The sequence below is a fragment of the Cannabis sativa genome, chromosome 9 (assembly GCF_029168945.1).
Source record: "Cannabis sativa cultivar Pink pepper isolate KNU-18-1 chromosome 9, ASM2916894v1, whole genome shotgun sequence".
Taxonomy (NCBI): domain Eukaryota; kingdom Viridiplantae; phylum Streptophyta; class Magnoliopsida; order Rosales; family Cannabaceae; genus Cannabis; species Cannabis sativa.
In genome coordinates this window covers 25,991,893-26,063,981 of record NC_083609.1, presented here as the reverse complement: position 1 = coordinate 26,063,981, position 72,089 = coordinate 25,991,893, and the positions used below count along the sequence as shown (strand labels likewise).

Sequence of the window (72,089 nt, the reverse complement as noted above, 5' to 3'; positions counted from 1 at the left end):
AAATATCAAGGATTATGGAAAAATAAAAGCATTAAACAATACAAACCCCTAAGGATTTCCTTAGAGAAATAAATCGGACCGAGTCAAGAGCTTTAGTAAAAATATCTGCAATTTGTTTGCTAGTTTCAACATATTCTAAGACAAGAATTTTATTTTCCACAAGCTCTCTAATAAAGTGATGACGAATGTCTATGTGCTTAGTGCGAGAGTGTTGAACAGGATTCTTAGAAATGTTTATAGCACTAGTGTTATCACAAAAAATGGTTAAAGTTTTCAAATCAAACCCCTAATCTGCCATCATTTGTTTCATCCATAACAATTGGGTACAACAACTACCCGCAAGAATGTACTCACCTCGTGGACGGAGAGATTGAGTTTTGCTTCTTGCTATGCCATGAAACCAAATTGTTTCCAAGATAGAAACATCCACCACTAGTACTTTTTCTATCATCAGCATTACCTGCCCAATCAGCATCACTAAAGCAAACAAGGTTAGAATTAGTGTCTTTTGAAAACCAAATCCCAAAATCAATAGTGCTATTTACATAGCGAATGATTCTTTTCACAGCAGAAAGATGGGATTCCATGGGATTAGCCTGATAACGTGCACAAACACCAACACTATAGCAAATATCAGGACGACTAGCAGTAAGATAAAGCAAACTTCCTATCATACTTCGATACAAAGTTTGATCTACCTTTACTCCTTGTTCATCTTTGCTTAATTTCAAAGTTGTGCTCATGGGAGTGTTGGTATGTTTGGCTTTTTCAAGGCCAAATTTTTTCACCAAATTCTTCGCATACTTACTTTGAGTGACAAAAGTTCCCTCATCAGATTGCTTCACTTGAAGACCGAGAAAATAAGTGAGTTCACCTACCATACTCATTTCGAACTCCTTTTGCATTTGGGAAACAAAAACCTGCACTTCAGAGTTAGAAGTAGAGCCAAACACAATATCATCAACATATATTTGAGCAACAATCACATCAGAATTAATGTTTTTGATGAAAAGTGTTTTATCAACATTTCCTCTCTTGTAATCATGAGAAAGCAAGAATTCAGTTAGACGCTCATACCAAGCACGTGGTGCTTGTTTTAGACCATACAAAGCCTTGTCTAACTTATAAACATGATCAGAAAATGTGGATCCTCAAACCCTTTAGGTTGTTCCACATACACTTCTTCTTTTAACGACCCATTCAAAAAGCGGATTTGACATCCATTTGATACAATTTAATACCAAGAATGCAAGCTATGGAAAGAAGTAACCTGATCGATTCCAGTCTAGCTACTGGAGCAAATGTTTCATCAAAGTCAACACCCTCAACTTGAGTGTATCCTTGGGCAACCAACCTTGCCTTGTTTCGAATGATAGTGCCAAACTCATCACTCTTATTTTTGAAGATCCACTTGGTTCCAATGATGTTCACAAACGGTGGTCTTGGAATCATTTTCCAGACTTTGTTTCGAACAAACTGATGAAGCTCATCCTGCATAGCTAAAAACCAATCTTCATCCATTAAAGCTTCTTTTACAGATTTAGGTTCTAAAGAAGAAATAAAACATAAAAATTGAATTATATTAGCATATTTTCTTCTTGTAACCATGCTCTCATCCAAGTTTCCAAGGATGAGATCTCGAAGGATGATTCTTTTTAACCCCGGAGGATGGTTCCCTCCGTATTGGATCGTTGATTGAATTTAAAGGATACTCGGATTCTTTTGTTGTTGGATTTTCTGTAGCAATAGATTCCTGCACAGTAACCTCGACGACTGCTTCTGAAGCTTCGTCAGGTTCCTTTTCCTCACAGCAGTGTTTTTCAAGCAAATCTTCAATCCGTTCTTCCGTGGAAAACTCAGAAAAATCTTTTAGATCATCAACAACAACATTAGCAGATTCCATAACAGTTTGGGTTCTCATGTTATACACACGATATGCCCTACTATTTGTGGAATATCCTAAGAAAACACCTTCATCACTTTTAGAATCAAATTTACCAATGTAATCACGATCTCGTAAAATATAACACTTACATCCGAACACATGAAAGTGACTTACATTTGGTTTCTTACCTTTCCAGATTTCATATGGTGTTTTGTGAGTACCGGGCGCAAGAATACTCCGTTGATGGTATAGCAAGCGTGTTAATGGCTTCGGCCCAAAGGCGCTTTGTGAGCTTCTTGCTATTCAACATTACTCTAGCCATTTCTGCTAGAGTACGATTCTTTCTTTCAACCACTCCATTTTGTGGAGGAGTTTTAGGAGCAGAAAATTCATGAGAAATACCGTTAGCTTTACAAAATTCATCATATACGATATTTTCAAATTCCTTACCATGATCACTCCTAATCCTAACAATTTTGCCAATGTTACAATCTTTTTCAACTCGTAATTTCAAACACAGAGTTTGGAAAGCTTCAAAAGTATCAGATTTTTCTCTCAAAAATCCACCCATGAGAATCGAGAAAAATCATCAACACAAACAAAAATATATCTTTTACCATTTAAGCTTTCTACCTGGATTGGACCCATTAAGTCCATGTGCAAGAGTTCGAGAACTCTGGAAGTATTCACATCTGGGACACTCTTGTGAGAAATTTTCAGTTGCTTACCTAACTGGCATGGACCACATTTTCCCAATGACTCTTTACCTAATTTAGGTAATCCTCGAACAATCCCTGAAACAGATAATTTTTTCAGATTTTTAAAGTGAATGTGACCAAGTTTTTCATGCCATAGGTCAGTAACATTTTCAATGACAGAATGACAAGTGGCATGCGTAGTGAGAGTATAACAATTATCACTAGATCGCAGCCCTTGTAACACAATTTCATCAAGAATATTATATACATAGCAATGATTGCTATCAAAGCTCACAGTATAACCCTGATCACAAATCTGACTAATGCTAAGTAGATTAGCTTTTAGTCCTTCAACCAACATGACATTCTTTAGTTTAGGAAGCCCTTCGAACTTGAGAGTTCCCATTCCTATGACTTTACCAGTAAGACCGTTACCAAATGTAACTTCTCCACAGTGCATTGGTCTTATGTTCACAAGAAATTCTTTTTCACCTGTCATGTGTTTGGAACAACCACTATCAAAATACCACATGTCAGAAGCAACAGTTTTAAAACAAGTAGAACCTACCAAGCATTTGTTTTTGACAACCCATTTTTGTTTTTGTAAAACATGTTTATTTCCAATGTAATTAGATTTAAACATGTTATGCATGATTATGCATTTAGGTCGAATGTGACCTTTTACTCCACAAAAATGGCAAATAGGAATGAAACGTCTTCCTTTCCCTTTGAAGTTGTCAAACTTACCGTGCTGCTTCTTTTCTGTAACAACGGAGTGCTTTGCTGTCGAGACAGAGACCTGCGAGGTAGAAACAGTTCTTCCAGAAACAAAACTATTAGTGGTATTAGACACAGGTTGATTTGGAACATAACCCGACCCGGCATGATTGGTTTGGCCGGATTTTTGAATTTTTTCAAAGATGGTGGAACTCGGATTTAACATTTTAACATTCTTTTTAATGTTATCAATTTCCTTGGTTAAAGAAATAATTTTTGACTCTTTTAAAGACAATTCAGATTCACAACATTTGAGTTTATCTTCCAACTCATTAATGTTGTTACACAAAATTTTATTATCTTTAACCAGGAGCGATTTTCAAGACTAGTTTCCAACCACTTACCAAACATTACCTTGTAGGATTCAATCATGGAATCCTCATCAATTTCTGACTCATCTGATTCGGATCTGGATTCTTCCTTGTTGTCATTGATCAGGATATTTGTCAAGCAAATGCTTTTTCCTTTTTCCCGCAAATTTCTTGACAAAACACTTGTTAGGACAACTTTTTCTTTTTCATCCTCACTACTCTCAGAATCATCACTCCAAGTAACATTCAATCCCTTTTTATTTTTCTTTAAGGTATTAGCACATTCAGATTGAGTGTGACCAAAACCTTCACATTCTCTGCATTTAATACCTTTTTTATTGTTAGATGGAAAAGGTTTAGAGGGAATGTTACCAGAAATGTTACCTTTTGGGTTCTTTGAAAAGAACTTTTTATTTCCACCAGATTTCAAGAATTTTTGGAAATTTTTTGCCAATAGAACCATTTCATCATCATTTTCATCATCAGAAACAATATTTTCAGAAGCATTAAAGGCAATACCTTTGCTTTTCTCATTCGAGAGATTTTGCTTACTCTTTTTCTTGATTTGTTGATTCAACTCAAAGGTTCTTAAAGATCCCATGAGTTCCTCAACCTTCATTTTGCCAAAATCTTTCGCCTCTTCCATTGCAAGCAATTTTGTATCAAACCTGTCAGGAAGAACTCGAACAATTTTTCGAACCAAGACAGATTCATCTAGTTTTTCTCCCAAGGCAAAAAACTCATTAGAGATGTCAGATAATCTTTCATAGAAATCATTTAAAGTTTCAGTATCTGACATTCTCAATTCATCAAATCTAGTTTGAAGCATGGTAAATCGTGATCTTTTTACATCAGCAGTACCTTCAAATTGAATTTGAAGGATTTCCCATGCTTCTTTTGCAGATTCACAAGATGATATTAATTTAATAAAACCTTCACCAACACCATTAAAAATAGCATGTAAAGCCTTATTATTATAACCAGACAGTTTTTCATCTTCAGTGGTCCAACTGAGTTCAGATTTTACCTGAGTATTACCTTTTTCATCATTTTCAGTAGGTTGAGACCATCCTGTAAGAATAGCTCTCCATGCTTTCTCATCTTGCGATTTGATGAAAGCTCTCATCCTGACCTTCCAATAAGGATAATTCGACTCATTCAATAGAGGAGGTCTAGAGATGGAACTTCCTTCTGCAAACAAAGACATCTCACACAAAACAAGTTAAACGGAATAACCTCAAGATCTCACTAAGAATTTAGTGACTTGCTCTGATACCAATTGAAATTCCGTATTTTAATATTCCCAGTTTGATTATTTAATTAAATGATTAATTAAATGCGGAATAATAAAACTGGTACTGAAAACAGTTTTCTGTAGTTACAGAATGCAACTCTGTAACTCCAGAGAAACCCTTAAAAACAAACAAGGCATAAAAGTAAAAACACACAAGATTTTTGTACGTGGTTTCAACAATCCTTTCAGATTGTTACTAGTCCACGGGGCCACGCCCAGAGATAAGATTCATTAGATCGGTATCAAAAATACAAAGTAATTGACTTATGCATAAATAGACTCCCTCTTATTGTATGCCGCAAGCTTGATGTATTCCACCTACTAACCGAATCTTGATAAAACTCCAAGTGCTCGAACTCCCTTCGATCACCTTGAAGAGTGCTTGAATCCTCCCGATTCAAGGCTTAAAGGCTATCTCCCGAAAGCCTATACAACCATCTCCCGAAGGTTGTGTGCTTGTATCCTCCCGATGCAAGACTTCAAAAGCAATCTCCCGAAAGCTTGTAAATACCCTTCTCCCGAAGGTGCACTGATGTTCTTCTTCGTTGTAGACTTGAATACAGACTCAAGACAATACAAACAACAAATAAACAGAGTAAGAGTAGAACAACTCTTCTCTACAAATCAAAGACTCTCTTTTCTAAAGATATGAATGAAATTCAAAGATACAAGAGAGGTACCAAGAGAGGTACTAAACAAAGACACTCTTTCCTTAAGATATGAAAGCAATTCTAAGTGTATGAAAGAGATGCAAAACCTAGCAGCTATAGGATGTATTTATAATGAATATACATCTCATAGACAGCTTACATTCGGTCTGAACAAGACCTCAACCCACTAGAAACTTCCCTAAAATAATTCTTCAATCAGTCCAGGAATTTCCGTTTCTGTACATACAGAATCGTGGGCAGTAACTACAACTTTCCTTTTATAGAAAAGGAAAGTCTAGCTCCGGTTTTCTCTTCAAGAAACCTGATCTAAGAAAATGGGAAACTCAACACAAGATCAGATTACACAGCTGGTTAGATAAAAACGAAATGGGTAACCAAACTTACCATTTTTACCTTTTTTCCAAAAATAGGAAAGCTAGACAACTTTCCTTTCAAGTTTGATTTACACAAATATGGAAACCAAATCAATATATGCCAGCCGAAATATACATTAAATAATAAAATATTTTTGTCAATTAAATATGCCAAAAATGGAATTAACAGATTATTCTAGTGACTACTTACATTTTAAATATAGTACCATCGAAAAGCATAAGCAACACTCCAATAGAATTATGGAATGGGACAAAACCCATTTTAAAATATTTTTATATTTGGGGTTATCCTGCTCATGTTCTTAAATCCAAGAATGGGAAACTTGATCCCAGAACTGAAGTGTGTATGTTTGTAAGATATCCAGAGGAAACTCAAGGTGCATACTTCTATAATCATCAAGACAACAAAGTATTTGTATCAACAAATGCTACTTTTATTGAACATGACTATATGAAAAGTCACAAACCCCGCAACCAAGTGGTTATCGAGGAAATCAAAAATAAGCATATTTCTGAACCATCAACTTCAGTACCATTAGTTGAATGACCAATAAAAGTCACCACTATTCCAAAAAAAGAAACCCCAGTACATCATCACAATGGGAGGGTTATGAGACAACATGTCCGCTATGAATATGAAGCACATGTTCTTGTCTCCAACACAAACAATGACGATATATTGACTTATAAAGAAGTAATGGGAGACCTTGACTTAGACAAATGGAACAATGTCATGGATCAAGAATTGGATTCTGTGCGCACCAACAAAGTCTAGGAATATAAAATTTCACCCGAGGATGTTACACTCATAAAGTGTAAGTGGATTTTTAAGAAGAAGATAAATATTGAAGGGAAGGTAGAGACCTTTAAAGTTAGGATTGAATCCAAAGGCTACACACAGGGAGAAGGGGTCGACAGTGACAAAACCTTCTCTCATGTGGAAAGACTTAAATCCATTTGGATTCTTTTTTTTATAGCTACCGCTTATGATTATAAGTAGGAGTGTCGATGGAGCGGGTCGGATCTAATCCAGCTATGATCTGAATCATGTAATGTTCTGTCCCGTCCCGCTCCGATAGACTAGTTACTTAGATCGGATTAGATCAGACCTGCCTTATACGGATCGAATTCGATCCGACCCAACTCTTTTTTTTTAAAAAAAAAATAATTTTATATCTAAATTTATAATTTTTTTCCTAAATCCATTTTTTTAAGAACTAATAATGCATCATTTTTTCCTATATATTTTTATTTCATTTATCAAAATCAATTAAAAAAAATATCAAAAATTTATCACAAAAATGTAAAAATAAAAAAATCCATATTTATTTTAAAAATTTTGTATAAACTAACAATTATAAAATGAAATCTCATTTTTTATTGCATTGTTGAAATTAAAACGGGGGACTCTGACTATTTTGTCTCTTTGTCGAGAATTTTTATGGCACATAATATCATCTCATCACTCTTTTTTTCTCTTTTGTTTCATCCATATAATTCTTTCATGTTTTATAATTTGTAGCTATAGCTATATATAGCTACTCAATTTAGGGTAATTTAGACTTTAATCCTATAAAAAATCTAAAAAATATTTTTAAATATACATATAACTGATAATGAAGAAAATTGAATTAAGGTGGTGATGAAGGAGATAATAATTAATACTAAAACTAGGGATGAGCATCGGTCGGTTTGGTCAATTTTTTTCTATATAAAAAATTCAAAATTCGGTTTTCGGTCTAGATTGGTGCAATCCGAAAACCGACCGACCAATCCAGAACCTATTTTAAAACTAACCGTTTTGAACCGCGGTTTGGTCGCTTTAAACCGCCTAAACCGAACTTTTTTTTAAAAAAAAATAATAATCCAATTTATTCTATAAATACATTATTTTACATTTTACAACTACAAACAAATAAATTAATTGTTCAAAAACTAATTATCTTATTCTTTTAACTTTAATATTAATAAAAAAAGTAATATAGTATTTTTATATATTATTAGTAACTACAATAAATGAAAAAAAAACTTAATAAATTAATATATATATATGTATAACGGTCGGTTTCGATTTTTTTGGTCGATTTATTACCAAAAAAAAAACTGACCGTTTAACGGCGGTTTTAACCGTTAACGATTTTTTTGGTTTTTGGTTTCGTCGGTTTCGATTCCAACTGTGTTCGGTAGGTCGGTTTGAACGATTTTTTCGGTTTTTTGGATTTTATGCTCACCCCTAACTAAAACTGCTTCATTATAAATATAAATATATATCTATAACCCTTTTATTTTTATATATTAATTATTAACAAATTAATATATATGTATATATATTTATAGAAATTAAAGCGGAAAAGAAAATTAATCACACTGTAAATTCATATATAAGTATATATATAGTATTTATATATGCATATACAGATCAATACACTACACCTAAAAGGGAAGAAAAATACCCGAACTTAATTAATTAATTATATTTAAAATAATTTTAGAAAAATGTATATATATACATATTCAAAACGGATTGGGTTAGATTCGATCCGTAAAAAAATTAAGTGGGGCGGAGAGAATCTGATCCAAGATCCAATAAGTATCCGAATATTTCAGATCAGTAATGATCCGTCAGATTGGATCACCGACCCGACCAAAATAAATAGATCTTTTTGCCATGCCTAATTATAAGATATGGCAAATGGACGTCAAGACTATTTTTCTAAATGGAAATCTTGATGAAATCATTTATATTGAACAACTAGAAGGGTATGTACTACTATTGGAAGATTGAAAGGTATGAAAATTACTCAAATTCATTTATGGATTCAAGCAAGCCTCTAGATTCTGAAATATCACCTTTAATAAAACTATTAAGAAGTATGGCTTTAAACAAAATAAAGATAAAGCATGTGTATACAAATACATTAAAGTGAATATAGTGGTATTTCTAGTTCTTTATATTGATTGTTAATTCCATTTTTGGCATATTTAATTGACAAAAATATTTTATTATTCTTTGTATAATTTCGGCTGGTATACTTTAATATAGTTTCCTATTTTGTGTATTCAAACTTGGAAGGAAAGTTGTCTAGCTTTCCTATTTTTGAAAAAAAGGTAAAAATGGTAAGTTTGGTTACCCATTTCTTTTTTATCTACCTAGCTGTGTAATCTGATCTTGTGTTGAGTTTCCTATTTTCTTAGATCAGATTTCTTGAAGAGAAAACTGGAGCTAAACTTTCCTTTTCTATAAAAGGAAAGTTGTAGTTACTGCCCACGATTCTGTAGGTACAGAAACAGAAATTCCTGGACTGATTGAAGAATTATTTTAGGGAAGTTTCTAGTGGGTTGAGGTCTTGTTCAGACCGAATGTAAGCTGTCTATGAGATGTATATTCATTATAAATACATCCTATAGCTGCTAGGTTTTGTATCTCTTTCACACACTTAGAATTGTATTCATATCTTAAGGAAAGAGTGTCTTTGTTTTGTTAACTCTTTTATTCACTTTCATATCTTAAGGAAAGAGTGTCTTTGTTTAGTACCTCTCTTGGTACCTCTCTTGTATCTTTGAATTTCATTCATATCTTTAGAAAAGAGAGTCTTTGATTTGTAGAGAAGAGTTGTTCTACTCTTACTCTGTTTATTTGTTGTTTGTATTGTCTTGAGTCTGTATTCAAGTCTACAACGAAGAAGAACATCAGTGCACCTTCGGGAGAAGGGTATTTACAAGCTTTCGGGAGATTGCTTTTGAAGTCTTGCATCGGGAGGATACAAGCACACAACCTTCGGGAGATGGTTGTATAGGCTTTCGGGAGATAGCCTTTAAGCCTTGAATCGGGAGGATTCAAGCACTCTTCAAGGTGATCGAAGGGAGTTCGAGCTCTTGGAGCTTTATCAAGATTCGGTTAGTAGGTGGAATACATCAAGCTTGCGGCATACAATAAGAGGGAGTCTATTTATGCATAAGTCAATTACTTTGTATTTTTGATACCGATCTAATGAATCTTATCTCTGGGCGTGGCCCCGTGGACTAGTAACAATCTGAAAGGATTGTTGAAACCACGTACAAAAATCTTGTGTGTTTTTACTTTTATGCACTGTTTGTTTTTCTGGGTTTCTCTGGAGTTACAGAGTTGTATTCTGTAACTACGGAAAAACTGTTTTCAGTACCAGTTTCATTATTCCGCATTTAATTAATCACTTAATTAAATAATCAAACTGGGAACATTAAAATACGGAATTTTATTGATGACACTCTACTTATTGGAAATAATGTAGAAAGGTTATCAAATGTAAAGAAGTGGATAGCTAAAAAAATTCAAATGAAGGATTTGGGAGAAGAAAGCTATGTTCTCGACATTAAATCTATAGAAATAGAAAGCAGAAAATATTAGTGCATGTTTGGCATCATAACTAAAAAACAGTTTTTTGTTTTTAGAAACAGAAAATTGTTTTTTGAAAACAATTTGGCTTGTTTGGCCTTGTTTTTTGAAAACAGTTTTCAGAAAACAAAGTTACAAAAAATAAGAATTTTGAAAACAACAAAATGTTGTTTTCTGTTTTAAAAACCAATTCACTTTTAGTCAATATTATTTTTAAAAAACATTAACCAAACATAATTTATTTTTAAAAACTTCAAAAACTATTTTTTGTTCTCATTTCTAAAAATAATTTTTTGAAAACAAAAAACAGAAAACAATACCAAGCATGCTCTTAGTACTTTCTCAAGCAACTTATATAGATAAGGTGCTCGAAAGATTCTCAATGAAGAATTCCAAGAAGGGCGATTACTGAGCATATAGGGAATCACTTTATGCAAGGATCAATGTCCAAAGACTCCTCAGGAGATGGAGGACATGAGAGAGTACCCTTATGCATCAACAGTTGGAAGCTTGGTGTATGCAATGTTGTGAACAATGTCTAACATATGCTATGATGTAGAGATTGTTAGTCATTACCAATCTAATTCAAGATTGGAACACTGGATAGTTGTAAAGCACATTCTCAAGTATCTTTGGAGAACGAGAAATCTCATGCTTGTGTATTCCGGTTGAGAGTTAAAATCCTACGTGATAGATAGTTAAAGATAGATCTCAAGTATCTTTGTCTAATTTTCAGTCAGACAAAGATAGTCAAAAATTAACATCTGGGTTAGTATTCACTCTTGGTGGTAGAGTTGTAGTCTAGAGAAACATTAAGCAAACCAATATTGTAAATTTAACCATGGAAGTCGAATATATAATAGCTTATGAAGCAGCTAAGGAAACATTTTAGTTGAAGAAATTTTACACTGATCTAGAAGTAGTTTCAGAAGTAGAAAAATTATTGAGGCTCTATTGTGACAACAGTGGAGGGGTTGCCAACTCCAAGGAACCAAGAAGCTACTAGAGAGGCAAGCATATTGAGAGGAAGTATCATATACTAAGAGATATAGTAGAGAGAGGTAATATGACGGTCTTGAAGATCGCATCGGAACATAACTTGGTAGATCCATTCACAAAGACACTATCAGTAAAATCTTTTATGGGTTATATAACTAATATGGGACTAAGGGAGATGCCCAATGCCCTAAAAAGCATGTAAAAACAATTCTGATTATTGATAAGAGTTGAATATTTTAATATATACATGAATGTTAAATTATTAATATTTAATATTGAATAATTTATATATAAATATCAGAAAAATTATTATTCATTCATGAGGCTGTGACTTGTAGTTGTACTGAGAATTAAGGTCACTTAGCCATGAATAAAATATTCAGCAACATATTAAAGTTTATGAATCTTTAATCAATAGTTGCTCATATGGTTCACTGATGCCCGATATTCGGTGCAAGTATTCTCAATTCGGATTACTGATATGACATTTAGAGCATCTTTAATGGTAGCATCCTTAAAGGATACTAAAAATTTACACATCATCTAAAAATATAATATTTTATTTTATCTCTCTTCCACATTATTTTTGGCACTCTTACTTCTAAAAACACTCCAATGTATATCACTCTTTAAAAATGTTATAATTATGATCTCATACATTGTTATTTAATATATCCTAATTTTTTATTACAATAATTTTTTAGCTTCAATTTTTTATTAAAAAATAATGAATAGCATTGTAGCTACAACATAGCATCCATACAAATTTCTATAATGGCATCCTCTTCTCTCCAATGGTATAGTATCTCAATATTTTACCACATAATATGTCCACCTCACCAAGCATTCTGTAAAGTTTTACCATTGGAGATGCTCTTAAGTGAAGGTATTGTATATAATACATATTATATATGACATGGATCAATATGAATAAAGTTGTCATTATCAAACTTATCGTTTACTATAAAAACCTAATTCATATCATAATGATGATTAATAGTGGATCGGCCTAAATCCTGAGTAATAATGAACTCCTGTTCATGTTATTAGTTTCTTTGACTCATTTGTTAAAGTTTCTCAGAGAAGATGATTCTTACAACTTTTGTTTTGGGAATCTAATAATGTGGATGGCTGGAAATATGATCTACAGTTATGGAATCCCGACTTTCCTAACGGATCGAATGTTGGTTCCCTTTAAGTGTTAATTCTAAAATGAAAAAATTGTGCACAAATTTAAATTGGATCTAATTTATACTTTCACTAGTGAATTAACAATACTAAAGGATAAAGAAGTAATTAGAATGGTAAAATAGTAATTTGACCAAAACTACTTACAAATTGACATTAGGAGAATTAATCACTAGAATTGATTATATCAATGAATACTACAGTAAAACTCAGTAAATATAATTCTATAATTACTAAGAGTTCAATTCTATATTTATAATGGAGTAATCATGGAATTAATAAATATGATTATTTGATTGATGAGATTCAATAAATAAATTTAGTTTATTAGAGCTTAGAATTATAGGTCTGTGGTCCTCAAATCGTCACCTTGAAACACTGACAAGAGGTGAGATAAAAGTTGTATATGTAAGTTCAAAAAAATTAATTTTGCATTATCAAAATAGTAATTTTTATTTTTGTAATAAATAATTTATTTTTTCAAATTAATTAAATAGGAAAAAGACAAGTTGTTAGGACAAAAAGGCACATCCTTTGTCTTAATTTAGACATTAGGGAGGCGCCACATGCACTGCAACGCCCTAAATAATTAGGCACGCTACCCAAAATGATTATGAAATTCTAATCCCCTAACCGGGATTACTAATTAAAAAATAGCGCAGAATTTAAACTTTTATATTAAACAGACTGAAAATAAACTTGTAATATATTTAAACTTTTCAATCATAGTTGGGATCCCAAAAATATTTACAAAATTATTACAAGCTTTCTTACTAGCCGACCTAAGCGGCAAAACAGAATACAAAAGTCAACACTGCTAGACCCATAACCCGCTTGGTCTGAAGTGGCGTGAACATGTACATTCTTCGTCCGCTCCGAAACTCATGGTTGATCGGCTAATGTCTTACCCTTTCTGCACAAGAGAGCACCCGTGAGCCAAGCCCAAGAAGACAAGATATAACATAACAATAATAATATGCTCATCATACTGTTTAAACAATGATGCCATTTATATATGTCTGTGTGTCACAGACCTGCATGTCACACTCACATGCCTATTTATATCTACGTGGCGTAGACCTATGTGTTGCACTCACACATCTCTTTATATCTACGTGGCGTAGACCTACGTGTTGCTCTCACACGTCTAGTTACAATAAGGCCCTAGAATAGTTCATCTCGGTTCTGATTACCGAGTCCAACTTGATTATGCCTTGAACGCATAACCCTTAATCTTAATATGTATAACACATAACTGATGGTGCCCACTGCACCATTGGTCTATCTACTATAGACCTGCATGTTACGCTCACATGCCTATTTATGTCTACGTGGCGTAGACCTATGTGTTGCTCTCACACGCCTATATACGATAAGGCCTTAGTAGGGTTTACCTCGGTTTTGCTTACCGAGCCTAACCTGGTTATGCCTTGCTCGCATAACCCTATTCTTATATATATACGTAATCCATACATTACGTTCTTTCAATGGTTTATCCTGGTGATATATACCAGGTCTAACCCAGTTATGTCTCATTCACATAACTTATAACATACATGCGTGTATTCAACATTTACTACAACATATATAATCTTAGGGTAATAACCCTAACTTACAAACAAGTAATCACTCATATAATACACTTCTATATACTCAGATAACATTTACTAAGAATGTTAACCCTAACTCATGCTTTCACTGGATTCTTAATATTCTAGGGTAATAACCCTAGACCGCATTAAAATTAACTCAAGGTACCAACTTACCGAGTCTAGCTTAATTATGCCTTAAGCGCATAATGCATAATCTCAATATATACATTTATCCAACATGGCATAGTATTTATACAACATATATTACTAGGGTAATAACCCTAGGCTATTAAACCGCTCATGTTAGGGTAATAACCCTAATCCCTGTTACTAAACTTTCATGCATATCATTCACAATATAAGCGCCACTGCGCATACTCTACGTGCTAATCACTGTCTTACCTGTTGTCCAGCTATAAAAGGAGATTCCGAATCCCCGGGTGCTCCTGATCAGGTGTCGGTAATCCTAGTCACACAAATCCGGGATAATTCACACTTAGGGTTAACCCCTGATTTCCAACTCATAAAATTCAAACATGGCATTTATAACTCATATAATCATATAGAGCTCGAGCTTTCCAACGATATAAAGAACTCCCGAATCGGAGTTCGGATCACAAAGTTATGCATTTTTAAAAATTCAACACAAACTGCCCAAAAACACGAGGGCGGGCCGTGGCATGCTCCAGACCATGCCGCGGCACCTGGGAAAAATTCCCAGGTTCACTCAAAGGAGCGGGCCGCAAGATGCTCCGAGCATGCGCGGCATCTGGGTGCAGAACCCAGAAAACCAGCAAGCTCAACTCGAATTTTCAGCCCAAAACTCAATCTTTTCACTCCAATTTCTCAACCAAACTTTCAAATCAACAAGTAAGGTTGCTAGCAATTATTAGATGATCAAATAAACACATTTCATACATCAATTCTAGTAATAGGCTTCAAAGATCAGATTACCTAAAAATCACATAAACTCCCATTTCAAGCTCAAAAGCTAGAGTTCACAATTTTAGCTCCAACCACAATTCTCAGCAATCAAATAGCATAAATAACTGGAATTCAAACATGAAGAACACCCTAGATTCCATCCAAAGCTCACCCAAACACAAACCCACACAATAAATCACAAGATTCAAGTATACACATGCTTAAATTCACACAAGAACACTCACATGCAACATCACAACACCATCAACCTATTCCATGCTTTTAATCCATAAAATTCAGCAACAAAACTAATAAATCAAAGCTGTAAAACTACCTCAATATTAATCCAAAAGCAAGCTTAAGTTTCCACAATCACAAAGCTTCAAATCCAAGCTCAAACACACAATTTCCACCAAAAAGATTTGGAAAACTCAAAGGGGGTTAGAGAGGGAGAGAGTTCGGGTGAGAGAGATGTAAAACCAGAAAATTCATTCCCTTTTCTCTCAAAAATCAATCAAATCAAAGTAAATCCAAATATGGTCAAATGACCATTTTGCCCCTAGGGCTTATATAACATACATATTCCTTTTTAAGGGCATAAATGCCATTTCACACTCAAATATTGCCAAATAAATTTCAGATTATCATATTATCAAATAAAATGCCAAATAATCAATTCAATTTACATTTCGGGCCCGAACCCGATTCGGCCCGAAATTCCCGGGTGTGACTATACCGCGCCAACCTGTCAGAACACACCTGAAAAGACAACACAGGCATACTATATAATAATATAGTTCTATTAAGCACGTGATTAAATAAATCTCAACAATTTACCCTTCTCGGGTCATAATTACCAAAATGCCCCTGGCTCACCAACGGGGTCTTTAACATGTTAAATTTCATATAATTTCACATATATTGAACTATATAATAATATAATTCCTCAATTAACTCACAATTATCTAATTAGGGTTTTGCTAATCCTTTTCTTAATTCTGGGTATTACATGCACTGTATCTAGACACAATGCCATGTGCCCCACTTATGTAGGATGTCCTTATTAGTTTGGCTAATTAGGATTTTTGCCCCCTGAACTTTGACATGTACCAAATCATGCCCCCTAAACTATTAAGGTCGTTAAAAATGCCCCATGAACTATTGAGATTGTTGCATTTAAGGATTTTTTTCTAATTTTAGTAAAAAAGTCTAACATGGATGAAAGTTCAAGGGCCATAATTTAGTACATGTCAAAGCTCGAGGAGCATGATTTGATAGATATCAAAGTCTGGGGAGCATGGTTTAGTACATAAACAATCACTAAAATAGTAAAATTGAACGAAATTAGATCAAAATCCTTAAATCCAACAATCTCAATAGTTCAGGGGGCATTTTTAACGACCTTAAAAGTTCAGGGGCATGATTTGGTACATGTCAAAGTTCAGGGGACAAAAATCCTAATTAGCCTATTAGTTTTATCTTTTCGAGTTAATTAATTTATTAATTAATTCAATAAGATAAATATTTAAAATTAAAAAGTAGGTAAGATATTCTCTCAAGTGGTTGAAAGATTCTCTCAATCGGTTATAAGATATAAATATCAATAAGCGATTTGGCTTTATTATTTATTCAAATAATTAGATATAATTTAATAAATAGATTTAAATTTAAATAACCTTTTATTAGATTTATTTAAATATATCGTATAACAATGTTTGATAGAATTTTTACGTAAATCTTCTAAAAGCGTAAAAAGGATTATACCATAAAATATTTTTCTCTCTATCACAAAAGAAATAGTTTTTGTTCATGTGTTGAGATTTATACAAGAACTTCATCTACATTATTATCCTACTAGTCCACATTAGTCCTTTTGTATGGTGGAAGGTCTGGAAGACTATGGTGTGAATTTCCAATCAATCAAAAAGGATAAAACTTTGGAAAAAAATCAAGGATACCATGATAGGCATCAAGAGGTAAATATTTTTTTTCATCTATTTACTTTCAGTTTAATATATACATATGGTAATTTTTGGCATTTGGTACAATGATAATCAGAAACAACTCTTCTGCTGCATACTTAATTTAGTATCATAAAACCAACACTTTGAGCTTCTCCTTTATTGTTTCAAAGAATTCATTGCCTCTGTATGTGATACACCAAGAGAAATGATTTGAAACTGGCAAAATTAGCTCTACAACCATTTGCTAAAAAAAACAATAAGCAAGTAATGAATTTCAATATAACATTGTTAAATTTTGCAAAATCATCTAAAAAGCATCTGTAAGAAATCGCAAAATATCGCCCAAAATCTCTCAAAATAAATTCAAACGTTATACAAAACAACATCGATAAGTTTCGCAAACAAATCGTGAAAGCATCGCTAAAACCTCAATACATGCATAAACAACATACGAGTAAAAGGAAAATTACAAAATTATCGCAAAACATTACTACGCAAATTGCAAATTCACTGTTTTCATACTGAACAAGTAGAAAATTGTAAAATATAGCAAAATAATCGTGAGAACGTCACTAAAATTAAAAAAAAAAAATGTCATTTCGGATACACAACTGATAGCAAATCATCGCTAAATCATCGCAAAAAGACACAAAACCCAAAAACCTTACGTCCCAAAACCCCGAAAATCCCTAGACCACGCAGTCAAAGCCAAACATTAATCACAAATTTAATTCCTAAAACAATAAACTAACCTCAAATAAACTAATTTATTGAGAATCAAAAAGATAAATTTTAAAGAAAAAATACAAAAACTAACCTTTAACTAGGTGATTCGAGCAGTGGCAGAGCTCGTGGGTTCAGCAGGTGGTGGCAGAGCTTGGATGGTGATTCGGGCCTTGATTGAGCTTTTGGTTCGTGTGGGTTCGAGTGGTTTCCAAATTTCAATAGAGCCCAGTTCACAGAGGGCTTGGGTTCACCAATACACAGGGGGCTTGGGTGGTGAGCGGTGGTTGGTTTCATCTAGGGTTTGGATTTGCAGAGAGAGAACAAAGAGAAAGGAGTTAGAGAGAATGGGGTTAAGTTGAAATAAGAGGAATAAGTTCGAAACCTAGTTGAAAGATTACAATATTTTTACTGTGTATTATGGGAGTTTATTCTTTCTTCATGTTTAACATCTTAGCATAGTTTATCAAATTTTTTTAGTACAATTAAAGTATTTTATGACAATAATATTTAAATTTATCTTTGATGCAAATTAATACATATAAGTAAAAAATTTAATAGTAAAAATACTTTTTGTTACACATTTATTAAAAGTAGTTATAGTGTGACTTAGAGTGATTGTGACTGGCCAAAATTATTATTATAATTTTATTTGTACTTTAAAATATTAAAAAATCAAACTTAATAAGTTGATCTTACAAGTCCCTTACTCTATAGTAAAGCACATTGATTTCTTTTCCAACTGCGGTAAATTACCAGTTGTCGACATGAAACTTCAGATCCAATAAACATTCATAATCACTAGTTACTAGTCACTAGTATAGGTTAATTTAGGTTATGGCATACCGGTTTAAGAAACAGACAAGACTATACACTAACAAAGGTAAGAAACTGACAAGACTATACTGTATTAAACCCTCTCTCTCTCTCTTGGTGGGAGAGTGCCCCAACTCTATCTTAATACAAGCATATGTTAACTAGCCCCATCACTCATTATCATTAATTAAGAAAAATTTGAATGAAAGCTTTGAATACTATTTCCAATGTTGTGCTTGTGCTGGTGTAGACTTCTTATATTGGCGAGGATAATTATTCTTCTTACAAATAATAGATGCCGCTGAATGAGGTAGGCTTTTCAATAATTTCACAACTTCTTTCACACCACTGTGTAGAAGCTTTGATACTCCATCTACTTCAGATTCATATTGTTCGTAAACAAAAAATGCAGTGAAAGCAAATGCTAGAGCTGCGATGCAAATTTGTTCCAATTTGTCAGCATGAGGTAGAATGGTAGTAAGTAAGAAATCGACCCACAAAATGACGTATTGAAACTAGCAGACTAACAGCTCCTTACCTATGCCCATAGCCATCATCAAGGATTGTATGGATATCAACTTCAGAAAATATACAGACGCTACAACCTGCAGTGAAAATATGGATATTAGTTAGAAAATCTAATAAAGATGTTAAGCTTCAAGAGAGAACTGCAATTGTTGTTTCAGCTATAAGAAATCATTTTCATGATGATTGTCTACTAGCAACACAAAAAGTTCCATTCAACTGGAATCAATTTCCTAAACTGACGGTTGTTATTTCCCTTTGTCGTGTCCCCAACCCCACGTATGTACTAACTTGGGTATTCAAGTAAAAGTTACTCTTTCTTTGATGGATGTGCAAGAGTTACAATTACATTTATATCCAGCTATGTAGAAATGAGTCGAGTGACATCAGATCAGATGCTTGATTCTCTCATAGGAAAACCGAGGATTTCATTATAATTTATAATCCAAAACATCAGAAAGAGACCTACTTTTCCATGGTTTATGGCAGATATTTATTTTTTTTTGAAAAAGAGAAGAGATCCCCTTGTCTTAGACAGGATCCTCCCCGTTATATATTAAAAGCCTCGCTTGTAGTAATTGAAACTGACGCTCTGGTGGTGGTACAAGCTATTAAAAGCTCAATCTTAATGCCCTCTTAGTTTGGATTACTTGTTGGGGATTGTCGAGTTCTACTTTCGTCTTTGAATAATGTTTCTTTAAAGTTTGTTAAACGATCTGCAAATAGGGCTGCTCATTGTCTTGCTAGAAAGTCTTGTTTTTCGTCAGATCGTGTTTTTAATCAGCATAATGTTTCTGCTGGTTTTAAGTCTATTGTAATGGCTGAAAGTGTTTAAATAAAAATTTTTCACTTTGACTCAAAAAAAAAAAAAAAAAAAGCCTCGCTTGTGGTGGAGGAAGATATTTGTATGAGATATAACTGCCCCACTAGAGTATTAAAATATGGTTTGAAGGTGAAATTGCACCCAAATCAAACACAATATTCATCAGCTGCTGAGACACTTCCTTATATTTGGTGATAATATACTAGCCTTTTCTTTCCTAACAAAGGTCACATGTCCATGAGTGACTTGCAATTTGCAACTTCCCCAAGATAGCATTGTAATTTTTAAAGCATATAAAAAAAACACAGTAGCATCGTATAAATTCCAAAAGATTTCATTTTTTTCATGTTAGGATTGAATGTAATATTTTTTTTTTTTTCGAAAACTGGATTGAATGTAGTATTATCTTATGAAATTTAGGACAATTACATATATATGCACAAAAAAATATATATTAAAAAAAGTCTTTTATCAAAATTTAGGACAATTACATTTTCCTGCACACTTTTCCCTACTGTTTTCCTCATAAAAATTTTCCATAGAAAAATCTATGGTTCAAACAAGACCTAAAAGTTTGCAAATATTGACGAAAAAGAATATGGACAAGCATCTAATTGCATAAATACTTTTGTGCAACTCCATAGGCCTAGAAAGAAATTGGTCATAAGTCATAACTATATTACATAAAACATGTATGACAAAGAATAATCATGCAACAAAACATCAGAAAATCTATTACAAAGTTCATACCTTAAAGAAAAGTTCCCAATCGTGTCCATTGGCCAAAGATCTAACACAATAGAACCCTCTGTTCCACAAACGTGCAACTGCTGTAATTGAATCTTTCAATATCCCTTCATGAATCTCAAAACAAGATATAGGCAACCTCTTGACATCGAAACCAAATCTATTGCAATGGCATCATAGTCAGTAGAAATCTAGAAAATTCCAGCAGAAGGCAGTCTCGTTATCAAAATAGATTTATAAAAGGTAAAAAAAAAAAGAACACGGGGTTGTTATTAATAAAAAAAGGTAGAATATTTAAATTACAACCACGTAAGCTACGTAAAATCTAATAGAAAATAAAACCTATTAAAGTAGTTTATTAGTGAGACATCATAAGGTAAAGCTTCTATAAACATTAAAAATGAGGGAAGGAAAGCAACCATGTGAATTGGCGTTCATGGAAACTTGAATTCTCCCTCAAAAGAACACATGAGACCATAAGATACTATGCAAAGAATATAATTCACTCTCACAACACAAAACTTGCACAGATAAATTTGGATAATGGATACCATACATTGGGTCCAAATGGAATAAGCAATGACCGCTTAACTTTTTTTATGTTGGAAAATTACTTGATGATCAAAAGAGGGTTTAGACAAGCAGAATATAAAACAAAGAATCACATGTTCCAGAGTTCCTTAAGAATGAATAAACTTCGCATAATACTTTTTATTTACTAGTCAGATGGAAAAAAAGTCGTGCATTAAAATCACTAATCATATAGAATATATTTGTCACAAGTTTCATGATTAAAAAAGGCCAAGATTAATTTGTGGGAACCATATAAAATGTATAGAAATAGGATCTAAGTTGGTGGTGAGAAGTGTGTGATTCCTCTGGAAAATTTTGAAAGTTTTTCTTGTAATATAAACTAAAGAGAAAATACTAGGGGGGATAAAGAACAATCAAGGGTAAAGGGACATTTTAAAACATTCCAAGATCTAAAAAATGTTTCCAAACCCACATAGAGGAACACTGAGTCTCTTGCCTTTTTTCTATTATTATTCTAAATTAGCCCCCCTGCTTAACTCTACAATATCTAGAGACCAGAAAACTATAGCATCTGCTGAATCTCTTGCCTTATAAACATCATTACTTACACTTTCGTAGGTAGTACACTGTATCCAAAAAGAGCAAACGTTAGAAGTAGCAGCAGCTTGGCTGCAGAATCAGCAAAAGTTCTTCCAGATAGGAAAAACCAGTTGAACAGCAGAACAAGAGCAAGAAAACATGCAAATGATTTCTTCTCATCACGCCACAACAATATATCTGCAACTGTAATGACAAAGTTTGAGGTCATTCTATGAGCAAATTTGAAAGTATAACTACAATCTTTATGGGTTTTAATCCTAGGATAAAGAAAAATATGTTCTCTCTCATTCTAAGTAAAAACTAGAAAGAAATAAAAAGAGCCCTCTGTTGATGCTGTGAATGACTGAACTAAAAGCATTAGATGGCACTAAATAAAACAAATAAAACCCATGAAAACAGAGGTCAACTATCGTGGTGTCTGAACTCAACTGAAAGTGATTGCTCACGTCTTCTTAACACGGAAATAGATGATCAGTACTGGGCTCAGTATGTAACATATAACCAAAATCCTAGCATAAACAGCTAGAGCTATCCAGGGTATGAGCGACAATCAACAATGAACAAGATGACTAAAACATTTTCACCTAAGGATGCTGCTGTACTCTTTAATGTTAAGGGAAAAGAGAAGGAACAAAACTATTCATACCATTACAGAAAAAGTGAGGCAGAAAATGAAAATGGCTAGAACAAAAAGGTTAATATGTAGTGCAACAACTTCCTACCTTTCCCACCACCTAGAAGCTTCTCTACTTTTGATGGTTCAACACGATCACAGTATCTTGAATAAAAGATGTCTTGAGCTAGATGTGAGAATGACTGAATGGTTAGTGAGACACCTTCCTGCATGTTCATTGCCGATCAACAGACAAGAAAGTTTATATAAAGACTAGTAGTTTTCAAGATTATAAAAGGAAAGAAAAGAAAAAGTTGAAAAATATAATAATAGAAGTACGACCATATTAAACACTTTTTTATTGCGAAAGTGATAACGTGGTTTTACCAATAAAATTATAATTCCCAGCGGAAGCAACTTCAGATTAAATTATATCATCTACTTGAGTCGCATGTAGTTGTAGTGCTTAATATATATATGTATATACATATATATATATATATATAATCAACATTTAATATGTTGTTTCACCAGTAACGCTTTGACCCAAACAAAGAAATTTTCAAAAGGGCCTATGGTAATCTTTTATTATCACTTCAAGGTAAAGGGCTTTTTATTGGTTGTTGGCAATGGCGAAGTTGAACACCAAAAAGGTGTTTCAAAATGAAAATACTGTCCTGCATCTTATCTTCTGGTTGGAGTGCTTAATGCCAAATGATGGAACATCTATTCATGCACTGTCCATTTTTAGTGCAAGTACAAGAAAAGTTGTCAAAGTTTTTAATTTCAGTTTGGTTCATCCAAGAAGTACGCATTTATCAGCTCACAGATGACTACAATTATTGCTAAATGAAATGAAAAAGGATTCTTTTTAAGACTTCCGAAGAAAGTCCTCATTCCTTATGAAGACAATTAGGTAGGCGTTGTGGCTATTTAGTGCCAAAGAACTATAGAATGTCTTGTTTTCATATTTTATGAAGGAGTGGAATTCTTTAGTGCATCCTGTCTTATATCACCCTTCCCAAAAAATGAAAAAACAAGAGAGGATAAAACAGTTCATCAGATTTCCTGTGACTTTTTCTTAAACGAACGACACAGTTGGATATCATAAAGACGATAAAAACAACAAATAGAAAAAACAAAAACTTACCTCATTGGAGACCAATGGTGAGTACCCAATATGTTTCTGAGCTGCAGAACAGTTGAAAGTTCTTGAGCGTGAGGCTAGTTGAGCATAATGAAACAGATTATGACTGCATTCTAGAAAGCCCCATTTTCTATGCGCCCATTTTATAAATGATAAAATGTGCCAAACCATCCTTGCAGGAAGTTTAATTAGTGGTCTGCAGTCAAAATGAGTTTGCGACTGAGTATGAAGAATTGATGCAAGTAAAAATTGCATCACTATAATGTCAGTAATCGGTATACAAGTTGGATGCACACTTTCTACTGATAATATGGAAAAGCAAAAATTAAGAAAATAGAAATTCTATCAGATATTGACATAAGGATGATTACCTTTGATATCCTAGGCCTTCCAAAATAAGTAATAAAAAGTCCCAGAACTTTGTGGGATGAAGATTTGAGATGAAAAAAGCCTACAAATAGATGAAAATGAGATGGTTACATGTGGATGCATTCATACAACGTCAACTTGTAAAACACTTTAAAATAAAGACTCAACTGGAAGAGTACCTTGCCAGCTATAGAGGCCGTCCTAAAATCTAGAGCTGCTTCTACACAAATAAGGGCATGAGAGACATTCTCAACATAGGTAAAGTCTGATATGCTTTCACCATTCCCTATAATAAACTGAAATGAGAATCTTTGTTATTTTAAAAAAAAGCATAAATAAAAAGTGAAGCATGAGCACATACAGATATTATGCTGTTTACTACTTAACATCATAACTTTTGGGAACAAGAATTGAAATATATACACACACACACATACATACATATACATATAAACGATGAATGAAAAAACCATCAACAGCATATTAGTAAATAATTTTCATGTTGGATTACTGATTGTATGAGTAAAACAAAGACCCTAAAGGGAAAAATAAAATGAGTAGGAGAGAGACTTTGGAGTGCAAAATGCCAACATTATGAAAAAGAAGCATTATTTAAACTGTTCAGTAGATACACTGAAACATATCTCAAATGGTATGAGTGAAGAAAAGACTCAAAAAGGGAAAAATAAAAAAGTGTAGGAGAGAGACTTTGGTGCCAACATTATGAAAAACAAGCATTATATTTAAACTGTTCAGTGGATACAGTGAAACATATCTCAACTGGTTCATCGCATAAAATGTGAAAAGTTGCTTTCAGACCTTTGTCCAACCAGATTGTGCCAAGGTCACGAAAAATGGCACAAGATTTGTGTCCCCAGGTCCAAACACATTGCAAGGACGAATTGCACATGTTAAAAGACCATCAATATTGTTAGCAAGGAGGATAAGCGCTTCTGCTTGAGCCTTAAGGTCACTTAATACGTTATCAAACTGCATCAAAAAAATTCTAGAGACATCACTAAAGAAAGATCAGGAATGGTTTACATGACATGTGAAGGACACATTTGGAATTAACATACTTTCCCAGGGTATGGCAACAATTCATCTCCGTTTACTATATCATGTGAACCATCAAAAACCACATCTGCAGTGCTGTTGTATATTAACTTTCTTAATTTGCATTCTCGACAAGCGTTGATGATATTTTTTGCACCTAAAAGACAGATGCAAACAATCATCTCATTCACTTTGTTCAAAAGTATTTTCAAGCCAGTTTACAAGAATTTTAAAATATTTACCTTGAACAATAATTGTGTAGCAAAGATGAAAATTATCAGCATGCAAATCAGCATAATCCAGATAGAAAGCGACAGAAGAACCTTCAACAGCTGCAAAAGGAGCATTGTTGTAACAAATCTAGTTAATTTCTAAATCCTAGTCCCTCTTCAATATCACACAATTGTACATAAAGTTTCTTGAAATGATAAGCAATGAAAAACACTGCAATGATAAGAAAACATGTAACAACATGTGGAAAAACCATTACAATTTTATTACAACATTCTTGAATTGTTAACATTTTCTAGCCCAAAAAGAATTCATTTTCTCACAAAAAATTTAAGAAAATGAAAATAGATCCTCTTCAATACCCTTAGAAGAATTGCGCTAACAATAACGCTGGGACTCAAAACTTCACATTCTCAATCTTCATGCAAGTTAAAGTCTTCAGAAGAAAAATATAGCATCTCAATTATTATTAATTGAAAAAGATGATAAAACCGAACTAATTTCACAATAACAATACAATAGAGTGAATATTAAGGGTGCAGATGTAAATAAGTAAATAATTGTTAATTTTTTCTAAGACTTCCTGGGCATACACAAAACAATTCATAAAACATTTTGAACAGATGATGCTACATGGTGATTAGATAACTCTGCAAATTGTAATCATGGTTCATAATCAACATTCTACATTAAAAAAGAAAAAGAAAATGTAAATACACAGTTATTTTTTATTGCCAATAAATTTGCTTGATCATTATTCATCATTTACGTTTTATTATTATTGGATATGCCCCTAATTGAATTTAACTAACTGTTATGTTAGTCATAAGCAACGTGTGAAACTGCAGATCACTCATTGGCTTACTTAAAATCAAGAAGCTTGTCCAAGATTGTACTTTTTGGAATTGGCTGGTGTTCTCACTTATAAAAGGATGTTCATTTGTGAGGTATAGATGAGAGAGGTGTCAACACACGAGAAAGTGTTATTGAGGATATTGCTCTGTCTTTTTCTTTTGAATATACCATGTGCTGCAATGTTATATTGGTATATTGAGAGCAGTAAACCCTTGATTAGTGAGTATAACCTTGAAATATATAGTATATTTGACTAGGGAGTATATCCCTGCCTTGGATGTAGGACCACCATGATCTGAACCATGTAATCTGATCTCTTGTTTCTGTTTTATTTTTGTTGTTTGCACTCTGAAATTAATCCGGTTTTGTTTCTGTCTTGTTCTGGTGTATTGATCTGAGATTGGAGAAGAGGAGACCAATCCTCACAAACTGGTATCAAGAGCCAGGTTTCAGATTAGAGTTTGAAGAAACCAGTTGAGGTTGACAGAGTGTTCGAATGAATTCCTCAAAGACTGAAGAAAGGTAACCAACAAGGGAAACGCTTACTGGCCATAAGTTTTTCTTTCTTTCTTTCTTTCTTTCTTTCTTTCTTTCTTTCTTATTTGTTCAATAATGTCTTTGGAGAAGTATGAGGAGGAGGAAATCAATGGCAAAAACAATTTCAGTCTGTGGGGTGAAAAGACAATTGCTCATCTTGGGAATCTTGGATTAGAAGAAGCTCTGAAAGGAGAAAGAAAAATGGCAGATACCCTAAACAAGCAAGAAATCTTGAAAAAGGCAAGGAATACAAGTACGAAACTACAAATATTCTTAATCTAAGTGATCAGATTTTGAGAAAGGTTTTGAAGAAGACAGCATGTGAGATGTAAAATAAACTAGAGCAGCTGTATATGACGAAAGCTTTACCGAACTGGATGTGTTTGAGTAAAAAAAAATTATGGTTTCAAGATGGATGAAGGCAAGTCTATTGATGAGTTTACAAAATTGGTAACAGATCTTGAAACCTAAAGGTTGATGAAGAGGATCAAGCCATCTTCTTGCTGAATTCATTACCAAAACAGAACAACATAGAGATACTTTGAGATATGGCAGGGACACTTTGACAATTGATGAAGTTGTAGGAGCTGCATATTCAAAAGTCCTAGATTTGTAAGCTAATAATAGGGGCTCCAAGAATAATGGTGAAGGGTTGAACGTGAGATGCAGGCCCACAGAGAGAAAGGGTAATCCTAATAGAAGCAAAAGTTGAGGAAGATCCCAATCAAGAACCAGAAGAACCTGCTGGGTTTGTTGTAAGAAAGGTCATTTGAGAAGAAATTGCCCTCGGAGAACCAATGATGCTGGAAACCAGAAGAATTATCAAAGAAATTAAGCTCAGAGGAATGAAACTAACCAACTCCTCGAATGTGGTCAAAAATGTTTCGGATGGTTACAGTATAATCATCTTAGAATTTTCGGTTGTTTTGCATATGTTCATATTAATCAAGGAACAAAAAATCTTGGAGCTAAAAGTAATTATTTTCTTAGGTTATCTAAGTGGTATAAAAGGCTATAAAATATGGTTGTTAGAGGAAAATATATGTGTTGTTAGTACTTAGTAAAGATGTTTTATTTGATGAAAATGTTGTATTCAAGACAAATATACAATCTGTAGAATCAGCCAGCTTTAAACAAGCTAAGCAGAATAATAGCTCACAGGTTTTGGACAGCTGCATGGATTTTTAAAACTAAACATTTTGAGAAGTTTTCTTAGATCTATGTAGAGATTGGAAAAACTTAGTATTGGTTGATTTTTGTATATTCCTTGGCTGAAGCTGGTTTTAGAGCAGGTTTTCCTAAACTCGTGTAACCACGGTGTTCCTCCACCATGAGTGAGGGTTATATATATATATATATATATATATATATATAACGGGTGAGGAGTCTGTCTAAGACAAGTGGCGTCCTTTCTCTTTTTCAAAAAAAAAAAGTACAGGTGCAAACTAAATTGTTTGGTTACAACTTTGTAAATCCAGCATCTGTAGAACAAGATTGAGCTCTTGACAATCAAATCAATGATCAGGTTGTGGTTCAAAATCTGGAAGAAGATACAGATTGGTCAGCAACAAGGTTGAGTGGAGCCTGTTGAACAAAACTATCAATCCAATGAGAGTGAAGCTTTGGAAGAGTATATGCTAACAAGGGACGGAGCAAAAAAACAAATGAAGCCAACTGCAAGGTCTTCACAAGCAGACTTTATGACCTTTGCCCACAAAGTGGCCAATGCATTGGAATTTGGAGAGCCTAGAAGTTATGCTGAAGCTAAGAACAGTAAGGATTCTCTTGATTGGAAACAAGCTATGGAATACGCAATGCAGTCTTTAGCTAAGAATCAAACCTGGGTTTTGAAGGATAAATTGAAAGAAAAAAGAGTAACTAGATGCAAATGGTTTTCAAAAGAAAACCAAGTATTCCTGGTGTAGGAAAAAGATTTAAAGCCCGTTTGGTAGCCAGTGGATACTCTCAAGCAGAAAGGGCATGATTATAACAAAATATTTTCTCCAGTTGTTAAACATACCTCAATACGGTTATTCAAGCTTTTACAGCAGTTCAAGACCTTGAGTTACTTAGAGCATTAAATGTCAAACAGCTCTTTTGCATGGACATATAGAAGAAGAAATTCTCATGTTACAACCTGAAGGGTTTGCCAAAGTGAAAGAAGCTGAGAAAGTCTATCAACTAATCTCATAATTACAATACAACAGAGTGCAAATTCAGGGTGTGGGGTGTAAAGAAGCAAATACTTGCTAATTTTTTCTAAGAAGCCCTGGGCATACACAAAACAATTCCTTATAAAACATTTTGAACAAATGACGGTACATAGTGATTTTTAATCCATAACTCTGCAATCATTGTTGATAATCAACATTCAATAACAACAATAATAAAAAAAAATACTAAAAACACTTTTTTAAAAACTAATAAAAACTCCTGCTTGATTGTAACATTATTTATCGTTTACTTTCTATATCATGGCAGATAATCTCATTTCACAGATACATTTCATTGTTTCCCGCATTGGCTCGCATTGTTCAGAGAGCAAAACAAACACGTCAATGAAATTCAATAGAAATTCGTAAATAATATACAAATACCTTTGAAGACCAGAGACTTGTCACGAACGTCGATGTGGTGATAACAGGCTCGGCCGGAGGCGATAGCATGTGAAAGGAGGGAGTCATGCTCATAAGGATCGAGGTGAATGGAGTGAGCGGAGTCGGCTATTCGGACAAACCACTTACCAAGTTTCAAGAGGCTAAGAACAAGCGATCTTCCGATGAAGCCTCGCCCGCCGATAACAACGCATGTCCTAGTCTTAGGATTTAACTCAGCTAGGCGATCGTCGTCGACCCCCATTTTCCCGAGAAAATGAGCAAGAAAACGTCAGAAAAATGAGAGAGAGAGAGAGAGAGAGAGAGAGTGGGTGAGCTGAGCGAATATTATAATAACAATAATAATAATAATATATTTGAATTGTTAAAATAGAAATGGTTTTTTTTTTTTTTTGAAAATGGCGTTTTATAAAATAAGGAGTTAGACCTCTCGGTCATTACAAAGGATAAAGACAGGAATGGAATGAACATCCACCCTTCCGTAAATAGAGTTAGCAAAAGCCCACCTGGCCACATTATGAGCCAAATAGTTACAAGTTCTAGGAATAAAAGAAAAGTTACAACTTAACATCAAAGTAGAAAGCTTTTTACATTGTTGAGTATAGTTATCAAATTCCCAACAGGTATGAGTCCCCGTCAAGGTCTTGATTACCGTCATTGAATCGCTCTCTACCAATACAAAGCGGTGTTGTTGAGAAACCGCCGTTTCCACGGCCAACAAGACAGCTGCAGCTTCCCCAACAAGGGGGTCCGAAAAACAAAGTGCTGAAGTAGCCACCCACAAAATGGTCTCCCTATGATCCCTGGCAATGGCCACCGCACACATGGAGTCAGAACCAACTCTAACATCACAGTTGATCTTGATCCAGTCTTCAGGAGGAGGAACCCAAACAGGAGACCCAGCTACCTTCAAATGAGTAAGTAAACTAGAGGCATAATCTGCGTAACAGCAAGAGATAGAGTCAATATATTTAGAAATACTACCCAACCCATTCATATGAACCTTGTCGTTGCGCGCTTTCCAAATCGTATCAACTACTATCGAAGCATACAGGAAAACTTTGTCAATATCCACCCCTTGCGACTTTAAGTTCCAAATGAACTGTACCCAATCCCACATACGAGCACCCGAATCCACAACAGGCATGAGTCCCCAAGGGGAGGAGCGCCACAGGTGAGAAGCAAAATCACAGTAGAGAAACAAATGTTCTACCGTCTCATCTTCCCTTCCACACATAGGGCACAAGACCTCATCAATATGCATTCTTCTAGCAAGAGAGACACGAGTGGGCAGAGCATTAGAGAGGACACTCCACCAAAGAATTTTATGCCTCTCAAGAGTTTTAGAACTCCAAAGTTTGTTCCAAAGATGCGGGGCAACATAACACGGGGGAGCCCGTTCCAAAGCTTGAATAAGGCAAGCAGATTTGGTAGAAAATCCACCATTCGTTTCTTTAGTCCAGATCCACCTATCACCCTCCTGACCACTAGGCTTGCCACCTTTGATGATGTTGCTTATAGTTTCCTGGTCAAAAAGCCTGACAAGTTTCTGGAGGTCCCAGTCCCCATTAGGAAGGAGTAAGTCCGCCACGAGCCTAAGGTTATCCGGAGGCCAAGTAATGGGTTTCGGGGTGAAGTCTCTACCATGGATGACCCAGGGGTCCTCCCAAATCTTAGTGTCCTTCCCATTTGAAATAAGTTTGCAAGCCCCTTTCTTGAGAATATCCTTGGTACGAACAACATTTTTCCAGAACCACGAGTCTGAGTCCTTACAAGAGCTCTCAAAGAATTTTTTCCCTCGAAGGTACTTTGCCCTCAGAACTTGACAACACAAAGACTGGTCCTCGATCAGCATGGCCCAACCCCACTTAGCTAGTAAAGCTTTATTCATTTCCCCCGTCTTGCGGAACCCCAGACCTCCTCGAGACTTGGGTAAGCACAAGTTGTCCCAAGCTTTTAAGCAGATGCCCCGGTTCCCTTGTTCGCAGCCCCACCAGAAATCTCTGACCATCCCATCAATCTTAGAGGCGAGGCTTTTGGAGAGTTTCGTTGTCTGCATGGTATACACAGGCAACGCTAGTCCCACAGATTTGATTAAAGTAGCTCGTCCTGCCTTGGACAGGGATTTCAACTTCCAGCCATGAAGTTTTGAAACAAGGTTATCCAGAATGAAATGGAAATCCGCATCCTTCTGACGGGACCTAAAAACTGGGAGCCCCAGGTAATTGATGTTCCCCACCGGAATATTGAGCCCAATATCCCTCATGATGCCTCTCCTCATACTCTCAGTCGTGTTATTACTAAAAAAGATCGAAGTTTTTAGCTTGTTTACCCTCTGTCCCGACCAGGTACAAAATTTCTCCAGACAGTCCCAAAAACCCCGGGCTTCCTCAATATTAGCTCTCCCCACTAAAATTAGGTCATCCGCAAAGAACAGGTGTGAGAGTCTAGGGCCACCTCTACTCAACTGAATGCCACGAATGGTCCCGCACTGAAGAGCCTTCTCAAGAATACGGGACAGTATATCAGCCGCCCAGATAAATAGGTAAGGGGAGAGAGGGTCCCCCTGGCGGAGTCCACACTCGGGAGTAAAGTTGCTCATCTTGCTACCGTTAAGGAAAAGGTTGAGAGAGGTAGTAGAGATGCACTGCCGAACCCAGTTACAGAACCTGGGAGGGGCCTTAAAGCTGCAGAGGACATGGTCAATAAATTGCCAGCTTATAAAATAGAAATGGTTAGGAGATAGAAATAAGTAAATGTAAAATATGTATAGTTTATTTTTGTCAAAAATTTACTCTACTAATATATTAAATTGTAATGATGTAAAATTTGTATTATAATAAATATTATACGTTTTTGTTAAAAAAAAAAAAAAAAAAAAAAAAAAAAAAAAAAAAAGTTAAAAAAAATAAATATTATACATTTATATTTATTATTATATGTTATAAATATTAATAATTATGTGGATGTCCAAATCTTTTATTTATTACCATGAATTGTAATCAACATTCCTCTTTTCCTTAGTTTCCCTTTTTCTTAGTTTCTTAATATCTCACTCTTGTATTTGTATAAATAGGGGTTCACCCCATTGGAATAAACAACTCAGAAATTCTCATTCACTTTCTCTTTCTCTCTTCATCTTTTTCTTCTTTCTTCTCATCTACTTTATATTATATTATATTATTTTATAACACGTTATCAGCACGAGTCTCTGCCCAAGCTTCAAGCATGAATCTCTGCCTAAGACCCAATGTAAGTATTTTGTTAAAGTTCTTGAATTGTTTCAAAGTCACGATACACTAAATATATATTTATATATATACTCATCTGACTGAAACAATTTCAAGAATCATTTGGTTTCCTTTTTCTTTTTATCTATATATCTATATATTATATATGTATGTATATATTTTTATATATTTATTATTAATTTCATATATATATTATGTTCTTATCATTCATAATATTTACAATATATGTGTGCCTATGATATGATAGAGAAAATCTATATAAATTATACATATATCCAAAAGATTATGTATTATCGATAAAATATTGCATATATCCTAAAGATTATGCATTATCGATAAAATATTGCATATATCCTAAAGATTATGCATCCTCGATAAAATATTGCATATATCCTGATGATTATGCGTCCTCAATAAAATCTTGCATATATCCTGAAGATTATGCAAACGTAATATTCATTATATAGTTGATGGATATATAATGAAAGAGATGAATACATATTTATATATATGTTCTTGTATTCTTTGAGGACAATGAAAAGTAATCTAATATCGATATAGATTTTGACAAACATTTCCTGAAGTAAATGTTTTATATTTGTCAAAAAAAAAATGATTGTATTTATGTGAATACAACTAAAGAATCATTAAAAATGATTATTATTGATGCAATTTTATAGTGGGTTTTGAATACCTACACAGAATGTTAAGAAAATTGCATTAAAACATCAAAGTATAAGAATAACAGTGAGCATGACTAATGTTATTTAAATACATGAGACATGTATTTATTGTTCATCATTCTCTGCAGAGAATGATACGAATTGAATTCAACTACTTTTAAAGATTGTTTGTATTAGTCATGTTACTATACATTGTTATTACTTGCAATGTTGGAAATTATTGCATGTGACATATATTAAAGATCAAATTTTGCATACATCTTGGAGATTATGCAAAAATTGCATTCATATATTCTTTGAAATATCGTAAAAGAAATTGTTGAATAATTTCTTATATTTTTATGGATGAACAAGTAATAAATTTTTAAGAAATTTATAATAATGTTCTACTTGTTCAACGTCATTCCCCGAAGTGAATGTAATGATTTTAAATAATCAATGACATTATTTACTACTCAAATATTTCCAGAAAAAAGTGGAAACAACCAAAAGATGAGATACCACACACAATCAAAGTGCATGAAATCTATATATCATGTGTGAAATTGAATAATAGTGGTCGCGTACTTGTAGTACGGACACACTTATAATCAAGATAAAAGTATACTTGATTATTTAATAGAATGTGAATTGTACAAACTTATTGTACATTTAGAATATTTAAATATCATTACCTAAAGAGAATGAATAGGCATGAAATTCTATTTCAAAGAATATAGATTTCACATATATTGGTAATGCCAGAAGCAAATTAATATATACATATTTTATTATTTCTTGAAATCAATAGTTTCAAACTATTGTTGGTACATGATATGTAAATATATAGTTACTATATAATTCAGTTTGCATATTCCCAAAAGTGGATATATAATTTACTAATATTTGTTAGTGATCCAATATAATCAAAGTGATAAAGAATCACAAAATGATTAGTTGAAAAGCTTTCTGAAGAAGTCTTACATACATTGCTACTTTGAGTAGTAAAATGTCTTTGTATGTACCTAGATGTGTAACTTTTATCTAGTTATGAAAGTGATAATAAATAACTTATTATATGTACTTGTTGTACATTTAAATATATAATATATCAAGTCATGATAATTAGACTGATGAATAGTCTATTAATAAATTAGACGACTTGTTAAAAAGATATCAGGAAAAATGAATGATATGTTATGGTTATATCTATTTGACCATTACAATAACATGATGAAGTTGTCATGTATCTTTTAAATTATACACATCATTGAATTGATGATAGTGATTCCTGAAGAGTGTATATGTTTTGGAGAATAATATAATTATATTATTCGTGTATATGAAAATGAAACTTGTAATGATTATGTTGTAATGAATTTACATTACATTTTGAAAGTTTCATTGAAATACAAATTATAGTGAACCTGAAGTTCATGAATTGAATTATTTTGACATGATCAATCATATGCAATAAATTGTCAAAGAATTTGACTAAATTTTGTTGAAGAACCAGAAGATTCTTCTCATTGTTATTTATAAGGCTCAAAAGAAGAATGTGCATATATTTGCACATAGAAAATATTTAAATTATATTTTCTTAACAATCTTGAGCCATTGTTAGATTTTTATTGCATAGTTTCTTATCGATGTGATAAGATTATATAATCATGCATTTACAAAATGTGTAAATTTATGTATTTCTAATTATACACGTATGACTCATTCTTAGAAATGAATTAAGTTCATAAGGATTGAACTTGAAACTGAAGTTTATTGAACCTGAAGTTCAATGTCATATAGTATATATGAGTTTAAATAAATATTGATTCATTGTGATATACTGAAATCCCTACAGGTATATTAATATTATTAGATATCACAATTTTTAAAAATTCTCTCGATCAGGGGGAGAGAAGCAGTTGGGATCGATGATAATTTTTGAAAAATGATCCTTGCACAAAGTATATAAGAACAATATAGTTCAAAATGATATATACCAACTGCAAATCAATATTATTCAAAGTTGAGATAGAATGAGTTGAAAACGCCTGAAGCGTAAATGAACAATGTAGAAATTATTAATAAACGTTCATTTGATTTGCCCTGAAGTTGTTAAATCTAGAGGTACTCATGGAGATACCTTATTGTTATAAAGTATTAAAATGATAACCGTGATGAAAACGGTACTCGAAAAGACTCCCAAGAGAAGTTAGACATAACACATTTGATCATAATTGAATCCCTGAAGTGATTCTATATAGGTACCTATAAATGATAAACATATTTGAAAAATATGTAATTTAAAGAGATCTCTATAAGTTATGTCAATATGGGAGGAAATTATCATTGAAATTTTTGTCGACAATAAATATTGAATGTTTGCATATGCAATAAACTAACATGAGATAGCAAGGATCATGGTATTAGATTTGTCGAGAATCATCGACATACATTTTGATTTTTGGCCAAAATATTATGACGCAATCCAGGCAAATTTACTCACATAAAGTGAAGTAATACCTGTAGGGTGTGCAAATAAATATTTCTAATGAGAAATTTGCATATATGTATTTGTACATAATGAATTGTTGTACAAAGTTTGCATAGACATGAGATTGATTAAAATAAGGCTTAAATATTGAGAAAATATAATCATGATTTGATTATAGCCTGGAATATATTTTATGAGGATTTATAAGCGTCACATAAATGTTGCAACTAAAGGTTATTTATTTGGAGCTCCTAATATAGTGAGAATTTGAAATAAGCCTTATCTAAAAATTCTAGAAGAATTTAATACATGTCTTAAGTGATATAAATTCAAAGTCGCGCGCACTATATGACAAAGATCTTTGTATGAAATAAAGACATGTAAGTAAATTATTATTTGAAAAATACCTATGGTTGTCTATGCAATATAAATACGTAAATTATACGTTGTGATAGACTCTTGAAGAGTTTTTGATTAATTGAAGAACAAACTTTTATTTCTTTTGTATTTCGAGAAATATTAATGTATAAAATTTGTTCATTAGTATTGAAGTCCTGAAGTACTTCATATGTATCAAGAATTATAGATATATGATCATTTGATATGGAAATTAAGATCATAAAACAAGATGGAATAAATATATGGCCTTGGAGTACCATCATTGTCACAAATGAAAATTTGTAGTACCATTAATGTGTTATGTTCATATCTACTTGAAATTTTAAATTTTCGTATGAACAAAGTTGTGTACACACATGAATGATACAATTAGTTGGATAAAGACTAATGTTCCACGAACCCCTCATCTATAATTAGAAGTCCATGCATACTCTGGAAGAGTTATAGAAAATATATGATCAAAGATTATATATGGTGATATTTTAAAAGTGATAACAATAATCTTATGAGATATATTATCACCAAAAGAATTATGGATCATATGTGCATGAGGGGGAGACATATTCATGTTGCACTCTTTTTCCCTTAGTTCAGGTTTTGTCCTAATGGGTTTTCCTAGCAAGGTTTTTAACGAGGCAACTTGCAAATAATTATGAATGTGAAATATATATTGTACTCTTTTCCCTAGCTCAGATTTTGTCCAACTGGGTTTTTCTGGCAAGGTTTTTAACGAGGCAACTATAAATCATGTTAACATACTTGCATTTTATGAAGCAAGTAGAGAATGTGTGTGAGTGAGATCATTGGCATAGCATATTCGGGAAACATATGAATTGCACTCAATAAAGAAGTATCAACCCAAGCAATTCTCTATGGATAATACTGCTTGCATCGTTCAACTAAAAGGAGGTACATTGAAGGAGATAGAGTTAGAACACATTCACGAAATTCTTCTTTATACGCTTCAAGAAAATGCATATTGGTGTTCAACATATTCAATCAAGTGTCAATCTTACAAACTTATTTACAAAGTTATTACCAACATCAACATTTGAGAAGACGGCAGACAAGATCGAAATTCGTCAATTAGAAGATCTCCACAAATGTCTAAATGAGGGGGAGTTAGTTTACACTATACTCTTTTTCCTTTGATCAAGTTTTCAGCAAGATTTTTAATAAGGCAGTTATTATGGACATCCAAGGGGGAGTGTTATAAATATTAATAATTATGTGGATGTCCAAATCTTTTATTTATTACCATGAATTGTAATCAACATTCCTCTTTTCCTTAGTTTCCCTTTTTCTTAGTTTCTTAATATCTCACTCTTGTATTTGTATAAATAGGGGTTCACCCCATTGGAATAAACAACTCAGAAATTCTCATTTACTTTCTCTTTCTCTCTTCATCTTTTTCTTCTTTCTTCTCATCTACTTTATATTATATTATATTATTTTATAACACTATTTTTTAATATTTTATTATTAAAATTTAGTTAAGTATGTTGATTTGTATTAAATAATTTTTATAATTATTATTAAATTTTATATTTATTTTTGTATGATTATTATTTTATATTTTTAATGAATTATTAAAAAAGTATTAATAATATATTAAATTTTGCATTAAAATTTATAATTATGCATTTAAGCATAATAATAAAAATTGATACAAAAATATGACAAAACTATTATTTGTACTATTTATAGATTAATTTTTTATCTTCCATTAAAGATTATCTTATATTGATTTGGTATAATTCAATATCTTATATATTTTTACTTTAAAAAATGATAAAGTAAACCGCTTAGGAACTTTATGAGGTATAATATTAGTATTAATATAATTTTAAATTAAGTTTTATTTATTTTAATTTAAAAAAAATTATAAAAAACTATTAGTTTTTTTTTTTTTGAAAATGATAGTTCATTAAATAAAAAGCTAAATCTCTCGGTCATTACACAAAATATTTATATCTTATATTATTTTTAGTATTTTGGTGTCCATAATAATACTTTTTTACTCTAATAAAGATTATAAAGAATTAATTATAGGTTGTCAGTATAAGTATATTAGTTCACATTGTTTTACATGAAATAAATAGTAAAATATTAAGCTATATATAAAACATTCAATTAATTTAGAGGTTTTGTGATGCAAGCCATAATTTTCAATATTGGTGTGTTATGACAATATGTAATAAAATAATGTAATGTTGGGTGGGTTCCACGGTTGAAATCAGGTGTTGCTTTCGGCTGAATCAGAAATTCTTGTTTAGATTAGAGGTAGTTGGACAATGACAGTGCCTCTGCTAGAATAGTAATCCATCAATTTCAATCAAAAATCTAATGCCCTTTACGCATCCTCCCAACGTGTGGTGTGTCACCACTCACCACCTTTTTGTCATCTTTGGCTTCTTATTTTTTTTATAACCTTTTAGAACAGTTAATGGATTCATTGAATAATAATAATAATAATAATTTGGGCCCTTGAACTTTGAAATTGGCGCCATCAACTCCTAAATTAAAATTTTAGAGTCTATACCATTCATTCATTTTAATCTCTTAGAGCACCTCCAAGGAGGCAGCAAAAATTCAAAAATGGAGTAGTTAATGCTCCAAGGAGGCACCATCATGCACTGCAAAATGAGGATATATCTACAGTGCACGGCTTATATGCCGTGCACTGTAGCCACTGCATTTTTATTTATTTTTTTTTTTAGTTTTTTTAATAATTTAATTAATATTTATATATATTTATATTATTATATTTGTAAAATTAAGAATTATTTTTTGGGAAATTTTTTAATACACATTTTTAAAAGTGATGTACGAATCTACTCCTATTTATTTCGGCACCCGAGAAACTTTTTTAGTCTATTTTTTTTATATAGTAGTGTATATTATAATTATTTAAGACATCCTGTAAAATTTAAAAAAATTTAGAAAAATTTAATAAGCCGAAAATAGAGCACTTCTTTAAAAGTGGTGCACTGATTTACTCCTACCTGTTTCGGCATTCGGGAGACTTGTTTAGTCTTTTTTTTATGGTCGTGTACATTATAGTTATTTAAAACATCTTGCAAAATTTTAAAAAATTTAAAAAAATTTAACATGCCGAAAATAAAATTCAAACTTTCTGTTGCGTGACTCTTTTATTTAGAAGAATACATTGTAAAAGCACCTTATAATATTTATTTTTGTGTAAATTTAAATGTGAATATCATAAATTATTTTTTTCTTTTAATTATAATTTAAGTAAAAATTTATTATATTTTTTTATATTAAACAATAAAAATAATTTTTAAAATTGAACACATATTAAAATTAAAATTAAACACACTAAAACATCATATTCTTATTAATCAATAGTACACATATTTTATATTACACAACAGAACATTATAAAATTAAAGCACACTCAATAATACATAATAAAAACATTACAAACTTAAACATACATTTAAAAATTAAAATACAACACACCAAACATTAAACGGAAAAGTAATAGCACAGATACGAACCTTCAAAGACAAAATGAGATACAACAATTTAATAATGTGGAAGATTATTTATTGATCCGCTAAGATAGTCATAATACGGACTATAAACTTGTGAGTCATTTTCAGCTCTTTCACCTTGATCTTGAGATCGTTGATCTTCATCTTCAACGCCATGTCCCGAATCTTGAGATGCTCGATATTGTGACCCCTCATATTGTGATCCCTGATATTGAGATCCCTGATTTGAATATCCCTGATATTGAGATCCCTCATATTGAGATCCTTCTCCTTGTTCTCCAACTTCGGATGTTTGTGCCCTTTCTTTGTAAATTCGTCTTTTTTCACTTTGAATGTACTTATGAAACTCTGGATCGGATATAGAATTCAAATCCGTGAATAAAATTTTTTCGTCAGCCTTTCTTCTGTGACGTTCATTTCTATCCTTGTTACTCTTTTCAATAACTTTAATGAGTTCTTTATTTTGTTCCATTAGTTTGTTGAATTGATCATTACCTAATTGTTTTTCCTTTGCTTTTTTTACACCACATGGTCTTTCTGTTGGATAAGAGCACCTCCAAGGAGGCAGCAAAAATTCAAAAATGGAGTAGTTAATGCTCCAAGGAGGCACCATCATGCACTGCAAAATGAGGATATATCTACAGTGCACGGCTTATATGCCGTGCACTGTAGCCACTGCATTTTTTTTTTTTAGTTTTTTTAATAATTTAATTAATATTTATATATATTTATATTATTATATTTGTAAAATTAAGAATTATTTTTTGGGAAATTTTTTAATACACATTTTTAAAAGTGATGTACGAATCTACTCCTATTTATTTCGGCACCCGAGAAACTTTTTTAGTCTATTTTTTTTATATAGTAGTGTATATTATAATTATTTAAGACATCCTGTAAAATTTAAAAAAATTTAGAAAAATTTAATAAGCCGAAAATAGAGCACTTCTTTAAAAGTGGTGCACTGATTTACTCCTACCTGTTTCGGCATTCGGGAGACTTGTTTAGTCTTTTTTTTTTTTTATGGTCGTGTACATTATAGTTATTTAAAACATCTTGCAAAATTTTAAAAAATTTAAAAAAATTTAACATGCCGAAAATAAAATTCAAACTTTCTGTTGCGTGACTCTTTTATTTAGAAGAATACATTGTAAAAGCACCTTATAATATTTATTTTTGTGTAAATTTAAATGTGAATATCATAAATTATTTTTTTCTTTTAATTATAATTTAAGTAAAAATTTATTATATTTTTTTATATTAAACAATAAAAATAATTTTTAAAATTGAACACATATTAAAATTAAAATTAAACACACTAAAACATCATATTCTTATTAATCAATAGTACACATATTTTATATTACACAACAGAACATTATAAAATTAAAGCACACTCATTAATACATAATAAAAACATTACAAACTTAAACATACATTTAAAAATTAAAATACAACACACCAAACATTAAACGGAAAAGTAATAGCACAGATACGAACCTTCAAAGACAAAATGAGATACAACAATTTAATAATGTGGAAGATTATTTATTGATCCGCCAAGATAGTCATAATACGGACTATAAACTTGTGAGTCATTTTCAGCTCTTTCACCTTGATCTTGAGATCGTTGATCTTCATCTTCAACGCCATGTCCCGAATCTTGAGATGCTCGATATTGTGACCCCTCATATTGTGATCCCTGATATTGAGATCCCTGATTTGGATATCCCTGATATTGAGATCCCTCATATTGAGATCCGTCTCCTTGTTCTCCAACTTCGGATGTTTGTGCCCTTTCTTTGTAAATTCGTCTTTTTTCACTTTGAATGTACTGACGAAACTCTATATCGGATATAGAATTAAAATCCGTGAATAAAATTTTTTGGTCAGCCTTTTTTCTCTGATGTTCATTTTTATCCTTGTTACTCTATTCAATACTTCAATGAGTTCTTTATTTTGTTCTATTAGTTTGTTGAATTGATTATTATCTAATTGTTTTTCTTTTGCTTTTTTCATACCACTTGGTCTTTCTGTTGGATAAGTATTCATTTCCTCATTATTCATGTTTAGATCAAATGAACTCATACCAGTGGATGCCGATGTTGGAGACTCAAAATTGTGAGATGATGATTTCGATGAAGTGAAACTAGGACCTTCGTGTTGGAATCTACGTGGTGCATTGATGTTTTCATCATTTGAAAACTTTTGAATACCTTTGAGGATGTGCCACACATGATCAAATTTAAAGCCTTTATCGTACTTTTTATCTTGGGCTAATAACATCTTCGCTTGAATTAAGCATTTGCAATATAAATTAAGTAATCACGTTAATGAAAATTGAAAAATAAGATAGTAATAATAAATAAATTATAATAACAAACACTTACAATGTCTTCTGCTGAAGCACCACTTGGATTTTTATTTTCAATTTGGTTGATACATCCCCTTAATTTTGCAACTGCACTATTAATAGTAGACATTCGAGTTTGCAAAGATCTTACTGGGCGAGGTTTATTACTAAATTTTCCATCTTTGTGGTACTCTGATTGAACTCTTGCCCAAAAATTATTACCTGATTGATTTCTTCCTACGATTGGATCTTGAGAAATGTCAACATAGACATGACACAAGTGCACATCTTCCTCTACTGAGTAAGAAGAACCGCGAATGGAAGACATTTTTGAAGAAAATATAGCTATTTAGGAAATATGTTGAAGAGATGTGATCAAATTGAATGAGAAGTGTGAAATTATATAGGAAAGGAAAATACATTGCAACGGTTGAGATCGTGGTGAAATGATATCAGCGGCCAAGATTAAACTGTGAGATTTCTTGTCTTTTACTTTTGGAATCAGAAGATAAGAATGTGATGTGACAACACACTGCAACGGTTGAGATCGTGGTCAAATAATTTCAGCGGCCAAGATTAAATCACTAGATTTCTTATCTTTTAATTTTGGAATCAGAAGATAAGGTTGTGATGTGACAACACACTGCAACGGTTGAGATCGTGGTGAAATAATTTCAGCGGCCAAGATTAAACTGAGATTTTTTGTCTTGTAATTTTGGAATCAGAAGATAAGGTTGTGATGTGACAACACACTGCAACGGTTGAGATCGTGGTGAAATAATTTCAGCGGCCAAAATTAAACTGTGAGATTTTTTGTCTTGTAATTTTGGAATCAGAAGATAAGGATGTGATGTGACAACACACTGCAACGGTTGAGATCGTGGTCAAATAATTTCAGCGGCCAAGATTAAATCACTAGATTTCTTATCTTTTACTTTTGGAATCAGAAGATAAGGTTGTGATGTGACAACACACTGCAACGGTTGAGATCGTGGTGAAATAATTTCAGCGGCCAAGATTAAACTGAGATTTTGTGTCTTGTAATTTTGGAATCAGAAGATAAGGATGTGATGTGACAACACACTGCAACGGTTGAGATCGTGGTCAAATAATTTCAGCGGCCAAGATTAAATCACTAGATTTCTTATCTTTTAATTTTGGAATCAGAAGATAAGGTTGTGATGTGACAACACACTGCACCGTTTGAGATCGTGGTGAAATAATTTCAGTGGCCAAGATTAAATCACTAGATTTCTTATCTTTTAATTTTGGAATCAGAAGATAAGAATGTTTACACTATAAAATATGGATATGATACATGATATGAGGCACACCAAAAATATATACAATTTAACTTTGAAAAAAATATGAATTCTTATCCTGGTAGTTCATCGTATTTATCATCATCGTCTTCTTCAGATGATGAATATTATGATGATATAGAAATGCAAGTGGTAGGTCAAATCACTGCTAACAATAATTTTTGTATCGCTCAACACCAACAAAATCAAAGCTCACGTCGAGGCTCGATTCCTGGTCATATAGTTATTAACCGTGACCGGGAAAATGCTGATCGTAATCTTTTCAACGACTATTTTGCAGAGAATCCTCGATTTACCGATTTGATGTTTCGCCGAAGATTTCGAATGGGTCGTGCTTTATTCCTTCGTATTTTGGATGCTATACAAAGACATGACAATTACTTTGTCCAGCGAAGGGATAGAATGGGAAAACTCGGGTTATCAGGCTTGCAAAAAGTTACAGCTGTATTTCGTATGCTAGCATATGGTATGCCGGCAGATGCTACCGATGAATACATCAAAATAGGAGAATCTACAACTTTAGAAAGCTTGAAGCGATTTTTTCGTGCTGTTGTTGAGGTGTTTGGAGCCCACAATCTCCGATCACCCAACGCTCATGATGTTGCAAGACTACTCCACATTGGTGAACGTCGAGGTTTTCCAGGAATGTTGGGAAGTTTGGATTGTATGCATTGGAAATGGAAAAATTGTCCAACTGCTTGGGGAGGACAATATGCCGGTCGTAGTGGGTCCCCGACTATTATTCTTGAAGCAGTAGCTGACTATGATCTCTGGATATGGCATGCATATTTTGGCTTACCAGGATCTAATAATGACATTAATGTGTTAGAGGCATCCCATCTTTTTGCTAATCTGGCTGAAGGTATTGCTGCACCCGCTAATTATGTTATTAAAGGAAAAGAGTACAATATGGGTTATTATTTAGCCGATGGTATATATCCAAAATGGTCCACTCTTGTTCAAACTATCCATGATCCACGTGGTCCAAAAAAGAAACTATTTGCAATGAAACAAGAAGCATGTAGAAAAGATGTTGAACGTGCATTTGGAGTATTGCAATCTAGATTTGCAATTATTGCTGGACCGGCACGTCTTTGGAATAAAACGGTTTTACATGATATAATGACTTCATGTATTATTATGCATAATATGATAATAGAAGATGAACGTGATCTAAATGCACCAATTGAAGAGCGTGTCGAAGTGCCAAGTCCAGAAGTTGAGATGGTAGAAGATGATAATGCTCGGTTTCAAGAATTTCTTGCCAGACATAGAAAAATTAAAGATAAAGATGCTCACATTGAGCTTCGAAATGCATTAATCGAACACTTGTGGGACGAATATGGTAACTCACAAAATTAATATAATTTAATTAATTTTAAGTGTGTGTTTCAAGTTTAATTTAATTTAATGTAATTTTTTTGTCATGAATGTAATGTTTGTTCTCTAGTAATGTAATATTTATGTTATTGCAATATGATATTTTAATTTATCGAATTTTGCCGATTTTACAGTATTATTGTATTTAATCACATTAGTAAGTTTATTTAAATATAACAATTGTGGTAATTTTTGTTAATTAATATGATATTATTTTTTTAATTTATTAAAAAATTAATATAATAATAAGGAATATTTTTTTAGTGTAATTTTTGGTGTTGTGGTTGGAGTAGAAATAATTTTTGACACCAAATTTGGTGATAGTGTAACACCAAATTTGGTGTCTCTTTGGAGATGCTCTTAAGCGTTAAAATAGATTATTACTATGTACAAAGGTATACACATTTCATCATTGATTTCACCTACTTATAATTAATTAAAATAAACTATTTAAAATATGAAAATAATTAAAAAATCATCTTTTTTTTTAAATAAAATATGCATACTTTATTGAATATCACTCTGAATTACATCTATAAGCGTAGCAGGGACATTAGATTCCCTGTACGTACAATCAGCATATGAAACGGAAGCTCTAGCTAGGTGGTGAGCTACACGATTCGCAGATTGTTTAATTAAACATAAATCGACATCACTTAAACTTGAAAGCAAAGTTTAGGATTATGTAACACAAAAACCAAAAACTGAATTGAAAGAAATAGAGCTTCTGATTGCTTGTATGGTAACCAAGCTATCAGATTCTACAATAACATTAGAAAGTTTATTATCCTTCAACCAACTTAAGACTTCTTTCAAGCCCACTGCCTCTGCAAATTCAGCAGAGACATTTCCCCGCTTGCTGCGAGCTCTTGCCCATAACAATCTTCCTTCATTATTTCTAGCAACCCAACCGAAACCATAACAGTTTTGGCTCTCGAAAATAGCGGCACCAACATTGATCTTAATCTTGTTACCTAACGGTTTAGTCCATAGCTTAGCCCCCCCCCGTCATTCGGTTTCAAGTTGATTTGAGAGGGAACAAAATTTTTATCCTGAGCATAACGCCATTGATTAAGATTACCTTTGGCTAATGCCAAAATATAACGAGTTGGCCTAGAAATACCTTTCCACACTTGATTATTAAGGGCTTGCCATATAGCCCAGCGAAGCATTATCGCCAAACTAAAATCTTCATCGCTCCATCTAACAGCCGCATCCATAAACCAGCTGCCCATTATCTATTCTGCTCCAGCACCAGTCGACAAATTAGCAGCATACAAGCAACATGAAGCCAGTGAACAAAAGACCAGTGAGTGAATAGCAGTTTCAGCTGCATTTGAACATCTAGGACAAGTCAGTTGCACACTGACAAGTTTTGTAATAAGCTGCACTCTTGTTGGTAAGCAGTTGGTCAAGGCTCTCCACACAAGATTCAGTGATTATGGTGGCATTTTAATTTTCCAAAACCTTTTCCAGAATTGAGTTTTTGCATCACTGAAATGCTCTTTTTTCTCATCTTGCAAAAAATTATAGGCAATACTAACAGAATAATCCCCTGACTTATCAAAACACCAATGCCATTTATCAAAACCAGCAGAGGAGAATAAAGGTATACTTAATATTATTTTAGCATATCTTGTGTTAAAGATGTCCCTCACCAGTTCCTCATCCCACTTATTGTCACCCAAAATCATGTGAATCAACATTTTTGTCAACAATAGCCTGACCCACCGTTGTTATATAGGGATTAGCTCCATTCGGCAGCCACGGATCTTTTAAAATGCTCACTCCCACACCAGGTCCTATTACAACCCGACACCCAAATTTGACAAGGTTCTTTTCTTCCAATAAACTACGCCATATAAAGATGACCAACCAGTGACTGGGGGCTTGACAGCAGCCTCCAACCTTGTTTACCCAAGAGAGCTATGTTGAAGTCCCTGAGCTTACGAAATCCAAGGCCCCCCGATCTTTGGAGACACACAAACGATCCCAACTCATCCAATGAGTTCCTTTAGTGCGTTTATTGGAAGTCCGCCACCAAAAGTTACACATCATATGCTCCATTTCTTCACACATTCCTTTGGTTAAAAGAAAAACACTCTTGCATAATTAGGAAGGGATTGAGCTACAGTCTTAATGAGAACCTCCTTCCCAGCATGAGAAAGGAGCTCGTTATCCCAACCCTCAATTCTCTTTTGCATCTTATCTTTTAAAAATTCGAGAATGGCATTCTTATTTCTGCTCATAGTGTTTGGCAAGCCCAAATATGTGCACTGCTCACTCGCTTCTAGTATGCCAAGGATCGCGCATATGTTGTTCTTTACCAAATCTTCTGTGTTTTTGCTGAAAAATGTGGAAGACTTCAATAGATTCACCTTTTGACCCGATGTCCTCTCAAAGTAGTTTAACAGCTTCACAATATGTTGAGCTTCGTTCTCCAAAACACGACAATAAAGATAACTATCATTGGCGAAGAACATATGTGAGATTGATGGAGCTCCTCTACCAACACGGCACCCTATAATCCAGCCTCTATTTTCAAAATTTTGAATCAAAGCAGACAAGCCTTCCGCTCACAGGATAAACTGATAGCGAGAAAGAGGATCCCCCTGTCTGATAACCCGAGACGGAATGATAGGTCCCAACGAATGTCCACTTGATTGAATCCAATACTTCACTGAACGAACAGATTCCATCACCAAAGATATCCAATGACTGTGGAAGCCCATCTTGTGTAGCATGGCTTCTAAGAACCCCCATTCCACCCTGTCATAGGCTTTTGACATATCTAACTGCACAGCCATTTGATCCACTTTTCCCATCGTCTTTCTTTTTAAGTACTGCATTATTTCGTAAGACACCATGATTTTATCTCTAATGAGTCTTCCAGGTACAAAGGCACTTTGAGTATTAGAAATAATGGAACCCAAAATGCTTTTCAATCTGTTTTCCATGACTTTTGATATAACTTTAAACACCACATTGCATAACGCAATTGGTCTCAAATCAGACAAACAAACTGGATTTGACTTCTTAGGAATTAACACCAAATTAATGTCATTCAAGCTCTCAGGAAGAGTAGACGTACCAAAATAAAATCGAACCAGCTTGATCACATCACTTCCAACCACAGTCCAATACTTCTGGTAAAATGCATCATTCCATCCGGACCTGACGCTTTATCTGGATGCATCTGAAAGACGGCATTGTGCACCTCCTCCTCCAAAATTCTCGCAAAAGCCCATCACTTGTTTCAGAAGTAATACACAGGCTAATACATTGGATAACCTCATCTCCCATAGTGTGAGAAGTAGCAAATAAGTCAGCATAGTAATTAGAAATTAAGTCCGCCCGTCCACTATCCCAATCAACCCAAACACCATTTCTATCTTGGAGCTTGTGAATTAAATTTTGACATTTTCGAGAGCTAGCAGAAGCATGAAAGTACTTACTGTTTTGGTCACCCTCTTTAAGCCAAAGTTGCTTTGAATGTTGCTTCCAAAAAACCTCCCGTTGGGTGAGAATTTCAAACAAATCTTTCTCAGCCTCTCCATATTTTTTAATTGAATAGTCATCACATCTTTCTTTGAGCTGCTTTAAAGTCAGTTTGGCCTCTTTAATTCTTGAATTAATACCAGCAGTGTAATCCTTGCCCCAATTAATCAAAGTATCACCACACCTCTTAATTTTATTTTGGACATCTAGCCATGGCTCTCTCTCCCAAACATCTTTGACCACTTGAAAGCATAATGGCTCTCGTAACCAAGCATTCTCAAATCTAAACTTTTTCAGATTATAAAGCTTCAAGGAATTAAAGATTTCGAGCCATTGTTTCGAAACAAGGGCCCTCTGTCAAGCCTAACTTCCACCCATCTAGGTGTTCCACGACATTTTTCCAAGGTAAAAGGGTGTCCAACTAACTCTATATCCGTCAACTCACACTCAAAAAGTACCTGGTTGAAGCCTTGGATTAAGCTAGATGGGTAAGGTCTTCCACCATGTTTGTCTTCTTGGCTTGTAACATTGTTTAAATCTCCGATAATTGCCCACGGCCAACGAGTGCCTTCACTTAATGCTTGATGAGCCTCCATGTGTTGTGCCTTAGACTCCTATTAGGTTCACCATACATTCCCACCAGTCTCTAAATGGGCTGCCCGTCTACTCACACTTTAACATTAATATGTTTGTTTGAAAAGTCTATAAGTTGCACTTCTTCTTTATTTTTCCATAATAGTGCAATTCTCCCACTATGACCTTGGGCCTCTACAGTAATAGCACTATCAAAACCCATATATAATCTGGCCCGCTCCACCACATCTTTACCATAAAGAGTTTCACATTAAAAATTTAATTTTTGGTCTCTTTTGGATTACCAAATCCTTAAGAAATCGTAAATTTCGTTGGTTCCCAAGCCCCCGGCAATTCTAACTTAAAGTGGTCATAATTCTCGGCAAACTTGGACACCAGTACCCGCCCCACTTCAATTTTTTGATGTGTCAATATTGTTGATATTTTCTTTTTCAAAAACACCCTCAGGATGCATACCCGACCCAGTACTCAAAGCTTGGCCATCCACTATCATATTAACATTTGGCCCATTCCCACTATTATCCACCCTAATAAACACTCTCTTATGTTTTAGGTCATTTAGTGCTAATATTTCATTCCCTTCTATATAGCATTGACTTTTCTCCATTCTCCCATAAATATCCCATGATTCTCATATGTATCTTCCCCATTAACTCCTCCACTAGTTTGGCCGGTAAATACTCCACCATATTCGTTATCAACGCCACGATCTCCTCCCCTAATTGATTGGCTCCCTCATCAATCTTGCTTCGACCTATCAGAATTGTACTTCCACGTTCAACATGTCCATCGGAAAACCGACCCCCTGCTACATCCGACTCCTCACTAACTGCCTTCCCAGACCTAAGCCATTGTGACCCAATCATATGAGCCTTCCTTTGCAGATTCACTTTCATCCATACCCCATAAGGCTTTACAAGTTGCTCATCGATCGCCTTTTCACAAAACTGCTATGAGTGACCAATAACACCACATACAAAACAAAATGTTGGCACATGTTCATATTTTAAATGTGCCCAAAACCAATCTTCAGCGCTCCAAATAATCTTCATTCTTCGTTTAAGTGGTTTGGTAATAACTATTGTTACCCAAATTTTCAAATATTCCCTCCACACCCCTGAAAAATTGTTGACATCAGATTCAACGTAGGTTCCGACATAGTTTCCAATCCCTTTCAGCACCATTTCAGATCTATACCCATGTTGTAAGTCGAAGACTTGCACCCATAGATCAAGTCGATTTAGAACCATCGTTCTCGGATTGTCTCCTTCCTTCAATCGTTCAAAGATCAATTATTTTCTATCAAACGTCCACAGACTACCTTTGATAGCCCTTTGAATATCTACCTCATGGTAGAACTGGAATAAGTATCGACTGTTATCAAGCTCTTTAACATACAGCCCCTTAACCAGCTTCCATAGAAATGCTATCATATTTTGCATGGCTTGAAAATCCATAAGTCCAGCATTTAGAAATCTACCAACTAGACACCACCTCACATCAAACGGTTCCTCCTTTCCCCCTACAAAACTGAAATCAATCTCTTCATCATCCAATGTAATCCCTGCTGCTTGTTCCTCTATGGCAAGACTTCCACTAGACGAAACCATTCAATAAAACAAATACCAGCACACAAATCAGATCACTTAGAAAAAACAACAAACAGAGTAAAATTGAGCTCTGAAAAAGACCAAAAAACATACAAAAGACAAAAACCGGACTGTATCAAGAGATACGACTTTTTTACAAAAAAATATTTAAAAATCATCTTAAAATATAAGAAATAATTAAAAATAAAAAATAAATATAGAAAATTAAAATAAAGTAAAAAATTTTCTTTTCTTTTCCTATTTTCTTTTTCATCTTCTTTTTTCCTCAACAAATCAACATATATCTGCCACACAACCATTATCACAGCCGCCGCCATCACACAACATCCACCACCACCATTCTTTTCTCCCCTTGTCTTCATCCACCAACCCAAAAAATTAGTTGTCTTCATCAAAAAAAAATTCTTAAAATCATTCTAAATCTAAACCTAAGCTCCTATTTTTATATATAAACCTAAATCTTTCTTTAAACTGAAAATCAAAACAGTTTTCAGCCATTCAAATCTCATATCTCAAATTCTTTACAAAAAAATAATAATTAAACAAAGCTTTAATCCCAAAATTTGGATCTTGATTCCTTCATCTGCGTTTACAGTTGTAAATCGAAGCTTACGAGGATCAATTCTTCAAGATCCATCATGGATCTTTCCTGTTTCATCAAACCATCGTCACCTTATCTCCCCATGAATGAACCCAAGACCAATGGCTCAAAGGTTCCTGATCGAAGCTTCCAAGTTCAATGATGGAAGATGTAGTGGCCCTCGTCAACGTTGACCCTTGGAGACAACGATGCTGGTTGTGGGCAAAGCTCCGACGACACAAGTGATAGATGGAGTAGGGTGGAGCTACGTCGGCGAGAATGGAAGTTGGGCTGGTACAGAGGGTCCTAATCGAAGCTTCCTTGTTCTCCTCTTCTTCAGACTTGCAAATAGAATAACGAATAGCAAAAATTATGATTTAAGGAAGAGAGAGTGGAGAGAGAGACCTGAGTTCTAGAAAGGGGTATATGGAGAGAGAGAGAGAGAGAGAGAGAGAGAGAGAGAGAGAGAGAGAGAGAGAGAGAGAGAGAGAGAGCGAGAATGGTGGAGTGTGAGAGACTAATGTAATAGATTTAGGTTTCATGAAGAAGAAGGTTTCGGTGGATAGTAGCGGTGGTGGTTCTGTTATGATGGTGGTGGTGGGAAGAAGATAGAAGAAGGGAGAAAAAAAAAGGAGAGAGTGTTGACTGTGGACTTAGTCAATCGACTTAGAGTCTGACTTAGATCGTAGCTTACGACTACCACATAAGGAACGATAATAAATATAAGGAGACACACAAATTTTATAGAGGTTCAACCCCTTTTGTTTAGGTAATGGCCTACTCCCTTTTTGTTGTATTTACTCTTGAGATAATACCAAGCAGATTACAAGCTAAGACTTTATAATTTCTAGCTAGGCTCTCTTCAACATTATAATAAGTTTTGCAGGTGAGAAGTATGAAAAGACAGAGGACTTATGGCTATAGTACTTCTGAGCGTAATTGCATCGTAAGTTCTAAGTATGTATCTTGCCCTTTATATAGTAGTAGGGGTTACAAGTTGCACGTAGAGATATCCCTAAAAAATAGGGAAGTTACAACATATATTTGAAATACAAAGAGAATAATAAGTAATCCCTAAAGAATAGGGTTGTTATTTGTTGATGGAGACTACCTATCTTTGTGGGCAGTTTGAATTGATCCGAACTCGTGGGAATGTTGTAGGTATGTTGGAAGGCTTGTGAGAAAACACAAGTATTGGTGTGTTTCTACACCCTTGGCCAACAAGCCTTATTGAAAGTTTCCAATGCTTAGAGGTTGGCACTTTTGGCCGGCCAGCTATAGGTCCGGCCAAGACTTTACTGGCAGGTGTGTGGATCCCAATTAGCTTGTATGTACCATGCAGCATAGAATCTCAAAGGTTAAGGAGTTACTCGGCACTAATCCTGGCAGGTTAGTGTTGAGTTGTCTCCTACGTACTTTTCATTTTTTGCCACGTGGAGGAGCCACGCCAAGTGGACAAAATTTAGGATAACATTTGTCCCTCAAGTCTCTGTCTGAATGTCTAGTTGGGTAGGGACTTTTCGCTCTATTTTGTATTGCAACTTCCTTTGTTGTGTAGGTATGCATGGCCAGTTATTGGACTCTTTGACTTACGTGACTTCATGGCAGTTATTAATTTTACATTAATTAACGTGAGAAGTTGTGCAACGACTGCACATTTTCCCATATTGCAACTCGTGGCCTTTTCTTTCCCATGCATGCCTATTTTTGTGGCATTAACTCCTCATTAAGTTTTTTTGGGGAAAATTTCTAGAAACTATATATAAGCCTCATTCTTCTTTTCATTCTTTACTTTTCACTTTTGAAAAACAAAACTTCTCTCAAAGACTTCTTAGAGCCGAAATTGTTGGGAATATTTTACCAGGATCTAGATTTACTAATAAGTATGTTGATTAACATCCTAAATATGAATATTTCTAAAACAATGAAATTAAACACATAAGAGTTTAGAAAACCTTACATTGATTGCAACGAAATAATATGACTCATTCAGCTCAAATCTCTAACCCTTGTTTCTTTTTATCGCAGAATATTATCAAGATCTGAGCTTGGATCTCTTTCTCTCCTTCGGGTTGGTTACCACCGTCTTACTCACTATGATTGAGTACTTGACTTGCTATGTGTGGGCATGACACTCTATCACTCAAGGTTTCGAATATGGTAAAGAACAATGAAGGAGGTGAAATCTCTATAGAAGGAACTCTCTCATCTACTAGTTGTCTGACATAGAAAACTAGGTTTGATTTGGTTGAAAGCATCAAGTGGATGAGTGAGAGCGTCATGTTCCTTTCATAGTGTTTCAATTAGGGTTTAGGGCTGAATTATATGGATTAAAAAAGAATAAAATATTGGGCAAAATTCACTTAATGGACGGCTATGAAAAAGGACCAATCTCTAGTTACAATTTTGCCACTTTATTTCAACCACTTATTATTCTTTCAATAATACCATATTTTCTAATTCAATCATATAAATGTCAAAACTATTTATTTAATAATTATAATTAATTATCAAATAAAATTGTCATTTATATTATTTATTACTTAGACCATACAAAGTCTCTTAATTAATAAATTGACCCCAAAACCTCTTTTCTTCATAATTAAGCCCTTGCTTAGTGAAAATTCATAAATAAGACATAGTTTAATTCTAGACTTATAATTGATTAATTAAAATCAATTAACTGAGTCTGCAAGCAGTATTATCTCAACTAGTGAGGGGACCATGGGCCTATATAACCGAGCTTTCAATATGTAGATCTAAAATTTACCAAGTAAATTCTCTAACTTATTAATTCTGCCTTGCGCCACTATAGATTTGGAATTGAATAGCACTCTCAATTAAATAGAACACTCTATATGTACCATGATATAGATACGTTATGATTATCCATTGTTACAATCCTAATAGTCAAAGATCCTCTATAGATGATCTACACTGAATAAGGACAAATTTACCGTTCTACCCTTCAATGTATTTTATCCTTAAAACACTTAGCTACCTATAAATGATACTTCAGTAAACTAATATAATTATCGAAATGAGGCCTCAATCATTTATCTCTATTCAGCCAAGCTTGAAGGAAATCATCGCTTCACTTCTAAATACTTATAGAAGCTATAGATTCCATATCTATGTTTAGCGCTCCCACTCAATTGAACTACCATGTTCTCAAGATGTAAATATCTACCAGAACCATTGGTTAGCATCCATGAACAACTTGAAGAACATAAATAATTCATCTAAGTTGAACCTAACCATATCAGGATTAAGATCCATAAACCTAAGATCAACCATTGATATGGACTTAAAAAGATATAACAGTAAATTTATGATATCTTATCCAAGATCAATATCGGTCCCTTCCAATGTATACTCCATACATTCAATACTGGTAAATTTTTCCAATGCCCTGGAAATGACATAACACTTATTCAAGGTGTAATTATACCTTATCGTCGATTATCATGTCAGTCTAAATCCAGTAAACTGACAAATCATGGGAATTAAACTTTTGAACATATAATCATGATTATATTCCACTGTGCTGACGACACGATAATCATGAACAAATATATATATTTATATATGTTCCAGACTTAATAGAATTTATACATTAAACATAATCATGAAATAAATTATGTGAACCGTGCAACATAAAAGCGATTTCTGATCCTATATTAATTAGTAAATCTCATTACAATGAAATGAGTTATATTTAGGGCACAAAACCCAACAAACTCCCACTTACACTAATATAAAACTAAAAGTGCATTTCAATTAATCTCAACACCTTGATATCCAGATCAAGTGTAGTACGTAGTATTCTCTCCATAATAGGATCTGACAAGTTGTATTCAATACAAACTTTCTCCACCATTACATATCCTGTTGGGTTTTATGCCCTAAATAAAACTCATTTCAATATAATCAGATTTACTTATTAATATAGATCAGAAATAACATTTAATGTTGCATGGTTCACATGATTTATTTCATGATTATATGTACATAATGTATGAATTCATTTGAAACCCTTTTCACATACTTGATCCTGTTTATTGTGCTGTCAACACATTGGAAAGTAAACATGACTATGTGAATAAAGTTTCCTAGATTTATCAAACATAGGGTTTTACTGATATGATAATCTACAACAGAGTTTACTTGCATTTGGAGAAATGCTATGTTCTTTCCAGAGCATTGGTTAAAGTAAAGCTCAGGTTGGATGCATGGAGTATGCATTGGAAGGGACCGATATTGAACTTTGACTTAGATTTATTAAACTTACCGTAATATCTATTCAAGTCAATATCGCCTAGTTGATCCTAGATCAAATGATCTTAATCCTGTTATGATTAGGCTCAATCTCAGGAGGCTATTCGTGTTCTTTGATTTGTTAGTTAAGCCTACTTTTAGGTCAGGGTGATACGTACATTTTGGGAACAGTAGTAAAGGTAATTGAGTGGGAGCGCTAACATAAACATGGAATCTATAGCTTCTATCTGGCGAATAGTAAGTAAAGGATGATCTCCTTCGAGCTTGACCAAACGAAAATAAATGGTGGAGATCTCATTTCACATAAGCTGAAATATCATTTATACGGGGTCAAGTGTTTTAAGGATTAAATACATTGTAGGGTGTAACGGTAATCTAATCCCTTTACAGTGTAGATCATTCATATAGAGGATCATTGATCATATTAGGATTATAACAATGGATAACTAATGATGTGTCTATATGGTGGAACATATAGAGCATTCTATATACTGAGAGTGCAATTCTAAAATCTATGCCTGGATTCAACGAAGAATTAATAAGTTAGTGAATTTTAGTAATAAATTCTTGATCTACTTATTGGAAGCTCGGTTATATAGACCCATGGTCCCTGCACTAGTTGAGATAATATTGCTTGTAAGACTCATATAATTGGTTTTGATTAATCAATTATAATTCTCAAATTAGACTATATCTATTTGTGAATTTTTCACTAAGTAAGGGCGAAATTGTAAAGAAAGAGTTTTAGGGGCATATTTTTTAATTATGATACTTTGTATGGTTCAATTAATAAATATGATAAATGACAATATTATTTAATAATTATTTATAGTTATTAAATAGTTAGAATTGGCATTTAAATGGTTGAATTTAAAAATTGGCGTTTTTGAGAAAATCAGATGCAGAAAAGATAAAACTGCAAAATTGCAAAAAGTGAGGCCCAAATCCACTTGTATAGAGCCGGCCACTTTTGTAGGGAATTTAAACTGATATTTTCATTATTTTAATACCAAATAATTCAAACCTAACCCTAGTGGAATGCTATAAATAGATAGTGAAGGCTTCAGGAAATTTACACTAAATTTCAGACTTTTCTTCTGACTTCTGATTCAGAAAAAACGGAGCCTCTCTCTCTCCCTATGTTTGGCCGACCTCTTCTCCTCTTTCTTCTTCATTGAAATTTCGAAATTCTTAGTGTTAGAGTAGTGCCCACACACAACAAGTGATACCTCAATCATAGTGAGGAAGATCGTGAAGAAAGACTTTCAGCAAGAAGGAGTTTCAACAGTAAAGAATCAGAGAAAGAGATCCAGGTTCAGATATTGATAATGCTCTGCTACAGAAAGGAATCAAGGGCTAGATATCTGAACGGAAGGAGTCATATTATTCTGCTGCACCCAATGTAAGGTTTACTAAACTTTATATGTGTTTATTTCATCGTTTTAGAAAGTTCATATTTAGGGTGTTAATCAACATACTTGTGAGTTGATCTAAGATCCTGGTAAAATAATTTCCAACATATCCTTAGTCACAAAATCCTTGATATTGTGAAATTCCTCTCTATATGTCTTCTTCTCTAGGGATACTAGATTCTTTACTTTTTGACAACTACTTATGTGTTATTCAGGAAGTAAGACTAGTAGTTAATTCTGTTGGAATTTATTTTACCAGGATCTTAGATCTACTCACAAGTATGTTGTTTAACACCCTAAATATGAACTTTCTAAAACGATAAATAAACACATATAAAGTTAAGAAAACCTTACATTGATGGCAGCGGAATAATGTCTCCTTCCACTCAGATCTCTAACCCTTGTATCCTTTCTGTCGTAGTGTATTATCAAGATCTGAGCCCGAATGTCCTTCTCTTTGTGTGTGATCCTTCACAGTCTTCCAATCTATGATTGAGGTACCACTTGCTGTGTGTGGGCACTACTCTATCACTGACGGTTTCGAAATTATGAAGAGGAAAAGAGAGAGGGTTGGTTCAGCTATAGAAGAGAGAGGGAAGGCTCAGTTTTCTGAAAAATAATTTTCTGACAAAAGGTTATGAAAACTTATGAAAAACTTGTGATTTGACTGAGCCATCACTTTCTATTTATAGGCAACTACTAGGTTTAGGTTAGTAATTATTTGGCAATAAAATAATGAAAATATTATTTGGAAAATCTTGCTTAAGTGGTCGGCCAAGGTGTGTAATGAGCCCCACATAGTTTTTGCAGTTTTCATAATTTTTATTTCTATTTTCTCAAAAACGCCAATTTTCCAATTCTAACATTTTAAATGCCAAAACTAATTATTTAATAACTAAAATAGATTATTAAATAATATTGTCATTTAATTTAATTATTAATTAGACATATAAAGTCTATTAATTAATAAATAAACCTAGAATCTCTTTTCTTTTGAATTTCACCCCTGCTTAGTGAAAATTCACAAATTAGACATAGTCTAACTTTAGAATTATAATTGATTAACCACAAATCAATTATTGAGTCTTAAAAGCAGTGTAGTCTCAACTAGAATGGGGACCATGGATCTATATGCTGAGCTTCCAATAAGTGAACCGAATTTACTAAGTAAATTCCTACTTATTAATTCTTCGTTGAATCCACTCTTAGAACTTAGAATTGCACTCTCAGACTTATATAGAGCATATTATATGTTCCACGATATAGATATGCTATCTCATTTAACCATTGTTATAATCTTATTGTGATCAAAGATCCTCTATATAGATGATTTACATTGAGATGGGATAATTTTACCGTTCTCACCCCTCAACGTATTTTGCCCCTTAAAAACACTTAGCTACCTGTAAATGATGTTTAGTGATCTAAGAATTAGTCACTTGAACAAGAGCTCATCCATTTACTTCTATTTAGCTAAGCTCGAAGGGAATCATCACTTGACTTCTACACAGAAGTGAAAGCTATAGATTCCATATTTATGTTGGGTTTTATGCCCTAAATAAAACTCATTTCAATATAATCAGATTTACTTATTAATATAGATCAGAAATAACATTTAATGTTGCATGGTTCACATGATTTATTTCATGATTATATGTACATAATGTATAAATTCCTCTGAAACCCTTTTCACATACTTGATCCTGTTTATTGTGCCGTCAACACATTGGAAAGTAAACATGACTATGTGAATAAAGTTTCCTAGATTTATCAGACACAGGGTTTTACTGATATGATAATCTACAACAAGAGTTTACTTGTATTTGGAGAAATACTATGTTCTTTCCAGAACATTGGTTAAAGTAAAGCTCAGGTTGGATGCATGGAGTATGCATCGGAAGGGACCGATATTGAACTTTGACTTAGATTTATTAAACTTACCGTAATATCTATTCAAGTCAATATCGCCTAGTTGATCCTAGATCAAATGTTCTTAATCCTGGTATGATTAGGCTCAATCTTGAAAGGCTATTCGTGTTCTTTGATTTGTTAGTTAAGCCTACTTTTAGGTCAGGGTGATACGTAAATTTTGGGAACACGGTAGTGCAATTGAGTGGGAGCGCTAGCATAAACATGGAATCTATAGCTTCTATCTGGCGAATAGTAAGCAAAGGATGATCTCCTTCGAGCTTGACCAAACGAACATAAATGGTGGAGTACTCATTTCACATAAGCTGAAATATCATTTATACGGGGTCAAGTGTTTTAAGGATAAAATACATAGTAGGGTGTTACGGTAATCTAATCCCTTTACTGTGTAGATCATTCATATAGAGGATCATTGATCAAATTAGGATTATAACAATGGATAACTAATGATGTGTCTATATGGTGGAACATATAGAGCATTCTATATACTGAGAGTGCAATTCTAAGTTCTATGCGTGGATTCAACGAAGAATTAATAAGTTAGTGAATTTTAGTGCTAAATTCTTGATCTACTTATTGGAAGCTCGGTTATATAGACCCATGGTCCCCCCACTAGTTGAGATAATATTGCTTGTAAGACTCATGTAATTGGTTTTGATTAATCAATTATAATTCACAAATTAGACTATGTCTATTTGTGAATTTTTTACTAAGTAAGGGCGAAATTGTAAAGAAAAACTTTATAGGGGCATATTTGTTAATTATGATACTTTGTATGGTTCAATTAATAAATATGATAAATGACAATATTATTTAATAATTATTTATAGTTATTAAATAGTTAGAATTGGCATTTAAATGGTTGAATTAGGAAATTGGCATTTTTGAGAAAATCAGATACAAAAAGGTGTTAAAATTGCAAAATTGCAAAAAGCAAGGCCCAATCCACTTGTATAGGGCCAGCCACTTTTGTAGGAAATTTAAACTGTTTATTTCATTATTTTAATGCCAAATAATTCAAACCTAACCCTAGTGGAATGCTATAAATAGATAGTGAAGGCTTCAGGAAATTTACACTTAAAATTTTCTATTTTTCCTTCAGAGAAAAACCTTAGCCTTTCTCTCTCCCTATCTTTAGCTGCCACTTCTTCTTTCTCTTCCCTCTTGAATTTCGAAATCCTTAGTGTATGAGTAGTGCCCACACACATCAAGTGATACCTCAATCATAGTGAGGAAGATCGTGAAGAAAGACTTTCAGCAAGAAGGAGGTTTCAGCATCAAAGATTCAGAGAAAGAGATCCTGGTTCAGATATTGATAATGCTCTGCTACAGAAAGGAATCAATGGCTAGATATCTGAACGGAAGGAGTCATATTATTCCACTGCACCCAATGTAAGGTTTCCTAAACTTTATATGTGTTTATTTCATCGTTTTAGAAAGTTCATATTTAGGGTGTTAAACAACATACTTGTGAGTAGATCTAAGATCCTGGTAAAATAATTTCCAACAAAGTGAAAGCTATACTATCATGTTCAGCACTCCCACTCAATCATACTATCATGTTCCCAAAATATATGTATCACCCTGACCCAAAAGTAGGCTTAACTAATAAATCAAAGAACATGAATAGTACTCCTGAGTTGAGCCTAAGCATATCAGGATTTAGATTCTTTTAATCTTAAGATCAACTACTGATATTGACTTGGAAAGATATGACGGTAAGTTTATAATATCTTAACTAAGTTGCAATATCGGTCCAGTCCAATGTATACTCCATACATTCGAAACTAGTATACTTTACCAATGTCCTGGAAAGAACATAACACTTACTCCAAGTGTAAGTACACATCATCGCTGATTATCACATCAGTGTAAATCCAAAACACTGATGAAATAGGGACTTAGTCTTTTGATTCATATGATCACAATTACATTCCACTGTGTTGACGATACTGTAATTGTGAATAAACATATGATCTGGACTTAACTGATTTTGTGTGTAAATGCAATAAACATATTAAACCATTAGCATGTAAAATTCATGCAAACATAAATCACTTCAAATTTCTTATATTGATAACTAATCAGATTGTAAAGAGTTTTATTTAGGGCACAAAACCCAACAAACTCCCACTTGCACTAACATAAAACAAACTGTGCAAATAAATCAATCTGTTGTCTTGATCTTCAAATAAAGTGTAGTATATTTGAATCCACCCAAACTTCTGGAAGCTAGTTCATAAAAATATTTATGAAACATCCTTTACTATATGCATTACTCATCAAGGGATACTGAAATCCTTACTGTTTTAATGTACATCTGAATAAACAGAAGACATATCTCTCATATTTTAAAATATGGAATTGAGATAATACAACGTAGACTTTTCTTCAGTAAAATAACTTTCTGGTAATTTCGAATTTACAAAGTTATAAATCTTCTCTGGTAGAGCTTGAATTATTATAGAATAACTCCTCCACCACCAGAGTAACCACCATCTCATAATTCGAATGAGTTGGGGTAGATACAAGGATAACTGTTATACAGTTCCTTAATATCTAACATATAGATCACTTTCATAAATATTTCTTGAATATCTTCTAATGTTCCTTATTTGAATACATCTCAGATAACTCCCACTCAATAGCAGATGTCTGGTTAAATAATTCTTTTAACCTCTTATTGTTTGGAGAGTTATCTAGTTGTGACTTATTGTATTAGTCTGAAACTTTAAGTTTCTTTTAAGACTAAATCATCAACATAGCAGACTAGTATTTGAAGTGAAAAATACTTGTCAAAGATTAAGTAATCAAAATTGAGATACCATAAAATGTTATGAGGATTAAGAATTCTTGGCTCAAGTCATTCGAATAGACTGAGCTAGAGTTCTTTTATCTTATTCTCATAATTCTGATAAGTTATATCTATCCACATGAATGGTTAGATTTGCTTTTCAGTAGTGTTCTTAAGTTCCTATCACAAGTGTCAACCTAATGAAGATGGGTAAAGAATTTTAAAATTCTCCCACTAAATTAAGGTAGTGTGATACATTATCAAAGAACTTTTACAGGTATCATTATTTACTACAACAGTAAAACTAAATTGGAACATACAATCAAGATCAAGGATTTATATTGATAATAGCTAATTCATTATATTACTTTTATGTTTAAAGAAAATATGTGTTACATAGGGTATTGTGGATAAATCCACCCCTAAGTATGTAGAGATTATGATCCACCCCTAAAGTTTATAAAGATATTGATTCTCTAAGTGTTATAGAGATTATGTGGAGTTGAATACAATCCAGAGTTCATTAGATATAAAAGATCGTTGAACTGCATAGTTTTCTTAACTTTTCTCCACCCCTATCAGATCAAAAGATCCTTTTATTAAACAAATTCTTAATAATTGTATTAGAATTAACAATTATTAATAAACATAGAAATAATTTCTAGTGTTTACTTAATATAACTCTATGAAGAGTTGTATATATTATAGAATTTGCATCAATAATAAAAACACTTACAGATACAAACATATAAATATAATGTGGTAATTGTGGTTTAAGATAAAGTAAATGAAGCTCAATCTCTTAAATTGCAATTTGTTTGTATAGAAAATAAAATAAACTTTATTGATAATAAAAAAATGTATTGCAACATTATGAGAAAAACAGGGATAAAATCCCTAACTAAAATTCGAAATCCAAATGGTCTTTAAACTAAAACAATTAATTCAAAATAGATAAATGAGCTTCATCTTCATCTTGGACGATCTTCACCCTTTGTCCAGCTTTCCGATCCAACTCACTAAGATAGCATCTGAGTTCAAGTAGCTTGGCCTATAAGAAGAAGAAACAAATAAACAAAGTTAGTCCAGAATCAATAATCCAATTGGATAATAATTCACTAAAACTCTTAAAGTTTATAGACAGAAATACCTTGTTTCTTTGCAAGAAGTTTAGGACATTGGGGTTTCCAATGACCTTTCTCATTGCAGTAGAAACACTTTCCTTTGAGTGCATCACCAGAAGCAGCAACCTTTTTGTTTTTCATGGTTTTGGCACGCTTCTTGGTGTTTCTCCACTTCTTCTTAGGTTTGGGTTCTGAAGCAGAGGCAACATTTGCCTCAGATTTGACCGTCCCATTACCATTGCTAGAATTTTGAGGCTTACTCCCTTTCTTCTTGGGTCCTCCAATCAAATTTTCATATGTCTGAAGGTCATTGACTAACTCGTGAAAGTCTATGTCCTTTTTATTCATGACATAATTTGATGTATAGGGCAGAAATGCTGGAGTCAGACTATTCAAGATAAGGCTTACTTGAGTAGTGTTATCAATTTCAGCACCATGATCCTGGGCTTCTTGGAAATAACTTGCCATGAGGAGAACATGATCACGCACGTTTTGATGGGGTTCCATTTGTGCATTGATGTATTTCTTAGTCGCGTCAAAGCGAGACTGAAGAGATGCCTTACCGAATAGCTCAGTTAACTTCGTCATAACTTCAGCAGCCTTTTCGGTTTTAGAAAACCGAGTTTTAAGGGTGTCAACCATGCTGGAAAGCATGAAGCATAGAGCTTTGTCGTTAGCTTTCTGCCAATGCTCATACTTTTCTTTCACAGCTTTGGATGCATTGTCCCCCGGCACTTCTGGAGACGGCTCAGTTAACACAAATAAGGCACTTTCTCCTATGAGAGCAATATTAATGTTCTCATTCCATTTTGGAAAGTTAGATCCATTCAACTTATTTTCGGTTAAGAGTGATAACATGGAATTCATCATGGTTATACAGGATACTCCAAAATAATAAATAGAAATCAATAATGGTTTAACACAAAATCCAATTCAGAAATTATAAGCACATAGCATGTAGGAATGATAAGAGAAAATACTAAAAAATACAATCCTAAATAATTTCCAAGGTTTTCAACAAACTGATATCAGTGTCCCGTTTAGGCGAGAGTCAAAGCTACCATCCAATGAATAGAGTTGTCAGCTCATCTAAAATGTTAAACATTCTAGCAATCTTTTATTCAATCAAGATTGGAATCCAGCGTTGTCCCGCTTAGGCGAGAGTCAAGGCTATTCAATCTTATGAGCTTCTACCATTGTTTCATATTTTGCAAGTCAAATACAGTCGCCACCATTAGGGTGATCCATACCATATAAAACACTTACAAAACTACTTATCTTTCGAGATTAAACGGTGCAAACTTGCTAATGAACGTTCCTCCATTAGGGAGGATTACTCACTAAAACAAACGCTATGTAAAACCAACAATGGAGATCGAATATCTTAATAATAATAAAGCTCATTCTTTAAAATGTATTTTCTTTATTATTTATAATAAAATATATTCATTAAATATCAAATTTAGAATTAAAATTCTAAATTAGAATTTAATTTAATATTTATAAAATTATACTTAGATGGTGATTGAAATAAATTGAATTATTTCCATCTTAATAATAATTTTGATATATAAATATTAAGAAAATTAATTTAAGTTGTATTAATTTAAATTAATTTGCAACTCAAAATAAATTTTCATGAGAATATATTTATTGTATTTTGAAAAAGAAAGTATAAAAACTTATTTTCGAAATACTTAAATAATAAATACTTAAAAAATACTTCAAGCAAAAATATCACTTATCTAGATTTTCCTTTGAATAATTAATTCAATTTCTAATAATATACTTTTAATTTATTTTAAATTAATCAATAGATGAAAAAATCATTGCTTTAAGTTGGTCCAAGAATTAATTAAAATAAATAATTAATTTACAACTTAATCTATTTTTCAAGATAAATTCAAAAAACATCTAGCATAATTAAATGCAATTCGAAATTGATTATTAAAATAAACAAAATATATTTTGAAAATTATTTAAATTTAAGTTGAAAAATTAAATTTTAACTAAAAATGATTTTCTATTTAATTAAGTGTCATGAAAAAGAAATATTTAAGTATCATGATGAAAATCAACTTAGATATTTAATTTTCAATTTAATTAAATGTATTAAATTCAAGAAATAAATAATTAAGTGTAGAGAAGCCTTAATTATTAATCTCTAGTTTAATACAAGGAAAAAATATACTTAAATTAAATTGTACTAAAATTAATTATTTAAATAATTAATTTTACAATGTATAATATTTTCCTATTTAATATTAGAAATAATAAGTAGTCTAGAAATAACTATCTAAAAAATATCTTATTTGATTAAGTATCTTTTCCACAAAATTTGAAAGAAAAAAAATATCTAATTTAAGTTGTATAGAAAAAATCTAGAACTTAAATATTTTCAAATTTAAATTTAATTAAATATCAAAAATTAAGTTGTAACCACTTTGTTGCTCCAAAATTCGCCCAAAATACGTGGACCAGTCAAGAGGGGACACGTGGATCAGATAACTTGGAAAGATTTGCTAAGTCTTTTTATGCCACCAGGAAGCGCTATTAACATGGGTCCCGGAGGAGACACCCGGAGTACAAGTTACTCCTGGAAGCCAGTATAGCGTGAAGGCCCTCCGGGATGTGTCAGGTCTCTCCCGAGAAATCAAGTCGCATTTAATGCTGCATGGGAGGAAGCGTGTTGGGACTGTAACACGCAATAAAGTCTGACGGCACAACCCCCAAACAGCAGCGCTACAGTAATGATCATTTAAGTCTAGCGACGGCTACTCTGCGAAGAGTCACGTCAATCATAAGACAAAAAGGACATTCTCCATAAAAGCCCTACAACACCTAGGGATTTGACCATGCATCACCCATGGTATATTCATCGGAAATGCCCAACTTTATGGATACTTACAGACACATGTGTAAGACCAATTCTAGGGATTACCCCACCAAAACACTATAAATACCCCCTCAAAGCTCATTTAATGGGGTCGGAGAATCTTGGTTGCAAAAGAGCAAGAAGAGAAAAAACTCACCAAGAACATTCTCTGTATTTAAGAGAAAAACATTCTCTCAAGTGTAGAATCTGTATTAAATACATCCATTAATAGCAGTGGCTCGTGGACTAAGGCTCATTAACGCCCCAACCACGTAAAAAGTCTTCATCTCACTTTCTTACAGCTCATTATTATAATTATATTTTAATAGTTGCCGAAAACCTCGGTCAACATTTTGGTGCTTTCATTGAGAGCTGAGGAAAGCTGCTTCACAACAAGCATTTAACTTCACGATAATGGTGGAGACAAGAGCTACACGTCATCCTCGCCCTCTAGAAGACGCTCAAGATCCCAATGAGGAAGATGTAGCCTCAAGGGCAGCAGAGGAGTCCGAGGAAGAAGAAGAAGGAATAGTTCCCGATGAAAACCACGAGGAACACCTCGACGAGTATGCTTATGATGATGGAAACTACCAAGAGCTGGTGCTCCTCAGACAAAAAGCTATCGATCATGAAGCTGAGATCGAAGCTCAGAAAGTGCAAAATCAAAAAATGCATGAAGTGATGCTAGCCATGCAGAAAGCCATGGAGGCAGCTGGTATTCACTTGCATCCCAAGGCGATGGCCGCTGGACTCGACGGGGAGCCAGCGACGTCCTCGCCTAATTCCCAGCAGCAAAGGCCTAGGGAACCTAGCCCTATAAGGCACCCTGCTGAGGAAAACCAAACAAAAAACCCTACTTCTGCCCCTGGTCGAAAGAAAAAGGCGCAGGATCCGCGTAAGGTCCGCTCGGATTTCCCTAAAGGGAAAGGTCCGCAGAGGGGCAAGCCCCAAAGAGGGAGTCTTGGCCCTCAGGATCGAGGGGCCGAAAAGCGTTTCCGTGCACCAGAACCGGGGGTAGAGGAAGAGGAGGACAGAGATGTCCATCCATTGATCTGAGAAATCAAATCAATGAGAATCAAGGTGACCTCCGGGATCACCTTGACCAAAAAAGATACAGACCCGTAGTCTCCTCGGGTACTGTAAACGAAGGAATTATGGCAAAGCTTGCCATCCTTCGAAAAGATATTGCCCGAGTCTCCCAGAGGCAGAAGGGAGATGACTCCGACTCAGACAGTGAGGACCGGGAGCCTTGTGCCAAACATATCCTGGAGGCGGAGCTCCCTAAAAACTTCAAGATGCCCGAGATGGCGGCATATACTGGGAACTCCGACCCCAGTGATCACTTGTCACGATTCAACCGAGTCATGACAGTCATGCGGGTCAGCAATGACGCCAAATGCCTATGCTTCCCCCTCACTCTGAGCGGATCGGCCGAGGAATGGTTCAAGAAATTGGAACCAGGATCGGTGGGATGTTGGAACAAACTCCAAACCAACTTCCGGAGACAATTTGTCGCCGCCAGGAAGGTTAACTTGGAGGTTAGTGCCTTGACCAACATCAAGCAACTGCCCACCGAGACCTTGAAGAATTACATCAAGAGGTTCCGAGAGGAAGCCTCGAAGACCAAGAAGGTCGACGACGGACAACAGCTTGCGCTTCTCCAAGCAGGAATCCGCACCTGGACTCCCTTCTCGAACGACCATTACGGCAAGAAGGCGCCGCTAGCCTTCAGGACTTCCAGAAGCGAGTCCAAAAATATATTAACCTCGAAGAAGCCCAGATCGTGGCTTACGGAGGCTATTATCCCACCGGGATAGCAGGATACATGCCAGGAGTATCGCCCTCGGGTACTGTCCCGACCGCGACCCCTCCGATAAGTGGTATACAGTTTTCTGCCACTCCCGGATACAGCCAGGGCCAAGCTTTGCCCCCGGCATCTTCCCATTACGGCAACCCGTCCGGGGTGAATGGACGCGCTCCTTCACAGGTTGCCCCGACGGCTAGCTTAACAGGCCCTACCCAGGGGTCGAGAAGCAAAAGGTCTTCCAAGGGCAGCACCCGAACGGGAGAGAAGCGCCAAAAGAAGGGGTACACACCCCAATACACCCAGTACACGTAGCTCACGGACTCTCAGGAACGTGTATATTTTGCCACAAGGCAGAATACGCACTACCGGAGACCCCAGCCTTTGTACAGAGACAGCTCCCGGAGAGATCCGAGTAAAAGGTGCGAGTACCACAACGACATTGGCCACAACACCAATGAGTGTAAAAATCTCAAAGATGAGATTGAGAATCTGATCCGTTTGGGCCACCTCTATGAGTGGATCAAAAATAGGTTGCCCCACCTTAATCCGGGGCAGGTGGCAGGGGGTATGCCTTCGGGAACACCAGGGGTACGGCAGAGTATTGCCTCCGTGCTCCCGCAGGTGACACCCGGCATATACCCGGACTACCGCCCCGGCCTAATGGACGGGTAGCCATGATCTCCGGAGGTCCCCATATCGGAGGAAACACTCGAAAGGAGCGAAAGAGATATGCCGAGGCCGCAAGACACAGTGAGGTGTGGGAGGTCACTCAACTCCCAGCTCAAAGGCCTCGGCTAATGGACCAACCCATAACGTTCACGGAAGAAGACGCCAAGACGGTGCGCTTTCCTCATCACGACCCGCTGGTCATAGAGACCCCCATCGCAAATAAAGTGGTGGCTAGGGTCCTGATTGACAATGGAAGTTCCGTGAACTTGCTCTTCAAAGAAGCCTTCACTGTGATAGGGTTGACCGACCGGGACCTCTCTCCTAGCGGATCGCAGCTCACAGGGTTTAACGGGACAACGCTAATCCCGATGGGAAAAGTCAGGCTCCCAGTTACCCTGTGCCCGGATACCCCCCAAAGCACGTTCAAGTATTGCACCTTCGTGGTGGTAGATCGTCCAACGACCTACAACGCAATCTTAGGCCGACCGGCCCTCGTCGACTTTGGTGCAAGAACTTCAATCCGACACCTATGCCTAAAATTCCCTACCCAGGAAGCCGGAGTCGGAACGGTGAGGGGAAATCAAGGAGAGGCCAGGCAATGTTACAATGTTGCCACCCACTTGCCAGTACTCATGGTCCGGGGGGCCCCTGAAATAGAGAAGGCTGAAGAAGACGAGCTGGATCCTCGCATAGGATCCGAAAGGGTCGTAGAACCAATGGAGGACGTCGAAGAGATACCAGTGTGCGACGACGACTCCACCAAAGTACTCCGGATAGGGAGAAGCCTAGATCCGAAGGAAAAAGATAAAATAATAAAAACACTGAAGGGCGCCATCGACATTTTCGCATGGCGCCAAGAAGACATGACCGGCATCAGCCCTCATGTCATCACCCATGTACTCAATGTCAACCCGGACATGCCCCCTGTACAGCAAAAGAGACGCCCGCTCGACTCGGTGAAAGCCGAGGCCTTAGAGAAAGAGGTGGATAAACTTTTGTCCAATAGCATGATCCGCGACGTATACTATCCGGAATGGTTGGCCAATCCGGTCCTGGTGCCCAAGCCAAACGGGACTTGGCGGGTTTGTATAGATTTCACAGATCTAAACAAAGCCTGCCCAAAGGACTGCTTTCCGCTGCCCAGATCGACTCGGATGGTGGACGCCACGTCCGGATTTAAGCCGCTTGTCTTTCATGGATGCCTATGCTTGGGTACAACCAAATAAAAATGCATACGGCGGACCAGAGTGCACTAGCTTCAGGACCGATAAGGGGGTATACTGTTACCTAGTCATGCCTTTCGGACTGAAAAACGCTGGAGCAACCTATCAAAGAATGGTTAACCGGATGTTTAAAAGCCTCCTGGGACGAAACATGGAAGTATATGTAGACGACATGCTCGTCAAATCCAAAGCATGCAACAGCCATGCAAGCGATTTAGAGGAATGTTTCGAAGTCGTCCAGAGATACGGCATGAAACTCAACCCAAAAAAATGCACCTTCGGGGTCAAGTCGGGAAAATTCCTGGGCTTCATAGTCAGCCAAAGGGGGATCGAGGCGAACCCGGAGAAAATCCAAGCTCTCCTGGACATGCCATCCCCCAAGAAACATAAGGACGTGCAAAGTTTGACCGGAAAGGTAGCCGCACTGAGCCGCTTTATCTCACGGTCCACGGACAAGTGCATACCCTTCTTCAACATACTGAAGAAATGCCAAAAGTTCGAGTGGACAGATGAATGCGAGGAGGCATTCAAAAGGTTGAAAGACCACATGGCTAAGCCTCCTATCCTATCAAAACCCGTCCTTGGAGAAGACTTGTTCCTTTACTTGGCCGTCTCCGAGCATGCGGTCAGTGCTGCACTAGTCCGGGAGGAAGAAAAAATTCAGCACCCCGTGTACTATGTTAGTAAACGCATGATAGGGGCCGAGACAAGGTACCCGGTTATTGAAAAGTTAGTATTCTGCCTCCTGATGGCATCACGGAAGTTGAGACCATACTTCCAAGCCCATCCAATCAGAATTTTGACCAGTCATCCACTCCGGCAAGTCCTCCAGAAGCCTGAAGCATCCGGAAGACTCCTCAAGTGGGCAATGGAGCTGAGTCAGTTCGACTTACATTACGTGCCCCGGATTTCCGTAAAAGGCCAAGCCTTGGCGGACTTCATCACCGAATGTAATGAAGCCGAGGCAACAACCAATACACCGGAGCCACCCATCCCCACTTGGAGAGTATTTGTGGATGGAGCTTCTAATGAAAACGGTTCAGGAGCCGGAGTGGCTATGATATCACCTACTGGGTTGCGGCTCCAGGCAGCACTCCGATTCAACTTCACAGCTTCGAATAATGAAGCCGAATATGAGGCCCTGATAGCAGGGCTAAAATTGGCTAAAGCTGTAGGAGCCAAGAGGGTGGAAGTCTACAGCGATTCTCAGCTGGTCGTAAACCAAGTGTCCGGAGAATACCAAACTCGCGGCGAGAGGATGGCCGCGTACGTAACAATAGTCCGAGAACTGCTCCACGAGTTCACGGACTATAAAATAGAAAGAATCCCCCGAGAAAAGAACGCTCACGCGGACTGTCTGGCTAAGTTAGCCTCGGACAGCGAAATCGAAGAGCTGGGGGTAGTACCAGTGGAACGTTTGGCAGAGCCAAGCATCAAAATAAAAGAGACCACACAAACGGTTGGGCAAGAACCCAGCTGGATGGTCCCCATCATAAAATACATAACCACAGGTGAGTTGCCCCAAGAGAGGGCACTGTCTCGAAATATTCAGTATGAGGCTCATCGTTATGTAATGATGGATCAAATTCTCTACCGGAGAGGACTCAGCATGCCTTACTTAAGGTGTGTATCGGACCCTGAAGCTAGACAAATCATGCTGGAGGTCCATGAAGGGTTCTGTGGAGATCATACGGGAGGACCCAGCCTCTCAAAGAAAATATTGAGGCAGGGATACTTCTGGCCAACAATGAAAAAAGATTGTATAGACTATGTCCAAAAGTGTGACTCGTGCCAAAGGTACGCGAACATACCGAGAGCTCCTCCAAATGAGATCACTTTGATGACCAGCCCTTGGCCCTTCGCGGTCTGGGGCATAGATCTCATCGGGTCTCTACCTACGGGAAAAGGAGGAGTAAAGTATGCAATAGTAGCAGTGGACTACTTCACCAAGTGGACAGAGGCTGGGCCTATGAAGACAATAACTGCTAAGAAGGCGTTGGACTTTGTTATTAAAAACATAGTGTGTCGATACGGCTTGCCTCACAAAATAGTCTCAGACAATGGAAAGCAATTTGATTGCGAGGAATTTACTGACTTCTGCAACCAACACGGAGTAGTGAAAAGCTTCTCCGCGGTAGCCGGCCTCGGACAAACGGCCGGGCGGAAGCGATCAATAAAATCCTAAAGGTCACCTTGAAAAAGAAGCCCGTGGCTGTAAAAATAAGCGGCTCGAAGAATTGCCAAGGGTATTGTGGGCCTACCGGACGACCCCCGTAACCACAACCGGTCACTCGCCGTTCTCAATGGCGTACGGTTGTGAAGCAATGGTCCGGTGGAAACATTATTCCCATCCCACGGGAGGACGACTTACGATCCGCCACCAATCGTGCCCCGCTCCAAGAAGCTGCGGATCAAGTCGAAGAACTCCGGATGAGTCCCAAATACGGATGGCCGCTTATCAAAAGAAGGTGACCAAGTATTTTAACTCCAAGGTTAAAAACGAGAAAATTCGCTATTGGGGATATGGTCCTAAGAAGGGTTTTCCCGGCCACCCAAGAACCCGGAGTGGGGGTACTTGGACCAAATTGGGAAGGACCATATGAAATCGAGGACGAAATCGGTTACGGCACTTACAAGGCGAAAAGAATGGACGGAATTACCGTCCCAAGAGCCCGGAATGCCGATCACCTCGTAAAATATTACCGGTAGCGAATTAAACTTAGATTTTGTTCAAAGTGGTTTGTACCGTCCAAATGTATGCCTCCTCTATATTAAATAAAACTGAGTGCCTTAATAACAAAGTTTCTATGCCACTCAGGGGGGTACTCGGGTCTACCGCACGGACAAACAAAAACAATCTAAGTAAAATATCCCGACCCAAAGGGCGAGGTCAAGCTAAGTAAAATATCCCGACCCAAAGGGCAGTCAAGCTAAGTAAAATATCCCGACCCAAAGGGCGTGTCAAGCTAAGTAAAATATCCCGACCCAAAGGGCGAGGTCAAGCTAAGTAAAATATCCCGACCCAAAGGGCAGTCAAAAAATATGCGCAAAAATAAAGAGCGTAAGTATAAAAA

At 34.8% G+C, this 72,089-nt stretch overlaps 3 protein-coding genes and 1 pseudogene across 3 annotated transcripts; 1 reads left to right on the top strand and 3 right to left on the bottom strand.

The window, feature by feature from the left end:
* Nucleotides 1–18,450: 18,450 nt before the first annotated feature.
* Nucleotides 18,451–29,592, bottom strand: LOC115723106 (3beta-hydroxysteroid-dehydrogenase/decarboxylase). The gene is made up of 12 exons (XM_030652532.2): nucleotides 29,226–29,592; nucleotides 25,248–25,337; nucleotides 25,029–25,162; nucleotides 24,769–24,939; nucleotides 24,129–24,245; nucleotides 23,952–24,031; nucleotides 23,584–23,776; nucleotides 22,543–22,660; nucleotides 21,829–22,003; nucleotides 20,690–20,846; nucleotides 19,130–19,196; nucleotides 18,451–19,021 (listed from the first exon to the last, which is right to left on the bottom strand). The coding sequence occupies exons 1-12, from the start codon at nucleotides 29,485–29,487 to the stop codon at nucleotides 18,810–18,812; spliced, it is 1,776 nt and encodes a 591-aa protein (XP_030508392.1). The 5' UTR covers nucleotides 29,488–29,592; the 3' UTR covers nucleotides 18,451–18,809.
* A 72-nt stretch (nucleotides 29,593–29,664) lies between these two features.
* LOC133031321 (uncharacterized) lies at nucleotides 29,665–40,558 on the bottom strand. The gene is made up of 4 exons (XM_061104803.1): nucleotides 40,547–40,558; nucleotides 39,659–40,186; nucleotides 39,533–39,570; nucleotides 29,665–31,930 (listed from the first exon to the last, which is right to left on the bottom strand). The coding sequence occupies exons 1-4, from the start codon at nucleotides 40,556–40,558 to the stop codon at nucleotides 29,665–29,667; spliced, it is 2,844 nt and encodes a 947-aa protein (XP_060960786.1).
* A 490-nt stretch (nucleotides 40,559–41,048) lies between these two features.
* LOC115723895 (uncharacterized) lies at nucleotides 41,049–41,862 on the bottom strand (annotated as a pseudogene).
* A 1,308-nt stretch (nucleotides 41,863–43,170) lies between these two features.
* LOC115720460 (protein ALP1-like) lies at nucleotides 43,171–44,975 on the top strand. The gene has a single exon (XM_061103502.1). The coding sequence runs from the start codon at nucleotides 43,288–43,290 to the stop codon at nucleotides 44,602–44,604; it is 1,317 nt and encodes a 438-aa protein (XP_060959485.1). The 5' UTR covers nucleotides 43,171–43,287; the 3' UTR covers nucleotides 44,605–44,975.
* Nucleotides 44,976–72,089: the final 27,114 nt, after the last annotated feature.

Bases quoted from the DNA above. Each gene is read 5' to 3' on its own strand.
- LOC115723106 (XM_030652532.2), bottom strand. From the start codon at position 29,487: ATGGGGGTCGACGACGATCGCCTAGCTGAGTTAAATCCTAAGACTAGG. The intron at 25,338-29,225 runs GTATTTGTATAT...CTCCTTTTGCAG, and splicing joins CAAGTCTCTGGTCTTCAAAG to CTGTTGAAGGTTCTTCTGTC. The intron at 24,032-24,128 runs GTACTCTTCCAG...ATCTATTTGTAG, and splicing joins CGGCCTCTATAGCTGGCAAG to GCTTTTTTCATCTCAAATCT.
- LOC115720460 (XM_061103502.1), top strand. From the start codon at position 43,288: ATGAATTCTTATCCTGGTAGTTCATCGTATTTATCATCATCGTCTTCT.
- LOC133031321 (XM_061104803.1), bottom strand. The intron at 39,571-39,658 runs GTTTATAGTCCG...TTGTCTTTGAAG, and splicing joins GAGCTGAAAATGACTCACAA to GTTCGTATCTGTGCTATTAC. The intron at 31,931-39,532 runs GTGTGTTGTATT...TGTCCTCTGCAG, and splicing joins ACTTTTCCGTTTAATGTTTG to CTTTAAGGCCCCTCCCAGGT.